Here is a 70,839-nt window from a genome sequence, read left to right as displayed (position 1 = left end):
TATGGATGTGAGAGTTGAACTATAAAGAAAGCTGAGCGCCAAAGAATTGATGCTTTTGAACTGTGGTGTTGGAGAAGACTCTTAAGAGTCCCTTGGACAGCAAGAAGATTCGACCAGTCCGTCCTAAAGGAAATCAGTTCTGAATATTCATTGGAGGGACTGATATTGAAGCTGAAACTCCAGTACTTTGGCCACCTGATGCAAAGAACTGACTCATTTGAAAAGACCCTGATGCTGGGAAAGATTGAAGGCGGGAGAAGGGGACGACAGAGGATAAGGTGGTTGGATGGCATCACCGACTCAATGGACATGAGTTTGAGTAAACTCTGGAAGTTCATGATGAACAGAGAGGCCTAGCATGCTGCAGTCCACGGGGTCACAAAGAGTTGGACACGACTGAGCGACTGAACTCAACTGATGGGACCGGATGCCATGATCTTAGTTTTTTGAATGCTGAGTTTTAAGCCAGCTTTTTCTCTGTCCTCTTTCACCTTCATCAAGAGGCTCTTTAGTTCCTCTTCGCTTTCTGCCATTAGAGTAGGATTATTCGCATATCTGAGGTTGTTGATATTTCTCCCACCTGGCAATCTTAATTCCAGCTTGTGAGTCATCCAGTCCAGCATTTCACATGATGTACTCTGCATATAAGTTAAATAAGCAGAGCGACAATATGCAGTCTTGACATACTCCTTTCCCAATTTTGAACCAGTCTGTTGTTTCATTCCCTGGTCAACTGTTGCTTCTTCTCCTGCACACAGGTTTCTCAGGAGATAGGTAAGGTAGTCTGGTATTCCCATTTCTTTAAGAATTTTCCAGTTTGTTGTGATCTATAAGTCAAAGGGTTTAGCATGGTCAATGAAGGAGAAGTAGATGTTTATTTTTTAATTCCCTTGCTTTTTCTATGACCCAGCAGATGTTGGCAATTTGTTGGGAAAACGAGGAGGAAACACTTCATCTGGGCCTTGTGAGATTTCACCTGTAGATGAACAAATTTCATCTGTCGATGAACATCTATGGAAGTATAGATGAATCTGTGCTTCTTTCAGGCTGAAGAAGTAGCATTTGAAAAAGGGCAGAAACCCAAAAGGAAACATGTGTCTTAGAATGGTGATGAGTTTGGTATTAAGTAAGGGACTGGAAGCTTCCCTGGTGGCTCAGTGGTAAAGAATCTGCCTGCCAGTGCAAGAGACACGGGTTCAATCCCTGGTCAGGGAAGATCCCACATGCTGCAGAGCACTAAGCAGGCGCACCACCATTGGTGGGCTTGTGCTCTAGAGCCTGGGAGCTTCAACTGCTGAGCCCACATGCCCTAGAGCCCATGCTCCACAATAAGAGAAGGCACCACAATGAGAAGCCCATGCACTGCAGTGAAGAATAGCCCCTGCTTGTCCCAACTAGAGAAAAGCCCATGCAGCAAGAAGACCCACAACAGCCTAAGTAAATAAACGAAGATTTTTTAAACAGCATCTTCTTAAAAAAAAAAGCCTGGGGCTGGGGAGTGTGAACACTTGGGAGACCATGTTTGAGAGCTGGGATTGTATCCTGCAGACAATGGGGAGTCATAGGGTAGGGGTGGGATGGAGGGACTCCTCATTCTGAAGAAATTACTGCCTCTTTCTGATTTCTCGGAAGTGAGAAATTAAGCAATGACTTATGTACCTACACACACATGGACCCATAATCCCCCCTCCTGCCTTTTAATTAGATCCCCACTTTTCTGTCAAATAAGGCAGAACACCTTGTCCCTAGAAGCATGGCATCTCAACAGCCACTGCAGACTAGACCCATGCCATGCCATGCTCAGTCACATCTGACTCTATAACACTGTAGCCCACCAGGCTCCTCTGTCCAAGGGAGTCTCCAGGCAAGAATACTGGAGTGGGTTGCCATACCCTCCTCCAGGGGATCTGCCCGACCCAGGGACCAAAGTCTAGACCCTGGGGACCTCAAATCCTCTCCCCCTAGACTTGAAATGAGCCTGGCCACCAATATCAAGTAAATGAGAAAGGTCACTTTGCCTGTGAGCAGGCAAATCCAAATCCATGGCCAACCAGCTATGGAGGCTTCCCCAGGACAGCAGCCTGGAGGAGATGGAGGGAAGGTGAAGGAGTAGTCAGGAGGACTGAAAAGAGCGGCAGCCCACCCTCACCTCACCTGCTTTCTCCTTTTCACCTGGCAGTGTCCCTGCCTGATTTCCCTGAGAGGAGTTTTCAGGTTACTGGGACTCAGCCTCCTCCCCTCCATGGGGAGCCTCTGACCCCATAGCTAGCCTAGCTCTGCCCAGAAAATCTGATGCCCCCATCCAAACATCAGCCCAGACACCAGGAGCTAGAGAGGCTTAAAGTCCGGATACACCAGGGAAAGGAGGCAGCCAGAGACACCTTGCACATACATTTACAGAGAGATTGAAATGGGGCTTGTCCCTGTTAACTTGGCATTTTCTACCCATTATCTGTAGTCCTGAGCCAAAAGTGAAAGTGTTAGTCGCTCAGTTGTGTCTGACTCTTTGCAAGTCCACAGACTGTAGCCCACCAGGTTCCTCTGTCTGTGGAATTCTCCAGACAAGAATACTGGAGTGAGTAGCCATTCCCTTCTCTAGGGGATCTTCCTGACCCAGGGATCAAACTCCGGTCTCCTACATTTCAGGCGGATTCTTTACCATTTGAACCATCAGTGAAGCCCACTCAATTTGTTCTACGGCTTGTTAAATGTATGGGAGGTGGGCGAGAGGGACACAGTCATCTTAACAGTACCTATAACAACCTCTAGGAGTTCTGGTCCAGCTTACTGAATTACTTGTTCTCTGGTTAGTCCTGGCTCTGTGAGGATGAAGTTCCTTTGGCTCTTGATATTAGTCATGCCCAATTTATGTGAACAAAGGAGAGGAGATTCAGTATGTGTGCAGGCTCTGCAACTGCTGTGTATAAGTGTATTGTTTGTCTCACCAAGAATGCCCAAGAAATTGAACATCTCAGCTGCTTCTAGTAACACAAAATGGGTTGCCAGGGGAGAGATGATAAAATTTTGCTAGAGCCTTATACGACTTTTGAATTTTGTACCAAATGCATGTCTTACCTATTCAGATCAATAATGGTTTGGAACATTTACCAACCTTGTTTTAAGCAAAATCAACATAAAAATTCAATTCAATAGCTTCTGCTTTCAACTCTGCAGACACAATTGGGACCGAAAAAAGAAACAACAAAGGTCTGGTTACTACCTTCAAGAAGCAGAGAGAAAATTACAGAGAACCAAACACAATTTAAAATCACACCAAATAATTCTGAGAATAAAGATCCAGCCTGGGAAGCCAGGAAAGTCAGAGATCAGAACTGGGTAGAAAAGTGATCTGTACCATCTGGGAAGGCATGGGAGGAGTTCCAGAGGCCAAGCTCCACCCAGCAGGAGTTTGCAGGGGGTGGGGTGGGGGGGGACGGGGTGAGGGGGGCGGTGCGGAGAGAAAATTTTAAAGAGAGAGAAACACAGCTAGAAGAATCCTGCCCTTGAGATACACCAGTCAGTTAAGTAGGGAAAGAAGGTGGGACCGTGAAGAACCAGCCCTTCACATATCACTGGAACTTCAGGGGTCCCTTCCCCAATCAAGACTCAGTTTCTTTGTCTATAAAATGAAAGGTTTGGCCCAGAAAGATCTCCAGGTGCCTCCCAGCTCTAATATTCTCTGATTTGATGGCTGCAGCCTTCTGCAAACGTGCATAAAATAGATTAGTTTTAGCAGTAGTAAAAACAAAACTGAAAATCAGATTTATCATTTTAATTAAATATACTTTACATTCTCAATTTCTAGGGAGCAAAATGCTTCCCCCCACCATGAGTTTTCCCTTTGTGGGAGACATTCGTGCCTGATGTGCAATTTAAGAAAATACTGAACCACCCCCTAAGAAGATACACAATTTAAAAGACCCTAACAGGTAATAACAAGAAAATGGGACTTGTAGGGGGAAAAAAAAGAACATAAGAAAGAAACGACAGGGAGGGAAGGGTCAGCTGGGTCAGGATATCAGAGGACTGGGGATCAGGCTGGTAAGAACAATATGCTTTTGTCTCTACCTGGTTCTCAGATGAGGATGCTCCTAGAGCTGAGTGGAGCGCGAACAGGGAATCAGGAGGTAGGAGTCCAGTCCATTCTCCCATCTCCCCCACCTCCATCCTCAGGTGACAGAAGGCGGATTGATGTCTCAACTTTAGAGTACTCAACTATAAAATGGAACTAAAAAGACTTACTTCGAAGAATGCTGGGAAAAAAGGAATTAGATAACCTATCTGAAAAGGCTTAGGAAAACAATACAATGTAAAGCACACGAGCACACGTGAAAACTCCACATTTTGGAAACTCAAACTGGGATCCAGAACACCTGCCCCATCCAGAATACCTGGGAGAGGTGTCCTCTCAGCATGCATTCCCCTAACATCCTTCTTTTCTGCCATCCTCTCTCCACCCAGGTGTTTGATCCCCACGGAGTGAAAAAAAAGCAGCGCCTTTGCCAGAACGAAGCATCATTTCCTGGGCTCTGGGTTCCATGGCCCCAGATCGTAAATCAACCAACCATGGCTGTAAGTTACCAGATAAATCTGGGCTGGGGTCGCCAGCCAGGACAGCTGAGAATCAACAGGAGAAATAAATCTATAGAAGCAGTCCCCGGAGTTGCAGAGAAGCCCTTACGATGCCTCAGGGGGAGTCATGGGTAACAAAAGAGTTTCTAATTTGGGGGGGAAAATTCACTCAGAAATAAAATCACGAATTCCACGCCCCCACCACCACCACTCTTTCCTCCAAAAAGAGTCCAGGGGAAGCCAAGCATCCAGGCTTCAGCCCGCTGTGAGTTCCCTGCCACTGCCTTAGCGAGCTGGGGCATCCACTCAGTGGTCCATTATTCGAGATGACAAGAGCAAATATAGACACTCTCAGAGAACTGAGGAGAGACTAAGTGGAATAAATGGCATTTAATCTGTAAAGAGAGAAATTGCCTCCCCTTGGCAGCGCCCCGCCCAGCAGGAGCTATGGCCCCTCATAATTCAAATCCTCACTTAATTAAAAAGGGAAAAGAATCATCATGGATTCTGCCCAACTGGCACCTACTTCTCTCTCATCCTTCAGGCTGCTGACATTTGTCCGTTTGTCTATCTTTGACAGAAAGGGAAAAATCTCAAAAGGAGAAGAAAAAAAAAGATACTGTTAGATCCCGCAGTTTTCAGAGATGGCTCCTTCTTGAGCAGGGCTGCCTTGTCTAAAGACCAAGGGTTGAAACCTAAACTAATAGGCGGGGGACTTCCCTGGCAGCCCAGTGGTTAAGACTCTGTGCTTCCACTGCAGAGGGAGCCTGAGTTTGATCCCTGGAAACTAAGGTCTCGCATGCTGCATAGTGCAGCCAATAAATAAACTAATTTTATTAGGGGAAGAGACAGAGCAAGACAAGGAAGACTTGGCTTTTGTGTAGGAGAGTCCTGAGTGGCTGTAGCAGCAAAGAGGAAAAGCTGAAGTCAACAGCACCTTCTGAAAAGAAAAATGACTTTCCTCAGGGACACCCTTTGACCTCCTAGACTCTTCCCACCACTAGGCTCAAATTTCCTCCCCAGACAATATTACAGATGAAAGGAGGACAGACTTATTTAGCCTTGTTTACAAATACTGAAATGTTCCTCATAGGGTGTCTGACCAGTCCTTACATAGCTCTCCAAAAGGTGACTTCCCGGGGTAGAGGGGGGCAGTCCTAAAAATCAACCCCTCCCAGGGACTGGCTCGGCCCCATGGAGGTCACTGTGTTCGTCCCTCTGCTCCTGAGAATCACTCTGGGTGGATTGGGGCGGGGAGCAGATGGGGGAGAAGACCCTCCCATCTCAGATTCCTGACTGTGGGCTCTAGCTGATGCACAAGATCTCACGAGTGTCAGGCTGTGGTTACCACCTCCTCCTTTTTCTCCCAAGGTTCCCAAGTACATTCCATCCCTACAACACCCAAGAGAAAGAGAGGCCCGTTTCTACCCACAGTTTCATATTTAGGACTTTTCTCCTGGGACGGCTCTCCTCTACCAGGGCGCCCTCTGGGGTTGCTCAAGAGATCCGTTTTACCCCTACCTTTCCTCTAGCCAGACCACGTGCTCCCAGCCAACTGTCTGCAGGGAGAGCCTCTCCCTCTTCTGCAGTGTCGGGGGCGGGGGGCGTGTCATGTCAAGAGAGTTCTCCAGCTAAGTGGAAGGTAGAAAGGAACAAGGGAAACAATGGCCTCACTCCCGCCCAAGCAGAGTTTCCAAAAGTGCTGCCTTTTCAACCACTTTTAAGATCACATAAATTGACAAGATGTTTGTGAAGATAAGGGCTTCCTGGTGGCTCAGAGAGTAAAGCGTCTGCCTGAAATGTGGGAGACCTGGGTTCGATCCCTGAATCGGGAAGATCCCCTGGAGAAGGAAATGGCAACCCCCTCAAGTATTCTTGCCTGGAGAATCCCATGGACAGAGCAGCCTGGTAGGCTAGAGTCCAAGGGGTTGCAAAGAGTCAGACACGACTGAGCGACTTTACTTTCACTTTGTGAAGCTAGCTAGGCTAAAAGACATTAGGGCAGTGGTTCTTAACCTGGGGGAGGTGGGGGATCATACACTCATCTGTGATGGCTCTGATAAAACCTCTGGACCTCTCATCAGCAAAATACACGGATGCAGACACTTAGTTTCAGGGTGTAGCATATCCATGGACCCTGGGCTCAGAATCCCTGCAGTATAGAGGAAGTAATATGAGAAAGGCAGACTGTGAAACAAGGACAGTCCAAGAGTCCAAAGTGAAGTCTAAAAGTGGCACTTTCTTTTTCCTGACCCCTCAGCCCATAGTGCTCATGCTAAGTCACTTCAGTTGTAGAGAACTCTTTGCAACCCCATGGACTATATAGCCTGCCAGGCTTCTCTATCCGTGGGATTCTCCAGGCAAGAACTGGAGTGGATAGCCATTCCCTTTTCCAGGGGAACTTCCCGATCCAGGGATCAAATCCACATCTCATGTCTCTTGCACTGGAGGCAGATTCTTTACCACTAGGGCCATCTGGAAAGCCACCAGCCCATGGGAAAGACCCCATGCTCCCCCAACTCCAGGGCCAGACCCTATTCTCTGATTCATTCCCCTTGGTGACATCTCCAGTTTGGAAGACACTAAAGGGCTTCCCTGGTGGCACAGATGATAAAGAATCCGCCTTCAATGCAGGAGACCCAGGCTCAATCTCTGGATTGGGAAGATCCCCTGGAGAAGGGAATGGCTACCCTCTCCAGTATTCTTGCCTAGAAAATTCCATGGACAGAGGAGTCTGGCCAGCTACAGTTCATGGGGTCGCAAGAGCCAGACATCACTGAGCAACTAACACATACACATACATAAAGGGACATAGGTTCCCACCTGACCCTGTTTATCTCATCCATCTGGCCTTACTGTTAAGCTGGGTTACCCTCTCAGCTCCCCGCTTTAAGCCTCTGAAACTCTCAGCTCTTTCACACAGCAAGGAAGCCAGGGCTCTGGAGACATCTCTCTCCCCTAATCAGTTAGGCTGGGTAGGTCACTCAGCATCCTATACTCTGAAAGTCCATCTGGGGGACCCTGCTTCTCTGATGGCTCCTGGGCCTCCTGGTCTAATCCAAGTGTCTCTCACTCTTCATCCCAGTGCTCCAAACTTCCAGCTCTCAGGTAAGTATCAGGTTGCCTTTGTTGAATGTCTGCATATCTAAAATCCTCATTTACATTTTATATCTTAGATTCCTGGGAAACAAGTCAGAGTCCAGCCCCATTATTCTAGAGAAGGAAGCATTTACCTGCACAGCCCCCACCAAAGGTATAATGGGGGGTGTAAGGAGGCATGTTGTGTGTTGTCGTTCAGTCACTCAGTTGTGTCTCACTCTATGCAACCCCATGAACTGTAGCACACCAGACTTCCCTGTCCTTCACTGTATCCTGAATGTTGTGTGTGTCCTTCATGAAGCTGTGTGTCTAGGAGGGGACTGTGAGCTTCCTTTATTTGGGGTATATCCATGTATACTCTGTGGCTCAGGCGTGTCCTCTACCTGTTCCATTGTGTGTTCACTCAAAATGTAGTCTTTGGGCCCCTGAGTCTGTTTGGAATGTCCTCAAGTCTGTTGAGCAGATCCTTGAGGGTAGATGTGCTTCTAAGGCCTCAGTTTCCCTATTTGTAAAATGAAGGTGCCCCTTCACAGGACGGCTGTGAAGGTTTCAGGAGTAAATACAGGTCAAGTCTTTGCAGCAGGTCACGGCATGTGGATGTGCTCAGTAAATGTTATTGCTGTTGTTCAGCCGCTCAGTCATGTCTGAATCTTTGTGACCCAATAGACTGCAACAAGCCAGGCTTCCCTGTTCTTCACCATCTTCCAGGGTTTGCTCAGACTTATGTCCATTGAGTCAGTGATGTCATCCTACCATCGCGGCCTCTGTCATCCCCTTCTCCTCCTGCCTTCAATCTTTCCCAGCATCAGGGTCTTTTCTAATGAGTCGGCTCTTCACAATTAGCCAAAGTATTGGAGCTTAAGCATCAGTTCTTCCAATGAATATTCAGGATTGATTTTCTTTAGGATTGACTGGTTGGTCTCCTCACTGTCCAAGGGACTCTCAAAAAAGTATCCTCCAACACCATAGTTCAAAAGCATCAATTCTTCTGTGTTCAGTCTTCTTTATGGCCAACTCTCACATCCATACATAACTACTGCAAAAACCAAATACGTATAGCTTTGACTATATGGACCTTTGTCAGCAAAGTGATGTCTCTACTTTTTAATACATTGTCTAGGTTTGTCATAGCTTTTCTTCCAAGGAGCAAGCATCTTTTATGGCTACAGTCACCATCTGCAGTGATTTTGGAGCCCAAGAAAATAAAGTCTGTCACTGTTTCCATTGTTTACCTATCTATTTGCCATGAAGTGATGGGACCAGATGCTATGATCTTCATTTTTTGAATGCTGAGTTTTAAGCCAGCTTTTTCACCCTCTTCTTTCACCTTAAGAAGCTCTTTAGTTCCTCTTCGCTTTCTGCCGTCAGGGTGGTATCACCTGCATATCTGAGGTTATTGATATTTCTCCCAGCAATCTTGATTCCTGCCTACGGTTCATCCAGGCCAGCATTTCGCATGATGTACTCTGCATGTAAGTTAAATAAGCAGGGTGACAATAAACAGCCTTGATGTATTCCTTTCCCAATTTTGAACCAGTCCATTGTTCCATGTTCTGTTCTAAATGTTGCTTCTTGACCTGCAAACAGGTTTCTCAGGAGGCAGGTAAGGTGGTCTGGTATTCCCATCTCTTTAAGAATTTTCCACAGTGTATTGTAGAAATGTTAATAAAAATATTATTATTATTATTATTTGGCTGAACCTCATGGCACGTGGGATCTTATTTCCCTGATCAGAGATCAAACCTATGTGCCCTACTTTGAAAGCAGGGTCTTAACCACTGGATTGCCAGGGAAGTCCTTAAATGTTGGTTATTGTGATAAGATTTCCAACAGAAACTTCCAGCCCCTTTATTCCTTCCTTTCCCCAATTGTCTCAAGCCCTGGAAGAGGCTCAAATGTTTCCCCTGGAGGTGTCACTGCTCTGAGCTTGGATGTTGAATCAGAGGCCAATGGCAACAGCAGCAGTATCCTCTTCCATTCAGCCAGCACTCTGAGCCAGAGCCAGAGTGGGAGGGCCCCTCAGCCATAACCCTGGATGAGGAATGGAGAGGAAGCACTTACTGTCCAGGGAGCCAGGGGCCCTCCAGAGAAATGGAAGAACTCAGAAACATTGGGTATCCTTAAGAGATCCCGGGACTGGAGAGCTCTGTCCAGGATCTGACAGAATCTTCTTCATTGTCATGGAAACTACATCACAGCTGCCTTCCTGGAAGAACCCTCCGTCCTCCTCCCCCACTTCTCTTGACTCAGAGGCATAAGCTCCTCCCTAAACTGGTCCCATCTAGCTTAAAGTTGGGATTTGCTTGGGCTTGTCTCTCCTTTCTTGGGCAGGGTTTCTGCTAAGCTCAATTAGTTTGGTCTTTATTGTATTAATATTACCTATTCACTGAACAAGTATTTCCTGGGACCCTTATAAGCATGAAGTAGGCTGGGGAAAGATTTAAAGAGGCAAATCAAATGAGATCTTCTCCAGGCCCTGGAGAACTCTCCAATCGATGACCATGTAGCAGAAAAAGATACCAACAATAGAGATATAGGCAAGAATGTTGTAGTGTCTTTAAGGAACTGATTAGGGCTCTCTGGAAGGCTTCCTGGAGAAGAGAGGCAGTAGGCATGAGTCTTAAACATTTCAGCTGAAAAGAGAGGGAAGTGAGGACTTCGCCAGTGGTCCAGTGGCTAAGACTCCGTGCTTCCAATGCAGGGCACCTTGGTTGGATCCCTGGTCAGGGAACTAGATCTGCAACTAAAAATCCCACATGCCTGCAACTAAGATCCAAGACAGCCAAATAAAGGAATATTTGTTAAAAAAAAAAAAAAAGAGAGGAGGAAGTTTATTTTCATTTGCCCGGGACCATCTCCTGAAACCAGCCCCAAACAGGTGCTAGAGGTTTGGTGCTCTAGTCCCAGTTCTGACCCTGACAACAGATTTCATGTATCATTTCCTTCTTTGAAGTTCCACAGCCACATCTGGAAAGTGGGGGGTGTTAGATTAGATGAATTTTGAAAGCAAGCCTGAGGTTTGGTCAGTCTCTAGTGTTTATCACAAACAGGTAGGAAACAAAATCAGTATTGTCACAGAAAAAAAAAAAAAGACCTGGGGGACTTCAAGTTCTATGTGCCCCCGTGGCTCCAGCCTAAGCAGCCCAGCTCCCATCAAGTGTTTGTCTTGGTCACAGCTTCCTGTGTGGCACCCAGCACTGTGTCTGGCACAATAAATGTTTATCAAATGAATTACTAAATGAATGAGGTGACAAAGACTATGAGAAGCTTGTTGGCTAGAACTGAACGCAGTCCTGCTCTCAGATCATCAGCTCTCTGGGTTTTTGCTCCCTAATACCCTGTGTATGCTCTCAGGATAAGAGGAAAGATAGCAGAGAGAGAACTGCACTTTCAGAGGTCCAAGCCGGGCTTCTAGTTTCTGCTTCAATCAATAGAAAGTGGGTCACAGAACAGCTCTGCAAAGAACAGACCCTTGAGGAAAAGCCTGGATTCTGTGCCAGCTTACATTTATTGAGCGCCTACTGTGTATCAGTTGTTGTCATATACCTTTAATTCACTTAATTGTGGCCTCAAAGGGCTATACCGGAAAATGTAGAGGGTGGGGGCTGCAAACTCCAGACGCCCCGAGTGGCCAAGCCACCGCCCCTCTCTGAGTTTTCATTTTCAGTCTCTGTAAAATGCAAACAATAGAACCCCTTCGCCAGCTTATGGGAATGAAATGAGCACGTGGAAGCAGAGAGCTTCATAAATGCTCGTTATTATTGTTCCTCTGGGCATGCAAGTCCGCTCGCCTCCCCCCAGGGCGCACACACAGATACATTCACACTCCCACGTACACGCGGATGCACAGAGACGTGTGCAGACGCCAGCCGGAGGAGTTAGCAGAGCATCAGGGTCACCACCGAGTCCCACAGAGAAGCCGTCGGGTCCTTGGCTTCCCTCGTTTTCTCTCAGCTCTTTATGAATGAACTCCGGCCGCAAGGAGTTTATTTTTTTATGAATGGGAGCCCAAGCAGTGAATGAAACCGGGAGCCAACCCCTGAGTTCTCATTGGCCCCCGCTGCTGGGAAACTCCGCCCCCCCGGCTCGGCAGGGCGAGTCTCGGGATTGGCGGGCGTGCCGGGCCCTGGGGTTTCATTCACAAAAGTCAATGAAACAAAGGGAGCGGGGTGGGGGGTAGATAGAGCCAAGGCAGAGGCGAAGGAAATGCACCAATCAGAGGCTCCCCCGGGCTCACAACTGTCGGCGGCGCCCGGAAAACAAGCCGGTGCGCTAGGGACCCGGGGCCGGGGTCGCCTAGCTCCGGCCTAGCCCCGCGGCCCTCGGTGCAACCCAGGGGGGATGCTCGGGACCCCTCGCGGCTCCAGTACAGACGCCCGGGCCTCAGGTGAGGCTACGGGAGGGAGAGGGAGGGAGAGTGTGATTCCCAGCGTCGCATCCAACACTCACCACACTCTCACCGCCGCCTCCGCAGATTCCAGGGCAGGGGGTGGGAGGCGCTGGGATTCAGGGTTGGAGGGGGCGCCTGAGTTGTGGGCGTGCGAAATGGTGCGCGCCTCGCCTGCTCCTCCGCGCGCGAGCGCACACTCGCGCGCGCGCATACAGACACACACACACACACACACACACACACACACACACACACACACGTCTTATGTAACCAAGTCTGGGCAAAGCAGGGCTGCAGAAACGGCGACCCTGGTTCCCAGGAGCAGGTGGGACCTCCTTTGGCGGGAGGGCAGTGTGGCGGCGCTAAGCTCTGCAGGCGGAAACCTCCCCATCGCCTGAGTGAGTCGGAGAAGTTTTGCCGTCGGACCCGGAGCCTCGGGACTGCCCCTCCCTGCCGCCCTCACCCACCCCCACCTCGCTGCCTTCCCCAGACGGTGTGCGAACGCAGCCCCCCCGCCCCCAGGTCTCTGCCCCCGCGCGGGGCCCGGGCCGTGTGGCCGGAGGGAGCGGCCGGATGGAGCGGAGGATGAAAGGCGGATACTTGGACCAGCAAGTGCCCTACACCTTCTGCAGCGTGAGCGCCGCGCCGGCCTCCACGCCCGCCCCCTCCCTGCACCCGCCCCAACCCACCCCGCAGCCCTAGCGGGGTCCAGGGCTGCCCGCCCCTGAGTCACCCCGGGACCCCAGCCCCGCCCCCCAGACCAGGCGGCCTCAGGGTGACTCGGGGGCATTCTTCCCCTTCCCCGCAGAAATCGCCCGGAAATGGGAGCTTGCGCGAAGCTCTGACCGTCCCACAGGGGAAGCTCATGGACCCGGGCTCCCTGCCGCCCCCCGACTCCGAAGGTAAAGAGACAGCGAGACAAAACGCGACCCTGCCCACCTCACACATCCTGAGGGCTGAACCTGGAGCCTTCGCCCTTCCCCCCGCCAAAAAAAATTGCCCTCCAAGGGACTCTGTTCATTCTCCCCCAACCCCCAAGGGGGAGGTCACTGGGCTCCTTAGGGTTCCCCACTCTCTCCCCGCCACCTCCACCTCACCTTCTCCATTCCATTATTCACCCCCTCAGATCTCTTCCAGGATCTAAGTCACTTCCAGGAGACGTGGCTCGCTGAAGGTGAGTAGTTTTGTGACCTTTTCTATTATTGGGGTGGGCGATGCTGTCTACCCCTAGTATTCCAGCCTAGCTCACTTCCTCTCTTGCTGGCCTCCAGGGCCTCTGCAAGGCCCCTTCCCCAAGTATCCTGCCTTTCCACTCTTTCCAGCGCCCTGTGTGGATACTTATATTGATATTTATTTTCTCTGCCCAGAGCCAGGCTTGTGTAACTAGGCCTGGGGATGAATCAGACCATTGTGTGGGGTATTTGCTTATTTGAATGGAACTTGGCCCCAGGCCCGTTTTCCTGGTTGAAATTTTCATTTGCAAAGTTTGTTTGGCACCAGCCCCCAGGCTGAGGTGTGTGTTAGGGTTTTGGGGCGGGGGAGTGAGTGTAAGAAAAGGGAGAAAGAGAAGGAGCAATTCATTTGTTACCTATCTTCTGGAATTGCCGAAACATTCATTTTTACCCCCTTGGTTTCTCTTCTTCCCAACCCCCAGTACCAAACGATTTACTGTCTGAGCCAAAGGACAACAAGTTTAAATAATTCTTTTTTTTTTTTTTCTTTTTTTGCATTACTTTGGCAAAGCAGCCCAGGGCTTCTCCCCCAAATTGCCTTGATTGTAATTCTAATGGCAGCCGATCCTCCCTCCTCCTTCCGTAGGCAAATTGCTCCTCCAGTTTGCTGGGGGCGGGAGTCAGGGGTGATGGTGGAGGGGGTGAGCTGCGAGCTGGCTGGAGTGGGGTCAGTAGCTGGGCCTCTGAGTAGGGAGGTGTGTTCTAGAAGGTCTCCTAGTGGGATCCCTTGGTGTATTTGGGTAGAGCCCAAGGGTGTCACTAGCAGGTCTGCAGGTAGGTGGCTTTTGGTGTTGAGACAGTCTCTGAGAGGGAAGGGTTAATACCCCCATCTGAGGGTCCCTTCACTGTAACACTGAAACCCAAGAAACCACAGCACTAGGAACCCCTTCTTAAGGGCTTTTCTCTTTTTTGAGCTCTCCCCATCCCTCCACCCGTGTCTCTTGAATGACTTCTTAAAACTCAAACCCAGCTCCTCTAGAACCATCTTTAAAAGCCTGGAGTAAAAGGGAAAGACCCCTGACTAGACAGACTAGATCTATTGTGACCGCTGTGGTATCCCCCTAAATATATACGTTAGCAAAATGACTAGCATGGAGCAAGCACTCAAGACATTTTGGAATTCAAGGCTCAACGTCCTCATGGGTGCTGGAGAGATCTAGGGGCTCTAGGGAGATTGTGGCCGTCTTTCCTGATTCTGCAAGCCCTGTGTGCCCAGCTGTGAATTACAAGCAGAGTTATGCCCAGTCTGCCCATCCTGCCCATCCTCCGCTCAAGGTTCCGGAGCTGAGCTGGAGCTAAAAGAACGCAGTGGTGTCAGTTTCCAGGGTCTCTCAAAGACTTCCTTTCCTAACGCCTGATTTCTGTCTGGCTTGCCAGGCTCCTGTCTGTCCAGCTGAGGGTCCCTAGGCTCCCCTAAGTGGGCAGCTCCTGGGGCTTGTGATCTAGGGGTAGGCTCAGACGTTGGCGTTTCGGAAGCAGCAGGGTTTGGGATGGGAAGGGGAGGAAAACATTCTCATCTTCTGTCAACCTTGGAAGCCCCACCCCTTGGCTGTGGGGGTCTAGAAATTGTACTTGTGTCTATCTGCATGTGTCAGCGTGACAGCCAGTGTGTGTTTCACGCTGCTGCCCTGGAAGTCCCTGTACATTTAAATCCAGTGGGTGGGGAGGTGGGGGTGGGGATTGCAAGACGCAGGTTGGGTGGGGGGGAGGCGCTGGGATCTCCTTGGTTCCCTCTCCTTCCTTCTGAGGGAGCAGCTCAGGTTCCCAGCTGGCGATGGATGGCCAGGCCTGAGGGGGGGATGCTGTGGCCGATTGCTCCTTCTCGCTCTCTCTGCGGAGACAGATGCAGCTGCCGGGGCCCTGTCCCCCTGCACCGTCCCAGCACCACCCCAGCCTCCTCTCCTGCCTCTTCCCACCAGGTCAGTGACCCCTGCAGCCCAGAGGGAGCTTTGGGGTGGCAGGGAGGGACTAGTTCCTTTGGAAACTTGCCAGCGGTGGGGTGCGTAGGACTGGGGGCCGGAGCTTGATTTCTCCCTAAAGCCCCAATTTGGATTGAAGCCGTGGGTCCTTGAAGTGTGGGTGGGGCTGTGAAGAATTAGGGGGACACCAGGTTGGATTCTGGCGGAGGTGGTTTTGGGTTCAGTATCTGGTGTCCAGGCAACATAGAGGGTGAGGGTGAACGGGGGTCTGTGGAGGCAGCTCAGACATCTTTGGATTGGGGGTTTTCTAGATGGAGAGAGGGGTGGGGTGATGTGAGGCTAAGAAGGTGTGCCTATTTTCGGGGTGCCTGGGAATCTGCTGAATTGCTGGAGAAAGAACCGGGCTACTGCAGGGAAACCCCAGGCTCAGACCGGCTGAGCCCAAGCTGCGTCTGGTTATTGTCAAAGATGTGCTTCTGGTCGAGGGTTCCTTTCCGGGTTTGTGGGGAGCCCTCTGGAACCCTCAGAGGCAATGACTTTGGTTTCTTGGTGATAAGGAACATTGACTCTGGGTCATGTATGTTCTTTGTATGAGGCAGGAGTCCATACGGGGTCTATGGATTCCCACAAGCTCTGTGGAGAGGTTGTAGGGGTCCTTGAGCCCTCCGATATGTGTATAAAATCGATGAGGATGCAACATACACAAAGGAATGTGAATATTTCTAAGAGAAGGATCCATAGCTCCTATGAGATTCTAAAAGGGGTGGGTCTGCGCTCCCCCTTGCATAAGAACCATCGGTCCCAAGTCTTCCTCTGAGATCTGCAGCCCCCTTGTCCTTTGGTTTTCCCTGTTCGCATTTGTAAATCCAAAAAGAGATCCCATGTGGATGTGTTTCACCCGTGTAAAGCCGTGAAGTAAAAGGCAGTTGGGTGTGTGTGAATCCATGTGTGTGCACGCTGGGGCTCAGCCTGTCTGTGAGAAGAGATGGGGTTAATTCCCTCCTCTGGTCTTCCCTAGCTACAATGCCTCCTTCTATATCTTTCTGTCTCCTCCCCTTCCAGAAGGCTCTTGGGGACAAATGTCCCCTCCATAGATAGAGAACTGGTTCCTTCCAGGATGCTGCCAGGGTCGGGGCGGGGTAAGGGGGAGAGGCCAGTGGTGACAAAATGGAGAAGCTCCGGGGGATGCCTCCCCCCATTTCCACTGGGGCTCCTTAAGAGGCCCCTCTGCCCTGTAATTGGACCTTCGGGGAGGGAGAAGGTGATGGAGTATATATTGTATAGGTGGGTGGTTTTCTTGGGATGGGCTTCGCTACTTGGCTGTTTGCACCTACCTGTTCTCCTGGAGCCTAAGTGGGAAGCCCCTAAGCCCCTTTTCTACTGACTCCACTCCCATTGGAGGGATGTTCCCTAAAATTCTCTTTCTGGGCATTATGCTGGCTTGGCACCTTTCCTGTCTCCTCCTTAATCCTCTGCCATGTCCCCAGGCAGATAAACTCCACCTTGGTGCCAGGATGGAGTTGGGGGCAGACCCTGGCACACTGGCTTGGCAGCCTAAGCTCAGCCAAGTCAACAAATAAATAAAGAGTGGCTGACACTCGAGACCAAACATGGTCATTAGAAATTCTCCTGCTCTCCAGGAACACGAGGCTCTGTGTTCCTGTTTCCATCCTTGACAGTCTCTGAGCGATGGAGGGCAGCCCTGTCCTGCCCTTCTGGGAGGAGCTGGCGCTCTGGGGAGGGGCCAGGCAGGCATTAGGGTTCACACCACAGCCCATTCTTGCCTTGGCTGATCTCTCCTGGCCTGGGATGAGGACAGCACCACCTCTTTTGAGGTATTACCAGGGTGCTGGGGGTGGCCTCCTGGACTCCTTGGGGATTGGGGGTTCTGGTCAAACTTTCAGGCCTGAGCCAACAGGAAAGTCAAGATGACCCCAGGGTTCTCTACCATCATGTGACCTGGCTTGTGACGCCAGCAGGAGATGCCCCCAGCCCATTACCTCAATGGAAACTGGCAGTTAATGAAGCCCCAGAGGGGGCCCAGAGTGCGTCAGCCTCCCCCATGTGCTGACCTCTCCCACCCTGGGGACCCTTCTTGCCCAGGTAGCAGGGAGGGAAATAGTGTTCATTTTGCTCCTGTCACCCCCATTCTGCCCGTCTGGGGGGCTCTCACCTATGGTTGTGCCAAAGGGCACAGCAAAGATGGGCTTGGGTCTTACCCCCCTGGGCAGTTGAGGTTTTGCATCCTTCCTTTTATCCAATTTTCCAAACCTGCCTGTTCTTAGGGGCTACCAGGGGCGTGTGTTAAAATACAGGTGCCTGGGACTTCCCTGGTGGTCCAGTGGTTGACTGAGCTTCTAATACAGGAGGTGAGGGTTCGATCCCTGGTTGGGAAACTAAGATTCCATATGCCTGCCACACAGTGTGGCCAAAAAAAAATATAGATAGATAGACAGATACATACCCCCACCCTGGGCCTTTGGAATGACTTTCCAAGGGTGGGGCCTGGGAATCTGTTTCTAAGAATGTCCCAGGCTTCTTGATTGGGGCCAGTTTGGGAACGGTTGCCTTTGTACCCTAGTTGCGCTCCTAAAAAGATGTACTGTGTTGGTTTTTTGTTTGTTTGTTTTTGCCAAGGGATTTCATGCCCTACTGATCTATTTGATCACTTCAGAATTGTTCTGTGCTGATTTTTCTTCCATAAGTTCTTTAGGGGCTGGGGGTCTCCTGATTCTTAAACCCTTCAGCCGTTGGGTTCCCTCTGTCAAGAAGTCACCCATCTATAAATGTGTATTTTCTTTTATTGTTTCTTATTGAAGTATAGTTGCTTTACAATATTGTGTTAGGTTTCAGGTGTACAGCAAAATGATTTGATTATACATATATACATGTGTGTCTATACCTATATTCTTTTTTTTTTTCCTTATAGATTATTACAAGATATTGAATAGACTTCCCTGTGGTACACAGTAAATCCTTGCTGTTTATTTTATAAATGATAGTGTGCATCTGTTAATCTTATATTCACAATTTATCCCTCCCCTTGATAAATGTGTATTTTAAAGCACTTGACACCTCTGATGTCTTAAAGCAAGTTGATAAAGAATCCACCTGCCAAGCAATTGATCACAGCCTTAAGCATCCTTTGTGAGATGTGTTTTCCCTGGAGGACCTGCCTCTAATATTACCTGGTGGTGGAGAGGGGGCCCTCAAGGGGAAGGAAGGGCTGGTTGATTAGGATCTCCTTAATTCTTGCTCCCAGGCCCCTGTTGCTCCCACTGGCCTGAGGACAGGGGTCATTGTATGTTTATTCATATAGTCTACAAATAATGTATTGAGTGTCTATTCTGAATGGGACTCTGTTTCAGGGGTGCTTGGGAGTCAGACAAACAAGACAGATAAATCCCCTGTCCTCAGCAAGCTTAACTTCTTTGTAGAATAGATGGATGATAAATTACACATAAATTACATATGCATAAATTAAATTAATGCTTTCAAGAAGTGAAAGCATTTCTTATGTGCTTGGGAAAAAATAAAATAGGGATGTGATCAAGAGCCAGGAGGGACCAGTTCAGTTTGGGTGGTCAGAGAAGGCCTCTAAAGGGCAAAGTGAGCTAAGACTTCAGAGGCCAGAAAACAACAGGCCAGGATGTGGGGAAGAGGGGTCAAGCTGATCAGGACCCAGAAGGAGACCAGAGCTCTGGAGGGTAACAGGCAAGGAGAGGCAGGTCAGAGAAACAAGCAAGGGCCAGAACTTTCGGGGCCACGGAGGCCAAGGGCAACGAGTTTAGGGTTCATGCTTTAAGCAAGGGAGAGAAGTGATTGGATTTCTGTTATAAAAGATCCCTCTGACAGCCATGTGGAGAGTAGAAGTAGGGAGTTCTGATCTGAGGTCATGGCTGAAATCCAAGGAAGACAGTGGAGCCTTGGCCCAGGAGGGAAGCCATAGAGATTAGGGTGTGTTCTGTATAGACTGGGACGAGTGACAGTGTTCTCCAGCCATCTCCTTGTATCCCTCACCTTTACCAGCCATTTCCAACTCTCCCGTCATTTTATCCATGAGCTTTCCCATTGCCCACTGAGAGCAGCCTACAGGGGACGAAAGACCTGTTTCTGTGGGTTCCATTGCCTTACTTTCAAGCCACTCTCTTCCCAGACTATCAGGAAGTCCTTCTTGGTGTCTACCCTTTCCCTTCCTGCTGTGATCTATTTATTTCTGAGAAAGGGGCAAAAAGTGGGCAAAGATTCTCAGGTCAGCAGAGGTACTCAGCTGTATCCCACCTGAAGGAGTTGGCGAGGCCAGAATAAGAACTAGAAATCAGAGCCCGGATATCCAGTCTGGGGGCCACGGATGAGCTGTTGTGCTATTTTAGTTTTCCTGCCTAATCCCCAAACCCAGCTCCACCCACACTGGCACCCTGGGAGTGCTCCTCAGAGTTCCAGTTTAGGAAGCCCTTCTCTCTCCTAGTTGCACATCAAAGGGATAAAGCACCATGACCGCCTGTGACCCCAGCCTCCTCCTCTCCCATTGTCATACTCTTATCACCTCCTTGAACCAGTCTTTTCCTTCTATTCCATCTCCTTTCCCAGGCTCTAGATTTCTACCTTTCACCTGGGAAGTTCTGGGCCCTGCCCAGATTAAGAATCTTCCCATGTGATTCTAAGTCCACAGACTCTCATTCCTTGTCATGCCTGCCCATCCCAGATGTGACTCTGCTTTGAGGGAACTCTGTAAACTCTGAGGGGCTGGGTTATCTTCACTTGAGAAAAATGGAGGGCAAAAAGACAAAGCACCTAAGACACAACTCTGGAATCTGCTCAGACGGGTTCTGAGAACTGCAGCCTTCCCTCCAGGGTGTTAAGGGAGCCCCGAGAGGGAGGGTGCTAGGACCTGGGTGGAGTTACTTTCAGTCCTAGGAAAGCTGTTTGCCCCTTCTGGCTGGTGCTAATCTGCAGGGTTGCAATAATGGAATCTGCCAGGGCTGCCATCGAGGGCCCCCAGCCCAGACTCACCTCTGACCTCTCTCTGCAGCTCAGGTACCGGACAGTGATGAGCAATTTGTTCCTGATTTCCATTCGGAAAACTGTGAGTAGAGGGCCCTGGGTAGAGGGGATGGGGAGTAGGGGAGGGCAGGAAATGAGTCATAGGGATAGAGGATCACAAAAGATCAACTTGTTCTGTTCTCTGAAAAAAGGGTGAAGGGCAGAGGTCCCCATTCTTGGGTTTGGACTCAAAAGGCCCAGCAGTAACTGGGAGATGAAAACTTTAGTGCATGTCGGGGCTTGCCCATTCTAGCTGTGTGACCTTGGAGCAGACGCTTCACCTCTCTGATCCTTTCCTTATTTCTGAAACGAGGGGCTTGGACCAGTGCAGTGGGGGCCAGTTCTGCCATTCTAAGTTACTTGTGCACAAGTAGGGATGACTTGGCACCTCAGGAGACCAATGTCTGTTGACATTTGGGGTTGTTAACAGCTGAGGGTGCAGTGCTGTTGGCATCTAATGGATAGAACCAGGGAGGCTGCTAACATCCTGGGATGCTCAGGACAGCCCCCATGACAAAGAATTATGTGGCCCAAATGTCACTGGTGCTACTATTGAGAAACCCTGCTTTAATGTCTGATACTTAGCTTTCAACGGTCTTAACCAATGAAATGAAGCAGAGCACAAATAATCCACAACAGAGCAGTAGATTGTGGGTTTTGACTCACACTTGCAGTCTTGAAACCAACTCTTTAATGCTCGGCTTGGTGGCTGGAGTTGGCGGACCCAGCAGGGGCCACAGGAAAGGCCAGTGTTCTTCACGGATAATTAGGAGTGTGTGTATGATGCTAGTCAGCTGACATGCAAGTGGGCTAATATCCAACCTTAACCAGAAAAAGAAAGATGCTTTATAGCCCCAAATAAGAAAACATTCTCTCCCTTGGAATTTTCCAGGATGGTCAGGAAAACCACAGGCCTTTGGTTGGATGTGCTTGCTCCTACAAAGGTGTTTTGGGCAGGGTGGGGGTGGGTTGGGGTTGCACTAAATGTTGAACTTTAGAGTTTTTTGGTTCATACTGGACATGAGCCAAAAGTATAAAACGAGACATAATATAAATAGCCGGACTGTTCTTAGAAGTGTCTATGATTCTTCTGACAATTGTGACCCAGAGAAGGGGGATGAGGCTATACCAGCATCCAACTGATGGTTAACTAGCAGATGTCAGAAGGCAGCAGAAGCTCTTCCTGCCTCTCCTGTGACATTCTCTGGCCTCGCTCTGCCTCCCCCAACCCCCACAGTAGCTTTCCACAGCCCCACCACCAGGATCAAGAAGGAGCCCCAGAGTCCTCGCACAGACCCGGCCCTGTCCTGCAGCAGGAAGCCCCCACTCCCCTATCACCATGGCGAGCAGTGCCTTTATTCCAGGTGAGCCCTAGCCCCGCCCTGGGGAAGGAAGGGTTGGATGGAGGGTTGGGGATGGGCACCTGGTGAGCAGTGGCAGCATTTAAGATGCATATTAGACAATAGAAAGGATTTCTGAGCTCCGGTAATAGGGTAATATAGCTCAGGATTTCCTGAGTAGTTAGGATGAAAAATCAACGGGTTCAAGGGATGTATATTAAGACCAGGGCAGGGGCTTCCCTGGTGGTCCAGTGGTTCAGGCTGCACTTCCAGTGGTGCAAATTCCATCCCTGGTTGGAGAACTAAGACCCCCCACCCACATGCCTCACGTTGTGGCCAAAATATTAAAAAGAGCAGAGTATTTCCACTGGAGAAGCCACTGTCTGACCCTGCCCAGTTGCTGTGGGCTGGGGAGAGTTGTTTTCAAAATTACACCTGGCTTTAGGATTAAGAAAGAAAAAAAAGTTGATTTGGGGCAGAGTCTGGCACCCTGGCACCCTGTCTTCTCCCATAATCCCTGTGACCTGACTTCCCAGGGAATGAAGGGTTCAAAGATGCTTGCCCAGCTTCCCTGCCCCCTCACCCCTGTCTCCCTCCCCCTCACCTCCAGTGCCTATGACCCCCCTAGACAAATCGCCATCAAGTCCCCTGCCCCTGGTGCCCCTGGACAGTCGCCCCTGCAGGCCTTTCCCCGGGCAGAACAACGGAATTTCCTGAGATCCTCCAGCACCTCCCAGCCCCACCCTGGCCACGGGTACCTCGGGGAGCACAGGTAAGGAGACAAGGAGAGCCGCATCTCACCAGTTTTGCTCTTGAGTGTTCTTCACTGGCCCTTAAGAGACCTGGCATCGGGAAAGGTGAGGGTATTGACCTCTCCCTGCCCCTTCCTTCACCCCCGCCCCCCACACTCTGTAAGCTCTGAGAGCAGCAGGCACAAGGAGGCCTTCTTTTATTTTTTAATTATTTAATTGGAGGCTAATTACTTTACAATATGGTAGTGGTTTTTGCCATACATTGGCATGAATCAGCGATGAGTGTACATGTGTCCCCCATCTTGAACCCCCCTCCCACCTCCCTCCCCATCCTATCCCTCAAGGTTGGAGGACTACTTTTAATATTCTCTTCTCTTCTTTCTCCATCCAACCACATGCAGCTCCATCTTCCAGCAGCCCCTGGATGTCTGCCACTCCTTCACACCCTCTCAGGGAGCGGGCCGTGAACCCCTCCCTGCCCCCTACCAACACCAGCTGTCGGAGCCCTGCCCACCCTACCCTCAGCAGAGCTTCAAGCAGGAATACCTTGACCCCCTGTATGAACAGGCCGGCCAGCCAGCAGTGGGCCAGGGTGGAGTCAGTGGGCACAGGTACCCAGGGGCGGGGGTGGTGATCAAACAGGAGCAGACGGACTTCTCCTACGACTCAGGTAAGAGACGCTCCCGGGAAGGGGATAGAGGAGTTTCAAGGGGATTGTCGGGTGGGGTGGCATGTGATCGAGTGGACAGTGCCGTTAAACACATGTCTCCCCTTCCTATCCTTTTACTAGTTGATATATTCAACCCATGCACCTACAACTTCTTTTCATAGATTCAAGAAGAGCTGTCCCTTTTCAATCAGCAGATTTATATTTAGATAAGAGATAAGTGAGATGTGCAGGTCCTTGCCTTCAGATAGCTCGTGACTTGATAGGAAAGTTAAGGCATTTCTTCCCATTTCTATTTAACGGGTGTTTGGGGGCTTCCATACCTACTGGGATGGAAGTACTATGCCAGGAGCATGAGTGTGTGCAGTTGGTAGACACAGATGAATAGGACGCGTCATTGGTCCCTGCCCCACAGAAGCTTAAGAAATACAAAGGGATTTGAACGAAGAGAACATGAACTTGAACTAGCCAGGCTCACACTTCCCAATTGGAAGGCAGGGTTCAGGTGTGGTTTCCACATCCTGTTTGAGCCTCCTAGTTCAAACAACCCACCATCCTGGCCAGAGCTGGGGACTGGAAGTAGGGACTACTTTAAATTCTAGTTCCACCTGGTTGTTGATGGAAATGAGATGCACTCAGCCACGGTGTTCATAAACAACAGCTACTGCTCAAAAGCCCAAGCAGCCAGGGAAAGGCCCAAGAAATCTTGTCTCCTGTTAACATTGTCATTCGTGTGTGTTAGTCACTCAGTAGTGTCCAACTCTTTGTGATCCCATGGATTGTAGCCCACCAGGCTCCTCTGTCCATGGGATTTCCCAAGGCAAGAATACTGGAGTGGGTTGCCATGTCCTCCTTCAGGGGATCTTCGGACCCAGGTGTGGGTTTGAACCCAGGTCTCCTGCATTGCGGGCAGTTTCTTTAAAATCTGAGCCACCAGGGAAGCCCCAAGTTAATTAACATTGTTAGCAGCTCCAAATTTGAGTTTATCTGCCAACTTGCATTAGAGAAAAAAAATTTCAGAGTCTAGATTAGGCTCAGAGCTGCCTAGAGTGTTTGAATTTCCCTTTTCCGGGTGTCAGTCTTTTAGAGGTAGAGGCATGAGCCCCAAATCCCCCAGGCTGCCTGAATCAGAACCTGAAGGGAGCCCCTCTCCTCCAGCCCAGAGCCCTACGCCTGAGCCCTGTCCCCGCAGTGAGGAGGAAGTAGCAGGGAGACGCTCTTGTTCGCTGACCTTCAAAGGAGGCAGACCGGAGGAGCTCCAGTTACATGCCCTTGAACTCCTGCCCCTCCCCCTTCAGCTTCCTCTGAATGGAGTCAGGAATTCCATTCACAAAATGGAGGCTCGAATGAGCCCACCCCCCCGCCTCCTCCCGGAGGTGTCAGGTTTCACCATCTCATTCATAAGTGGGAGTGAAGGGGGTAGGGCAGGAAGGGGCTGGCACTTGACAGGCTGGCTGCACCACAGTGTCCTCCAGGTGGGGTGTCAATCCTGTGGAATGGAATGAAATAGAGTGGACTGTTTTACTGTCAGAGCTAGAAACAGAGGGCCCGGCCGGGTGTGCCCACTGCCTTTCCCACAAATAGATACATATGTGTTTCTTCTCCCTGCCCCCACACCCCTTTCCTTCCTCCCTCCCTCACACCCGCACTGGGCTGGAACCTGCCCTGCTGACCGGACGTCAGCCCATTCCAGGGGAATCTTAGCCTGGGACACCGAACCCTTTCCCCGGAGGTTCATCTCTACCCTCCTCCTCCCCTCTAAACTCACAGGAAACAGCTGCTCCTGGAATCCGGGGCCTTGTGGAGCAGCTTTGCCGGGCCTCAGCTGCTGCCATCCAGGCTGTCTGGCCCAGCCCTCAAGCTGAGGGCTTCGAGCCTGACAGTCCCTCTGGGTGAACTCCACCCGCCCCCGGGACCTGGGGGTAGGCGGGCCTCTGGGGAAAGAACTGGAAGGCAGGCTGGCATGTTCTTGAATGTGTGGGGACTGCCGCCCCAACCCCAGCTACCTCCAACATCTCCCTTCTTTCTCCTCCCCCCAGATGTCCCTGGGTATGCCTCAATGTACCTTCACACAGAGGGTTTCTCTGGGCCCTCTCCAGGTGACAGAACCGTGGGTAAGGCAGCCCCCTCTTCCTCCCCTGCCAACCCCTCCAAGTTGGAGGACAGAGTCCTGCTGTGGGGGAGGGGTTCCTGGCCAGGAGTCCCTCTGGACTCTCTGGGGTCTCGTATCAGCGAGCCCTCAGATCTGAATGACCCCCACACTTCCTCCTCAAGGCTATGGCTATGAGAAACCTCTGCGACCATTCCCAGATGATGTCTGTGTCGTCCCTGAGAAGTTTGAAGGTCAGAGAAGTGACTGCTCGAGCCCTCTGTGTCCCCCCAGGAATCACATTTCATGGGAAAGGGGCTGGAGAGACCCCTGGGGAGAGGGGACGGGGTTGCTTGGGCCACCAGAGGCACAAGCCCTCCACCTCTTTGTCTATGTTCCTCAGGAGACATCAAGCAGGAAGGGATGGGAGCCTTCCGAGAGGGACCACCCTACCAGCGCCGGGGTGCCTTGCAGCTGTGGCAGTTTCTGGTGGCCCTGCTTGATGACCCGACAAATGCCCACTTCATTGCCTGGACCGGCCGGGGGATGGAGTTCAAACTAATTGAGCCTGAGGAGGTGGGCCTCTCAGATGTCTCCACCCCTCCTCCCAGCAGCGCTGGGGGCTGGAGATAAACCCTGGGAACTGGTGACATGTGCCTTCACCAGCACTGCTGCTTTATTTAACCTGAATTCCTGCCAAACTGGGGTCTGCAGGCTGGTGCTTAGCTGCAGGGCCAGCTGAGCATGTGCTCCAAGAATCTCAAGTACTCTTTCTGACCTGCCCCCCATATTTCCTCTGCTGAGCTGCCCTGGCCATCCCCCAACTATCCCCTGTCCCCAGGTTGCCAGGCTCTGGGGTATCCAGAAGAACCGGCCAGCTATGAATTACGACAAACTGAGTCGCTCACTCCGATACTACTACGAGAAAGGCATCATGCAGAAGGTCAGGGGTTAAGGGTCCAAGGACAGGGTGGGTGTGGGCTTCCCTGGTGGCCCAGTGGCTAAGACTCTGCACTTCCACTGTAGTGGGGGTGGGTTTGATCCCTGGTTGGGGAAGTTCTGTATCCTGTGAGGTGCAGCCAAAAAGAAAAAAAAAGACACAGGAGTTGGGGGCAGTGGCTGTGGGAAGGTGCTGCGGGTAGGAGAGCATCTCTCAGCAAGTTTGAAGGAGCAGATAATGAACCAGTCAGAAGTCCAGAAATTATGGACAACCCTAAGATTTTCCTCTCTCAAAAAAGTGATGAGCAGTAATGGAAAAGAACTGTGAAGGGAGGCATCTTCTTAAACAAAGCAGCAGGAGGAACCCACACATCTGCCTGGGCCTGCAGGGGGGCTGCTTTTCCACCCCTACATTGACCCAGCCCTCTCCCCCTACAGGTGGCTGGCGAGCGTTACGTGTACAAGTTTGTGTGCGAGCCCGAGGCCCTCTTCTCTCTGGCCTTCCCAGATAATCAGCGTCCAGCTCTCAAGGCTGAGTTTGACCGGCCGGTCAGTGAGGAGGACACAGTCCCTTTGTCCCACTTGGACGAGAGCCCCGCCTACCTCCCAGAGCTGGCTGGCCCTGCCCAGCCCTTTGGCCCCAAGGGTGGCTACTCTTACTAGCCCTTCGCAGCTGCTCCCCTGCCGCTGGGGCTGCTGCCTGTGTACATAGTTGAATTTGGTGTCGGGGAAACCCCCACTCCAAAACCCACAGATGTCTTTGGAGTAGATCTCCTCTGCCCATCAGTCACTCCGGCCCAGACTCTGAGCTGCTCCCCAGAACTGATGGGAAGGGAAAGGGGAGACTTCAAGCGTGAAGGTGTAGCGTCTGGGAAATTCCAATGGGGGCCTCACCTCTGGCCTTTCTAGGTAGGTCCTGCTTAGAGGCCAAGCCCAACTCCCTCTCCCCACTACAGAGAACATGTTCGTTCTCTTCTGGGGGACAGAGGAGCTTCCCCACTTCATCCCGTTGGAGGCGGGGGAGGGACATTGAGCTTTCCTGATCTCTCATGTTAGGGAGACAGCCACCTGGATCCTGTGCTTCCCTCCAAGCTGTGGCCCTAGAGGGTCCTTCTTGGCAGTTCTTGGTGCTCTGTGTTCCCAGGGGCAGGGGCAGGCTGGAGTGAGGAACCTGGGGTAGGGGAGGGCTTGCCAGGTAGAGGTGTTGGGGGGACTAGCCTCTGCTCTAGGGGCCTCTGCCTCTCCTCTGCCTTTTCCTAGGCCCAGGCCTGGGGTTTCACCTCCACTACATCTGCCAGATCCTAATAAAGGCCCCTGCTTCTCCTGTGAGTTCTCCTGTGTCCTCTTTGCTGCCATGGGAGAAGGATCTGGGGTTTCAGAGACACATAACCAGAGTTTGGGCCCTGGCCCTGACACTTAGCCTCCCATATGGGTTTAGGAAAAACAAATGACCTCATTTTTCTCTGGAAAACGGGCTCAGTGATAGCTGCTCAGACTTCTCCCTCCCAGGATTATCAAGAGGATTGTCTGAAATATCTCATGTATTGATGGGCAGCCATCTCCCTGTCCAGGTTAGGGGAAGGGGGACTGATGAGAGCCTTGAAGCCCTCCTGGGGCTTCCTTAGGCAGGGTTTGGTCTGTGGTTTCTGTGATCACAGATAAATTCCCATGACCGTGCTACCCATGTGTATAAACCCCAATTGTGTGTCCCCTCTCCTGCTGTGGCTCCAGGTCACTGTTTTGCTGAAGGTGGGAACACAGTTTGTATGGAGGGGAGCGGGAAAAGTCAGCACCCAGGCAAGAGGGTACAGGGAGGCTGGAGCAGCCCTGAGCCCTGGGTCCCGGCCAGTGAGGAAGAGCATGCCAGACTTTCGCAGGAAATGGGAAGGGAAACAGCATGGATTCTCCTTGCTCAAATCTGGGGGGAGAACAGAACCCTGGGCCACGTTTCAGGTTGGGAGGTGGGAGCCCAGGCTGAAAAAGTGGTGACATCTAGAAAGGAAGTGTGATAAGAAATATGACAGGGCCTGTGGAGGAGGGAGGGGCAGGATGGGCAGTCCCTGTGTAAACAGCGTCCTAGGAGCCAGATTCAGGTGAAAACAGGTGCTCTCCATCCAATTACATCAGAACCGCAGCGAACATCTGCATTGAGGCGGGGCCAGCCTAACCACAGCTGACACTTCACTCACAGCCCCTGTCCAGTACTCAGGCCAAGACTGCAGGAAGAGATGCCTCTTGACCACTGCTGCTGCTAAAGTCGCTTCAGTTGTGTCTGACTCTGTGCAACCCCAGAGATGGCAGCCCATCAGGCTGCCCCGTCCCTGGGATTCTCCAGGCAAGAACACTGGAATGGGTTGCCATTTCCTTCTCCAATGCGTGAAAGTGAAGTCGCTCAGTTGCGTCTGATTCCTAGCGACCCCACGGACTACAGCCCACCAGGCTCCTCCAACCCACAGATAAAAAGCAATGTTATTTTTTCCCCCCCAGAAACAGAAAACAATGTGCTAACTTTACAGCAATAGACAGAAAACTAAAAAAAAAACAAGTTTAAAAAAAATACATAATTGTACACGAGTGTTCGTCACTCAGTCACATCCAATTCTTTGTGACTCCGTGGACTATAGCCCACCAGGCTCCTCTGTCCATGGGATATCCCAAGGCAAGAATGCTGGAATGGGTTGCCATTTCCTCCTCCAGGGGATCTTCCTGACCCAGGATCAAACCTGGGTCTCCTGCATTGCTGGCAGATTCTTTACTGTCTGAGCCACCAGGGAAGCCTGTAATTGTACATGAAACCTAGGCTGTCACGGTGAGAAGAGGTGTAAAGGTCAAGTGTAAACCCTGAGGTCCCAGTAGGTGCATTATGAGGAGAGACAGGGTCCTGGGAAGGTCTTCACGGGCCGAGACATGTGACCTCTGTCCTCTGGAATGCTAACAAGCCTCTCCTCACAACTCGGTTCAAATCCTTATACATGGAGGGCACTGCTCTGAGGAGATGGCTACCAGACCACAACCACGACCACGAGAGAGAATTCTCTGGCTGAAGGAATGACAGCCAAAACCGAACCACGCTCTAGACTGGATGAAGGGAAACCCTGGACCAAGGCACCTGACCCAACAGGAGAGCTGACACGGCCCATAGGATGGTCCCCTGACACACAGACAGGCACAGACTCAGCACAAGTGCAGGGGCAGGAAACTCTGGAGCTAGCTCCCGCAGGGGTGGGATAAACAGCAAGAAGATTGCAGCTCCTTGCACGAGACCCACATCCTCTTCTGGGCTGTCACTCAATCTCGGGAAACATTGCTTCAGGGAAGAGAAACAAGGGCCCCATTGTGTAGGAGCAGCAGGCGGGTCCTCCTGCCCAATCTGGCCAGGAGCACTGTTCCCTCGAGGAAGGCTCAGCAATGCTGCCTACATGCTGTTTCCTCATGGACAGTAAAAGGTCAGACCCCTGCCTTGTTGTCAGAGCAGAGACGGTGACCCCAGCTCTTTGGGGAGATGTTCAAGAACACCCACAGAGTTTGGGTCCTTTTTGCTCACCTTACCCAGAAAGATGACCAGCCCGCTGTCTGTCAGCCTTGGCCTGCTAAACATCCCCTTTTCAAATTCAGCTTAAAATCCAAACCTCCTTTCTTGGCGGTGATGACTTCAGAGGTGCCAATGCCGTCAGTGTTGGTCACCCTGCTGGGACAGGTGGACTGCCAAGCCCAGAGTTTGTTCCTAAATCAGACAGACCTGGCCTGGAATTAAGACTGGGTAGCCAGCCTCTGCTTCTGCTTCAGTTTCCTCCTTCTCCCCACAAGGCCTTAAAGGATCTTTAGATCCTCTGACTTCAGCTGCTGGCCTAGGTTTCCTGAGAGGCACACTGAGACTCACCAGAGCTCACTCAGCTAAATGAAGGGGCAAGGATCTACTGTCAGCAGACTCTGCTGGGTTGTTTCTGAATTGCGTCCTTAGGCTGGTCTGCTTCCCAACAGCAGCCTATATTCCTTCACATCCTAGTAGGGTGTATAGTCTCCTTTAGTGTCTAACGTACCACTGTAGAGTAGTTCTAGTATTTACGTCATTTCAGAACTCTCAAGTGTAGAGAGAATGGAGGCAGCTCAGGCCATAACACAGGATGTGCCCAACCTGCCAGGGGTTTCTCCACCAGACCAACTTCCACAGCCTGGCCTGGCAGCATCTGCCTGATGGTCTTCCAAGTCCAGAGGCTTCTCAGGAAATGTGAGCAGGGCCCTGGGAGGTGGCCATTCCCCAACCAAATGCTAGGAGAAAACCACCAAGCACGCGGCCAGGAGCACAGGTCCTGGGCAGCACTAACAGGCTCTGAGAGGTGTGACATTGATTTTCACTTTGGGGTGGAAGGAGAGAGGCTTTGACCAGAGAAAACTCTGTTAAAAAGATCAGGGGGATAAAAATAAAACCAAAAATAAGCTGAAAGTTGTGTCATTACTTGTGTGTTTCAAGAGGAAATAGGGCACACTGCATGCTGTGAGTTTGGCAGGCGGGAGAGGGAGCCAGGGAGAGCCTTCTGTATTCAATACGCGGCATCTGTAATCACTCAGGCTCCCAGAGCAGAATGCCTGTACAGTGGATGTGGTTAATCACAGTGCTGTCCTCGAAGCTCTGGACCAGTGCTGATGCTGAGAGATAAGACTGGAGGTCTGGGTGTGCATCACCCTTCAGCCCAAAGAGCCTCAGGCTCTGGTTTCAGGGGACTCTCCACTGAAGCCTCAGATAATAAATCTCCCCACCTTCAGCCCAGGCCAATAGCCTAAACTTTCAGCTAAAAGCAACAGCTACAGAGAACCATTTTTGTTTCTTTATGAAAATAAATATTTGCAGGAGGTTAAGCAAAAGGACAGGGGCGGGACAGGAGTATGAAGGAGGGGGAGGCCAACACTTTGGGTGAGCTTCATGGCTCCCTCTTCTACAGAGTACCAGCCAGGGCCTCAGGGCCCTCACTGAGTCCACGAAGCAGACGCTTGTGGCTCCCCTTTCCCATCCGAGAGCTGCAGAAGTTTCCCCTTACTTGGGGATGATGCAGTGTGTACCGCATGTCGGGTGTGAGCCCTGATGGCCCCGCCTTGGGGCGGTGGGACCTGGAGGCTCTGATCACACCAGGCGTAAATCCCTGTTTCTGTTACCACCAGGGAAGGAAGGAGAGTCAAGTTTAAGAAATGCCCAGTTGAGATATTCAGCCACCAGACAGCTGTATCCTCAGGACCAGCTTCTCATCAGTAAGAGCAAGGCTGAGCCCTGGCCCAGGGCTGCAGGTCAGGCCAACAGATTCTTGCCTTTCAGCGCCGCCGGAAGGCTCGGGATATTCTCCAGGCATTGGGCTCCTCATAGCGGTTGTACAAGGGTTCCAGCCGTTGCTGCTTCTTCTGCTTGCTTAGCTTGGTCGGGTCAGACACCTTGAAGAAGGCCGGCGCAAACTCCACAAGCCACCGGGGGTCGATGGTGGTGACCTCACGCATGTACTCCTTCGTGGTCAGCACCAGCTCATGATACACCACCCTAAGCGGGGCAGAGAGAGAGCTCAAACCTCCAATATAGGACCTGCTCCATGGGCAAGTCACCCTGGTCCCTAGCGGGCCTCAGCTGAGCTTGCACTTGACCCTCTTCCCTCTCCGACCTGACCCCTGAGGAGACCGGAATCTGTTTATGACAGCCACACCCCAATACTGAGGCGTCTGCACACCTCTCACCACAAGAAAGCTGCCGGTTCCAATGAGTTAAGTGACTCAGAGCCAATCACATTCCTTCTCTGGACCTGTTTCCTGCTCTGTGAAGTGTGAGGGTGGTTTTCTGGGCTGTCTCCACAGAACTCCAGGACCCTGAAGAGGACTTGCGAAGCTGCCTCATGGGAATGGGGAAAGCCAAGCAGGCCAGGCTCTATGTCTCCAGCTCTCTTCTGTGGCACAGTGGTTTTAAATCAGTTTTATGTTAAGGTGGGTAAGATTTCAATTTTTTTAAAATACTATTTGAAAAAACAAAAATTTAAGCACCTTACTAGATCTCTGAGATCCTTCCTAGCTCTCACCCCTGTGATTTTATTTCTCTCAACAGGGCCTGATATTGTGTCTAATTCAGGCTTCTGCTGCTCTAGAAACATAAGCGACGTTAGGAAGTGCTGGCTGTGAGTAGGGACACAAACACAAAGGGCCAGCTGATTCCCAAGTTCTCTCCGTCCACCTACCATTCGGGCTGTCTGTTGAAGAGAGCACTGGACGGATGGATGTAGACCACTTGCTGGTCGATCAGTGTCCGGTAACCCTCCTGTGGGTCTTTTTTAGCAGCGTTCCGGAAGAATCCACTGCAGATGGCCTTCTGCACTCGGACTGTGGACTTACCACAGGACACCACATCCAGCTTGTGCCTTGCAAGAGAATAAGTCAAGAGAGGACAAAGATGGGAGACCACCCTGCTTTCTGAGGTTCTACGTTCCAGAATAACAGTACCCAACACCCGCCTTGTGGAGCCCCTGGAGTCGGCACTAGGACCCTCCTTCCAGCCCTAAGTGCACTATAGGGGCAGCTCGACACAGTGGGCAAGATGGATGCCACAAGAGCCAGACGTTTTGCCTGGGTTATAATTCAACCCAACTAATAATGTCACAGATGCTGTAAACAAAGAGCATTTTCTACAACTAATATATCATCTTCCTCTTAGGAACTTCCTAAAGTGACTCTCAGCCCCATCCTCACCTGGGAAGGAGTACAACAGAGATGCAAAAGCTGGAGGAAAAGAGTTTTATGTGAGGAGCAAGAGTACAGGTGCCTGCAGCTTCACAGACACATGCAGAGACACATGCACACGGCACGGCGTTCAGCAGACTCAACTTGAGCAGAAGCCACCAGGTGTTACCTGTCCATTATGCCCAGCATCTGCTTGCGAATGTCCTGGGCCCGGCGCAGAGAACGAGCCTGGATAAAGTTCTCATAGCACCATGGGTTGGAGAACTTGTTGTTCTTCCAGGAGTTGTACACAGCCAGCAGGGTGAGGTGGTCCCCTTCGGTCTGGTGGAATTTGGCCTTCTTCTGATCTGCAAGGGCTTGTTTATCCTGCAAGCAGTGGGGAGAAGCTCATTTCCCACCCAAGCTACTGACTGAACACCCAGCAGTGCCGGGACACCCTCCATGGCCCACACTTGATTGTGTGCACATTAAGCACTCGGGTGGCAACAGGCTGATTTTACCCAACTTCGCCTGACCCCTACACGAACACAGGCCTGCACTCCTTACTTTGGGCCTGTAGAAGACGTTCTGCACAGACAGCATGGACACAATGGTCAGCATTTCCTCACTGCAGCCCAGATGCACAGACATGATCAGCATTTTGCACAGCATTGGCTCCAGAGGGAACTCTGCCATCTAGAGGGAGAAGAAGAAACTACAACTGTGACCCTGGGAAAGACCCAGCTGGAGTCGTAGATCAGAGTGGGTAACAGACAGCAGGAAGTTTTTACCCAAGCATGATGATGGGGGGCTGGGGGGAGGCGGGGGATGCCTCGCTCTATTGGAAGAATTTTTTTTTTAATTTCCCAAATAAATTTCAACAAAATGTATATGACCAAGATTATAACTACTGTTGGGGTAGGTGGGAATTTTATAGACATCTTTTCAAGGCTAAACTCAATTACATATCATGAGGTAAGATTAGTTGGATAGAATTTCTTTTTCTGTAAAGAAGAAATAGTTTCAACTTAATAGTGGAAAATCCAGGTTAAACACAGGCATGCAGAATTCTAGTCAAAGCTTATCCAGGGCCTCAGAGCTTAATTTTTTATACAGAACAGAAAGAATGGAAGGCTACCCAGGGAATCTTCCCCAAAGCACCAGAGGCTTAGGGCTGTCCCCTACCCTGCGGCCCAGGCGAGTAAGCAGGCCCTCGTCGTCCAGGGCCCCCAGCGTGTACAGTTGCTCCATGGCTGTGATCAAGGTTTCCATTGGTGGGGCATCCATGAAGTCAAAGGACAGCAGGTCATTGATGCCCATGGCCTAGAATAGAAGGGAACAATGTGTAGATGGCAGGGTCAGCCTCACCAGTGCTCACATGGAGGGAGACTACTTGTCACCTTCTTATTTCTTCAACTGCAATTAGGAAGCTACCAGAAGCTACCAGAGCGATTAGCAGGAGGGCTGGGTCACACAAACCTCAAGACTGTTAGAAAACACATATTTTCTTGGGAAATATTAAAAAAAATACTCCAGAATATACAACTCAAGAACCAAAAGACAAAAATTTTAAAATGGGCAAAGGAAGACATGTCTCCAAAGATATATAAAAATGGGAACAAACACAAGAAAAGATGCTCAATATAACTAGTAATTAGGGAAATGCAAATCAAAACCACCATGAAATACCACTTCATACCCACTAGGATGGCGACAGCCATAATTTAAGAAAGAAAATAATAAGTGTTGGCCAGATATGGAGAAACAGGAATCCTCATACATTGCTGATGGGAATAAAACGGTGTGGCTGCTTGGTGATTCACCAATAAGTTAAACACAGAGTTACCAGGTGATCTAAGAATTCCACTTCTAGGTATACACTCAAAAGAAATGAAAGAAGGGACTCAGGACAAATACTTGTACATTAATGTTCATAGAAACATTACTCACAATAGCTAAAAGGTAGAAACCACCCAAAAGTCCATCAATAGATGAATGGATAAACAAAACACTGTAGATACATACAATGGAATATTACTCACCCTTAAAAACAAATGAAATTCTAATACATGCTACAGCATGATGAACCTTGAAAACAACAAGTAAAATAAGCCAGACCAAAAGGACAAATATGTGTGATTCCTTTTATCTGAGGTACCTAGGCTAAGCAGATTCATAGAGACAGAAAATAATTTGGTTACCAGGGGCTGGAGAAGGCAATGGCAACCCACTCCAGTACTCTTGCCTGGAGAATCCCAGGGACGGAGGAGCCTGGTAGGCTGCCATCTATGGGGTCGCCCAGAGTCGGACACGACTGAAGCGACTTAGCAGCAGCAGCAGGGGCAGGAGGGAGGGGGAAGGGGATAGTTCAGCTAAATGAGTACAGAGTTTCAATTTGGGATGATCAAAAAGTTCTGGAAATGGATAGTAGTGACAGCTGCTCAACACTGTGAATGTACTAGTGCATGTAGGTAGTGCCACTGAAATAGACGTTTTAAAAGATTACAATGATAACGTGTTATATATTTTATAATTAAAAAAAAAAGAACAGCTTGCCCTGTCTCCTGCATACATAGTATCTCTTGTGTATCTAGAAAGAGCCCTGTGTGCCATGTTAGGTGGGAGGGATATAAAGAGGACTAAGACAGGGTCTCTGCTCTCAGAGTTCACCATGGTGACACACAAAACCACATGCAATCACCAGCCTGCCACGGAGCAGGCATTTGATACATCTGTTAGCTAATTTTATGAATAAAAGAGACAAATGATACACTATCCAAATGTGTATAAAGGCAGGACCTAAGCTTTCTGTTTCTTTCCCACAGAAGTGATGGTGACCATAAACCCAGCAGGTGTTCAATAACTGCTTACTGTATGAATAAGAACAACAAGGAATTATGTTAGCAATCAGTAAGTGTTGTGCCAAGTGCCTTTACCTGCACTATCTCATTTACCTTCACAGGAGAGACTATTAACAGCTCCCCACTTTGAGAGGAGAATACAGAGCAGAGAGCCGAGCAGGTAAATTTACCAAAGACACACAGCTCAGAGCAGAACTTTGAACCACAGATGCCTCTCTGTTCTCACTTCAGAGACTGGAGCAGGCTTTTTTTTTTCTCTCTGAAGCTCTGTTTTAGCCTTTCGTACAGGGAATGAATAATAAATTACAACAGAACACTGTGCATTAGTAAAGTGCCAGGGCTCCAGGGCAGCACTGGAGTCGGGGGGGCGGCGCTGGGTAGGGGTGCCATCATCTGGGAAATTACTCATGCGGCTCCCCCTGCCAAGAGAGACTGAAGGTTCTCACTGGGGACTGAGAGAGGAAGAGCAGTGATTTAGAATGAAACCCAGCCCCAGGGGGCCAGTCTCAAACCTGTAATAACAGTTGTTCCCTTGCAAAGCTTTTGGATTGGGGGTTTTGCTTCCATTTTAAAAGAATAGAATTGGATGTGAAAGTTAAAGGGTTGAGGGAAGTGAGTTTGTCCACAGTTTGGCACTGGCTCGATTTTTCTAATATCCTGTTAGAAAGATAATGCTCCTATCTAAAATCTTTTATAACCAAATATCCTGCTGGTTATGATGGCAAGAAAAAAAAACATCACAGCACACACGCCAATTTAGCCCCAGACCCGCGGTGGAGAGGCTGTTATCACAGCCATTTGCCTTGTACCCAAAGGGACGGGTTCCATAAGGTTACTGAAGTATTTAACAAGATTCATAAAACCGAGATCCATTCACTAAGGCCATAGAATTGGACTGCTCCACCAGCCCATTCTAACAAGACAGTGATTTCTACCTTGAGCGAGAGCACTGTGCTTGCTAAGTTGGTTCTCTGAATTTCTGGCACGTTGGTGGTCAGCATTTCATCTCGGTAGGCACGTTCTGTGTACAGCCTATAACACTTCCCTGGGCCTGTTCTCCCAGCTCTGCCAGCTCGTTGCTTTGCCTGAGCCTAGAGGGGTGGGAATAAAAGCCACATATCTGTTAAACATTCCTTAATGGCTTCACCCAGCAAATCTGTAGAAAGGGGGGCACTTTGCAATGGGGCAAAACCTAAAATGGGGTTTATTTCACTTCCTCTAGGACTATTTCCAAGAGTTCCTACCACCGCTCTTAATCATCCCCACTCAGGGAACTCTGTTCAAGTGAGGCCAAATATTAATACAAGCAAGTGAATAGAAGAAATACTGTAAAGATCACAGAAATATACCTTCAAACTAGTGTGGCACAACATAAATAAGAAAGCATAAAACCAAATGACAAAACCCACCCTCCACCATAACCAAAAATGTAAGTGAACTGAGTAAATATAATGTAATCACACCAGTGAATGACTCTGCAGCTGTTTTAAAAATCAAGTTTTTGAGATGCTCAATGACAGATGAACAGGTTCACTCATAGAGGTGGAAAAGCAAGTTGCCAAACAATACTAATTTTATTTTTTTAATCCTAATGAAAACATACAAACTATCAGAAATAAAAAACTAGGAAAAAAATACCCTAAAATGTTAACTTTGGCTAACTCTGATGCTAGGCTTGTAGATGAGTTCTATTTTCTTTAATAAATATCCAATAATGAACATATATTACCTTAATTACCAGGAAAATTAAATATGAATCAAAACCCACATACTTACTACACTATTAAAATTGCAATCTAAAATAAACATGAAAAAGGATGGACAAGAAAAAACATCATAAAGAAGACAGTGGTTGGTGGCAATAGGACTATGGGCAATTTTCAAAATAATGTTATATTACTTCTGTACTCAGGGGAGAGGGGCGCTAATTTTTAAAATTAAAAACAATATGTAGGTTAGCCCTAGGTTACTAGGAAACCAGTGAATAGGAATCTGGAGAGGGCCATTTTCTGACAAAACCATCTGTCTTATAAATAGTATCAGGGTTTACGAATTTCTATGCCAGCTCCAAACCAAAAGATGAGTATGAGAGGTCACTACCCACTCAGAGGGAGGCAGCAATCAGATTCCACAACATTCTACAAATGTTTCTCAAATTACGGAGGGCAGATATAAATAATTTCTCCATCACTGCGAGTTGCATGTATCACCCCCAGAAGAACTGGTACAGAACACACATGCTGGGACCGCTGCTGCTGCTGCTGCTGCGTCGCTTCAGTCGTGTCCGACTCTGTGCGACCCCATAGACGGCAGCCCACCAGGCTCCTCCGTCCCTGGGATTCTCCAGGCAAGGACACTGGAGTGGGTTGCCATTTGCTTCTCCAATGCATGAAAAGTGAAAAGTGAAAGGGAAGTCGCTCAGTCGTGTCTGACTCTTTGCAACCCCCTGGAATGCAGCCTACCGGGCTCCTCCATCCATGGGATTTTCCAGGCAAGAGTACTGGAGTGGGGTGCCACTGTCTTCTGCCCAAGTTTAATTTCTTTTTCTTTTCTTTTAGGGCCACATCCCACAGCAGGCATGGCTTCCCAGGTGGCTCAGTGGGTAATCTGTCTGCAATGCAGGAGACTCAGGAGACATGGGTTCAGGTTGGGAAGATCCCCTTGAGGAGGGCATGGCAACCCACTCTAGTATTCCTGCCTGGAGAATCCCTTGAACAAAGGAGCCTGGTGGGCTACAGTCCATGGGGTCACAAAGAGTCAGACACGACTGAAGCGACTGAGCACATACACATACATGCACGAACGCACTGCAGACATATGGGATCTCAGTTCCCCAAGCAGGGATTGAACCCGTGCCCCCTGCATTAAAAATGCAGTCTTAACCACGACCACCAGGGAACTCCCTGGCCCAGGTTTAAATCCTGGCTCTACCAGCTATGTGACCTTAGGCAAGTCATTAACCCCTCTGGCCCTCAGTCTCACTTGTGAGATAAGGATAATAACATCTACCACAAAAGATCAACTGAGAATGTAATGAGTTCATGTGCGTGAAAGTACCTGGGACGGTGCCTGGCACGCAGGAAGTACCCTGCAAGTATTAGCTATTATTACTTAAGTTTCAAAATGAAAATAGCCTGATGGAATTATAGATTATGAGAGTAATACATGCCTCTTATATAATGTTAAGACAATATATAAAAGTACAGGGAAGAAAATGTGCTTTACCCATCAGCATAGAAACCACAGCAGCACCACCGAGAAAGAACCTTGCCTAACATTTGCCTATACTACGCTTTCAATTGCAGGTATGTTCACATACGCTGTGCACAGGCACATACCATCTATTTTTAAACCAAAACTGGATTATACTACTCATGCTATTTTGTAGCTCATTTTTTTCAAATAATATATCACAGTTATGTGCTTATGTCATTAAATATAGATACACACCACTATGCTAATGTCATATAACATTCTATGGCATGAATTTACCATACTTTATTAAACTACTTCCCTTTCGGAGCTCATTTAGAATTTTCCCAGGTTCCCTCTAATACAAATAATGCTTCATGAACATCCTTTTCCATTACCTTTGGATATGAGTTCAATCATTTCTAACTTTCAGATTTACTTCCAGAAGCAGAACTGTTAGGTTCAAGAAATGAACTTTTAAATTTCAGATACACTGGGGCCAAACTGCCTTCAAAAAGGATGATCAGGATATTCATTTTAAAATATAATTTAGGCAGGAAACTGTTCCATAATTACCAAACAGACACTATCATTTCTTGAATTATTACTATCTCAGATATTTGTGGGTAAGTACAATATTTTTAAAAATAATATTCTTAAGATAATCAAGGGTGCTAATATTAAATTTCTTTTTTTTTAAGTTCCAGTTTTATGGGGTTTTTTAATGTTGAAACACTATTCTGAAGATTAAAAACAAACAACACAAAATCTCCTGTATCTCAACAAAGAAGCCAGTATCTTAAAACAATAAAGTTCAAAATACAAAACCATAAAAAATGTCAGAAAAGTCCTAACCAGGATTTTCAGAAAAGCTGCCAGAAGAAGTTGCCCTACCTGAGAAATAGGAGTCACCACGAGCTGGTCAATCCCTGTCTTAGAATTGTACACCTTCTGCTTCACGAATCCAGGGTCCACCACATAGTAAATGCCATCAATAGTCAGCGATGTCTCCGCAATGTTGGTGGCAATCACGACCTGCAGCCAAGAGGGACATAGTTGGATTGAACTGCCCAGTCTCAGTCCTGAGGTATGAAATGAGACTTCTGAACTCCGACATCTTTCCAAAGAGATTGTGCAGCTCTCTCCCTCCCTCTAGATGGTTAGAGAGCACTTAATCTCTGTTTGGCCCCAAATGGGTGGAAGGAGAGGTGCCTTCATCTTAAGTGTTAGGCTGGGGAGGGAGCAGTACCTGAGAGCAGTGGAATAGGAAAAAGCAATGGCCAATCAAAGCCAATTTCATTTGTGCAAGTGGCTACATCCCTCATTTTCTAGATCCAATGCTGATTACTACAATTTTAATTTTCTAGCACCCTGGGAAAGCAGAGATTTCCTGGTATCACATGTGCCAGTGCAAAATGAGATTTTCCTTCCCCCACAGGGACATCTGTACTACAAAATGAGCTGTTTGTGTATGTGGAACAAGGGGGAGACTTTTTTTTTCTGATGATAAAATGAACCACGAGGCAGCAGAGGAATTTCACGATTTGTGTGTAAAAAGCAGCACATGTGATCTGGATTATTGGTCTCAGCCTGGTACTGCCACTCTTCTTCCACCCAGAGGTTCAGACAATAAAACACAACTGCTTGGAAAAATCATTGCCAGGAGGCACCAGAACATCTCACCTCATGCCAGCATTTTACTGGCCCTGAAAGGCTTCTACCTGCCAGAGAACTCCCCCGTGGAGAGCAGCACAATCACCAGGAACAGAGAAGGAGTCACCGTTTTCCTCTCAAATCTGCTCCTCTTCATTTACCTCCTCAGCACCATCTTCCATCTAGCAGTCCAAGCCAGAAACCTGGTAGTCATTCCTGACTTCTCCCCACTGCCCTTCCCTAAATCTCCAGGCGCCCACTATGTCTTGACCGTTCTAACTCTTCAATGTTATTCAGATCCATCTGTCTTCCAGATGGTTACTAGATTCATTCTGGTGATCATCTTATAATGTATGCAAATGTCAAATCACTTTGTAGTGCCCCTGAAACTAACATAATGTTGTACATCAACTGTATTTCAATTAAAAAAGAAAATCCATCTGTCTTCCATTCCTAGGTATGTACTCAAGAGAAAAGAAAACATATGTCCACACAAAAACTTGTAAACAAATGTTCGCAGCAGCGTTATTCATAATAGCTAAAAGGTGGAAACAATCCAAATGTCCATCAACTGATGAATGGATAAACAAAATGTGGTACATTCTGTTCTACAACAGAGTATTCTTTAACAGCAAAAAGAAATGAAGTGCTTATACATGGTACAACATGGATGAATCTTGAAAACACACTAAGTGAAAGAAGCTAGCCCCCAAGGACCACAAATTATAATGATTCCATTTATATGACATGTCCAGAACAGGTGAATCCAGAGACAGAAAGTGGTTCCCAGGGGCTGAGCAGAGGGGTGAATGGGGGATGATTTCTAAACGGTCTCTTTTGGGGATGATAAGATTGTTCTAAAAATTAAGTTGTAGTGATTAATGGTTAGTGATGAATGATTAATAACGGTAATTCATGGCTGCACAATTCTGTGAATATACTAAAAAAATTCTGTGACTATACTAACATGTACTGAATGTTATGCTTTAAAGGGGTAATTGTTTGGTATGTAAATTATATATCTCAATAAAGCTATTACTGTAAAATCCATCTGTCTCCTTTCCCACTGTCTCACACATACTCACAGTCAATTCCAGCTGCTAGAACTACACATCTCCCTGAAAACCCTCACAGCTCTTGGCTAGGAGGGCCTGTTCTGCCGACTTGGAATGCATGTTGTCCTGCCCGTCTCGTCTAGGTGAACACCCACGTGTTCTTCAGGACTAGCTTAGATCCTAACTTCCAGTAAGAACACTGGGTTGGGTGCTCCCCCTCTGGGGACCCAGCACACCAGTAGCACTGTCACCCTCTATGGTAAAAGCCTGTCTACTGGTGGATGTTACACAGCAGACAGAAGCCTGTCCTCAGATGGGAGCCCTGTGTCTACCCCAAAGTCTGGGAAATGCTCAAAAAACGACCTGTCAAATGAAAGCAAAGGGAGGAAGAGCAGGGATCACATACAAGACCCCATTCCTTAACAAACTGGTTGGACTACTTCCTAAAATATAATACACAAGACTCACATGCACCATAAGCAATCCCCATCAGCAACAGTTGCATACACCACATGGTTTCAGAACACAAGCGCCTGTGTTACCTTTCTGCTGCCAGGTGGAGCTGGGTCAAAGATTCGGGTCTGCATCTCACTGGGGAGAGCAGAGTACACTGGGAGGATAATCAGCTCTGGAACATCAGGTCCCAGGGATTTCATTCTTTCATACAGGATCTCGCAAGCAGTATCGATCTCTTCCTGACCAGTCAGGAAGACCAGGATATCACCTAAGAGGAGAACAGGAGCATGAATTGACTTCCTCGGTGTGTGTTCTATACAAAGGCCACACTGACATTCACAGAACTCCAAAAGGTGGAAAACACTCTCATATTCTGATCTCTAACAAATTAAGAGGTTTTCCTCTATCCATGTTTATTATGTTTGTTGTTTGGTTTTTTAAATTTTTAAAAAATTTGTGTCTATGTTTAAACAGATGCATTTATACCCTGCATAGTATTATTTATATTTTCATCACCACCACTTCAAACATGCAAACCTGAGACCTATAGACCAACCACTATTTAAAAGGCATTTTTTAAAAAAATGAGCAAAAATACCCACATCAGGACTTTTGGCCTAAGAGGAAAAATGCTCTTTTCCCCCTACCTGGTGGTTCTGTTAAGTGGATCTGCATGACCGTGATCAAGCTAGCATCTAGATAATCGGTTTCAGGTTCCTTTGTGTACAATATTTCCACTGGGTATGTTCGACCTGGGATGGTAAAGATGGGAGCTTCATAGAAGTACTGAGAAAACTTCACAGCATCCAACGTGGCTGAGGTGACAATCAGTTTCATGTCCTGCCGTTTCTGAACCGTCTAAAGGGAAATGCAATGCAGCTTACTAAAAATGACTGCCCAAAAAAGGCACAGGTACTCAAATCCAATTCCCAGGCTTTCCTGGTGGTCTAATGGTTAGGAATCCTCCTGCCAATGCAGGAGAAATGGGTTCAATCCCTGGTCCAGGAAGATCCCACGTGCCGTGGAGCAACTAAGCCCATGCGCCACAACCCCTGAGCCCATGTGCACAAGGACTAGAGCCCATGCTCCACCAAGAGGGGCCACTGCAGTGAGAAGCCCCGCACCACAACTAGAGAGCAGCCCCTGCTCTCTGCAATTTGAGAAAGCCCATATGCAGCAACAAAGACCCTGCACAGCTAAAAATAAATGATAAAGTAAGCAAATCTTAAAAAATAACATTCCCAGAATTCAGTTCCCAACAGGCAGAAGGGTCACTGAAGAGCACCTAGTTACCTTTTTCAGCAATCCAAAGAGCACATCAGTGTGAATTGTTCTCTCGTGCGCCTCGTCCAACATGATGATTGCATACTGAGTGAGGTCGGGGTCGATCAGGCATTCTCGGAGCAACATCCCATCTGTCATGTACTTGATGACTGTTTCGGGGCTGGTGCAGTCCTCAAATCGAATGGTGTAGCCCACCTAAAGCAGAACAGAAGTGGAAAACCTTAGACACAAACCTCTCCTTTTTGCCATCTTCACTCATGATTTCAGCCCAGACTATTACCCGTAATCTTAGTAAATAGAATTTGACCAAGATGTACAGTGATTCCCTCAAAGTAAAATCTGATCCTGAACAGATCTGATGAACATGAGAAACTCTCTCTCTCAGAAGAAACCTGTAAAAAGGTAGTATTATTCCCAGAACAGCATCATCACCCACTCACCTCTTGGCCTAAGCAACAACCGAACTCCTCTGACACTCTTTTGGCCACAGACATGGCCGCTACTCTTCTAGGCTGGGTACATCCAATCTTGCCCCTGGAAGTGTAGCCCGCCTCCGCCAGGTACTGGGTGATCTGCGTGGTCTTCCCAGACCCAGTCTCTCCAATAACAATCAGGATCTGGTTGTCATGGACAGCCTGAAAGCAACCAAATGTAAGTTCATTAAAATCTGCCACACATTACTCAGGAGTAAAATAATTAAGTTCTAACATTAAAGGAGAAAAGGGGGAAACAGTGGTGCACATATGTAAGATGACAACCAGGGTTTAAATTTTTAAGTACGCATAGAAAAAAATATTAATGGTGATTTTCTATGGGTGATGCTCTTTTTCAACTTAGTAGGTAAAAGAATCTGCCTGCAATGCAGGAGTTGTGGGTCAGGAAGATCCCCTGGAGAAGGGAATGGCTACCCACTCCAGTATTCTTGCCTGGAAAATTCCATGGACAGAGGAGCCTGGTAGGCTACAGTCCATGGGGTCACAAAGTGTCGGATACGACTGAGTAACTAACACTTTCACTTTCAACTCTTCCCCAGATGGCTCAGTGGTATAGAATCTGCCTGCCAATGCAGGAGATGCGGTTTGATCCCTGGGTCAGGAAGATCCCCTGCAGAAAGGAATGGCACCCACTTCAGTATTCTTGCCTGGGAAATCTGACAGACCGTGGAGCCTAGAAGGCTGCACTCCATGAGGTCACAAAAAGAGTCGGACATGACTTAGCAACGGAGCATACATGCACGCATAACAAATTAAAACTTTAAACTTTTAAATTTATTTACATTTTTGGATGCTCCAAGAAGCATGCAGGATCTCAGTTCCCCAACCAGGGATAATAAGACTTGGGCCCCCTGCAGTGAAAGCATGGAGTCCTAACCACTGAATCACCAGAGAATTTCATGAGTATTCTTTTTTTCTTTAAACTGACTCAATTATTTAAAAACGTATTGTTTTCCTTAAACTCATAAAAATACAAAGATGCTAAAAGCATAAACTATCCAGCTCACCCTGATATTTTATATACATATATGTATGTTTTTTCAAGCATTATATGCACATGATTAAAGAATTCAGTAGCAAATAAACACAGTTCCTTTCTACTGTCATTCTCAAATCTCCAGTACCTTACCCCCTAAAGTCACTTGATTTCTACACTGTTTATAATAGCAAAGGATTGCCATCAACCTACATGTCTATTAACACAGGACTAGTTAAATAAGCCACAGTACACCCACATAACAAAGCCCTAAAAAAAAGATAGGGAACAATGCTGAGCTGTGTCACTGAGGGGAAAAAGCAAAAAACAGAACAGTATATATAATATACTGCCATCTAGAAACACACATGGTTCATATAAAACGTATGACACCTGTGTGTGTATGTACATATGTATATTTGTACTTGTATGTATAAGAGATCATTGAAAGGATTTGCTGGAAACTAATAAAGTATGTTGCCTCAGGAAGGTTTCATGACCTTAAATCAGATTGCAAGAAAATAGAAATAAGTACCTGAAGTAAAGACTTGCCTCAATGGGAAATCAAGCATCCCCATTTTTCTTACTCAACACAATACTCTGCCCACTTGTGATTGCTCCAGGGGTCCCCAGTTCAAATAGATTTATTTCCTCATAGAAAAAAATATGTAGACTAATATATATGTGTTTTTTTTAAGTAGGTGGAAATTTTTTTTTCCTATTCCCTTCAGAAAAGCCACTTCAAATGCACTGATTTCAATTAAGACATGTCATTTTTAGAAAACACTCTGATTTCTGCACCAACATGTCATCAAGAGTTTCTCACCTGGACCAGCTGCTCCTTCAGCTTGTAGATGGGGAGGCTCTCCCTTTGTTCAATGATTGACATCTGGGTCTTTTTTCCATATGAAGCTTTGTTGCCCCCAAAGGCATGCTTCTTCCACTCGGGAATGTCATTGGGCATCATCCCAATACCCCTCATGTTGGCAGCAATCTGTCTGCCTTCCGCTGCGAAGGAAAACAGGCGACTTCTTATCAACCTCACTGTCCTTTCCCAACCCTCAACAGATCACATTTCTCCAGTACATTCCTCTTCTCTGCATCCTGTCTTTAAGCCATCATCTTTCCTCTAAACTATTACAAAAGCCTCCTAATTCACCACATGTGTTTACTCTTTACCCAGCCAATCCATTCTGCAGGGTAACCTCAATAATCCTTTGGAAATTCCATTCTGATCTTGCCACTCCCCCACTTAGAACTTTGCACCATTTCCCAGTGAACACCAGGACTGAGCCCCAATTCCTAATGCCATCTACAAAATCCTGGCGGCCACATCTCACCCCTGCCCCCGTGAACTTCACCCATCACTCTGTTACAGCCACACAGGTTTTCTTTCCGACATCACAGCCTCAGCACAGGCTATTCCTCAGCCTGGAACATACTCCCCAACCCCCATGTCATCCCCATGGACAGACTAAATCCTATTTACCCTTCAGGCCTTTGTCTTCCCAGGAAAGTGACCCACAATAGCCAACCACACCTCTACTTCTTATCTAGCATTGGTTTGTGATTTAACTAATTAGTTATTTGGTAATTATCTGGTTAATATCCATCTTCCCCACCAAACTATAAACCTCGTAAGAGCAGGGACCATGTCTCTCTTCTTCACAGCTGTATCCCCACCTACTTAACACAAACAGTATTTGTTATGACTGTATCCAACAGTCAGTTAATATTTACTACACAAAGAATTATATGAAAAGAGAAGTTTCAGAGCTATATTATCTTTAGAATAAAAATTTTTAAGTTATTCAAAAGAAAACAGCCATCTAATGATTTGACCACAGTTACAAAAACATTAAAAAAAAAAAAAAAACATGCTCTAACTGAAGGGAAAAACTGAATCACCGAAGTCAAGGCTAAATCTTCAGTTACGTGATGGCAGTGTCCTCTCCCTGTATATTTGAAGGTTCAGATTATTTTTTAAGTCCACATACCCACCCACCCCCAGAGTCCTACCATCAGGCAGAGGATCAACCCAATGTTTGTTGAGTCCCATGGGAATAGAATCCATCTCAGCTTCCCGCTGTGCTTGCTTAAGTTCCCGCCTTTCTTTGGCCAAGGCACTCTGCATCATTGCTGCTTGGGAGAGGGAGCCATCTGGATTCTAGTGCAACAGAGGACAATGCAACAGGAGAATGGGATCTCAGCATGCACTGAATATCCAGGAAATAAAATGTAGTTGTTAAGCCACTCAAATCTAAAAAAGAGACTCACCCAGAAGAAACTTCATATCAACATATTAGACTTCATGAAAGAAGTGGATCAACTGTACCATATTCAAAGAACATGAACAAGAACAGTGATAAATCACTGAAAGAACTGGGGATTTTTGGCTTGAAGATGAGAACCCCAAGAGAAAAGCCATATTCTTGTCTATGATCCTGAGAACTAAAATTAAGACTAATGTAGATGCCTCAATAAGACATATTTAGTTCTATCTAAATAAGTCTACTGATCAGATCTATCTGGGGATGCAATGGGTCTCCTCAAGAGCTGGTGAGTTCCCTGTCACCAACACTGTCAAGCAGACATGAGAAGACCATGTGAGATGAACTGCAGAGGATATATGGTTGGATTATAAGCAACAGTTGGGCCTTTAAGATACCTTCTTCCAAACCCCAAATTTTATCATAACGATTCCATGAATTCTCTTCACAGCTCTACCCTACACAACATCTAGCGCTATAGCTTTCTACTAGGAACCCCAATTGGTCAAGTGATACATTAACAATTGCCCTTGAACCAGTAAGGTGATGACTCAAGCCCTAAAGCCTGGACAAAGGCAGTGATGATAGATCCAGCACTTGTATTTATCTCTGCTTCCTCCCAAAACACATTAAAATGAGACTGTAAGAATTTAAAAGGCGAAAACAACAAAGTCAAGTCAATCTTCCTCTATATAAAAAACATTCTAGACCCCAACCAACAGTCACTACTGCCTCCTGTGGCCTGAGTTCTGCTTACTCAGATCTAGTAACCTGCTCTGAAAAACTGAACCGTTACTTTAGGAAAAGCAGTTCACTTGCCACATCCAGGTTAGAGTCCCAGTGTTTCTCACCTTAACGATTTTGATAGGGCTCATGTCCATGCTTTGTTTGGTGTGCCCTCTCAGGAATGGAGGCTCTTCCTCAACCAGCTCAATCTCAAGGTCCTCATCTGGAAATCCCCCAAAAGAAGAATTAGCCAGAAACAAAAGACATAAACGACGAATCGTTCTCACATAAACCATTAACTTCCACAGGCATCAGCAATCTTTATCAAAGATAGCTCCCAAGGTCAAAACTCTAATGTGGGTGTGACTGTCTACCCTGCCTACCTGCCATTTCGAAGGCATTTGTGCTCCTGCCTAAGAACGGATCAGAGCTTCTTTCAAAAGAAGTTAAGCCTGTGGAAAAGTGTTGTCTGATATTCTAAATGGTACTAAAGCATCTGCCATTCACTTCATGTGGAATAACAGCTCTTAGCCCACAACAGATGGGGGGCTGGGGGGAGTTTAGTTGGATAACATCAAATGTTGGCAAGGATGTAGAGCAACAGAAACTCACTCACACTTACAGTAGTAGTGTAAATTAGTACAAAAACTTTAGGAACAATGGGGACTGCCTGGTAAAGTTGAACACACACATGTCCTGCTATCTAGTAATTCTCCTTCTACTTGCACACGTGCATTAAGAGACAAGTACAGGAATTTCATAATAGAACTTTTCATAAAGGCAAACAAAAAAACCCCAGAAAACAACCCATATGCCCATCAAAAGTAAAATGGATAAATTATGACAAATTTATATACAGAAAATCTCTACAGCAGTGAAAACAAATGAAATTTAACTATAAAAATCAACATAGATATTATACTGAAAGAATAATGGTGACTCAAGAAAAAAAAAAGGAAGTTCAAAAACAAACTAAACAATACAGTGTTTAGGGACAGACAGGTGGTAAGATGCTAAAAAACCAGGAAATAAGGTAAAATTCAGGATGGTGATTACCCAGAAGAGGAAGGAGAAAGGTCTAATTAGAGCGAGCATGTAAGGGCTTCAAAGGTGCTGATAAAGTTCTACTCCTATGGCAGAAAGTGAAGAACTGAAGAGCTTCTTGATCAAAGTGAAAGAGGAGAGTGAAAAAGTTGGCTTAAAGCTCAACACACAGAAAACTAAGATCATGGCATCCGGTCCCATCACTTCATGGCAAATAGATGGGGAAACAGTGGAAACAGTGTCAGACTTTATTTTGGGGGGCTCCAAAATCACTGCAGATGGTGTTTGCAGCCATGAAATTAAAACACACTTACTCCTTGGAAGGAAAGTTATGACCAACCTAGATAGCGTATTGAAAAGCAGACATTACTTTGCCAACAAAGGTCCATCTAGGCAAGGCTATGGTTTTTCCAATAGTCACGTAAGGATGTAAGAGTTGGACTATAGAGAAAGCTGAGCGCAAAAGAATTGATGCTTTTGAACTGTGGTGCTGGAGAAGACTCTTGAGAGTCCCTCGGAGTCTCAAGGAGATCCAACCAATCCATCCTAAAGGAGATCAGTCCTGGGTGTTCATTGGAAGGACTGATGCTGAAGCTGAAACTCCAATACTTTGGCCACCTGAAGCGAAGAGCTGACTCATTTGAAAAGACCGTGATGCTGGGAAAGACTGAAGGCGGGAGGAAGAAGGGGACGACAGAGGATGAGATGGTTGGATGGCATCACTGACTCAATGAACATGAGTTTCAGTAAATTCCAGGAGTTGGTGATGGACAGGGAGGCCTGGCGTGCTGCAGTTCATGGGGTCGCAAAGAGTCGGACACGACTGAGCGACTGAACTGAACTGAATTGGGTGGTGGGTACACAGGTTTTCATTTGTTATTGTTATATAAACCATATACACTTTATTAAGGAATTTATTTCACAATTTAAAAAAAACCTGCCAATGGGCTAAGGTTAAAATTTGTTTCCATGGCAACTCAGAGGTAATCTAGGTGGATCCAAGGTTTAGAGGACAATTACTAAAAATATGAGATCAAATTCACTCCCCAAAATACTAGAACTTCTTGTATCTTAAAAACTGATTGTAAGCACCTTATATCCTAAAAACAAACATTTATCAGAAAAATAAGGGTTTTTTGCCTCTATCATGAAAGGACCCTTTTTCTTTGAGAGAAGAGCCATGAGACCCATGAAACAGATGAGTTTAACCACTGGTTTGTATAAACTACAAATAAACCCTATCCACGGCTGAACTTGCCAACAGTCCTCCCAATCCATCATCCTGGCCCATCCGAGTGCCCGGTTACCTTCTTCATCATCCACTTTAGGGAGAATGCCAGTCTCTTCATCGAAGTCTGGGAACTCTTCCTTGGAAAGGACATTGGCAGCAATCATCTAGCCAAAGGATAAAAGGAAACATTTGTCGCCTACTAGATCAACACTCTTCTTTTGACTTTATACAAAGACTTCATGTAGGAAACCAAGGTTTTTTTCCTCTGCTGACCCAAGACTGCAGGGCCTCAAACACCATATATCCTACCCGTGGGGGCACAACATCATGCCCAAAAGCACAGCTCAAGAGTCGCATTCCCAGGACATGTTATCTGCTGACTCCATAGTACTCTGCACATTCCATATTATGTAGAAGGTAAACCTTCCCAGTTATTTGCTTCAATTTGTCTCCTCCACTGGACTTGGAGGTCCTCAAGGGTAGGAACCATGATACATTTATCCTCATAGCCCTAATTTTCGCACAGTGGCCTGCCACACTGGGGTTTTGATGTTTACCAACAAATAATGAAAACGGGAACGATCACTCAAACAGCACTTACCACATGCAGGCACTAATCTAAGAACGTCACTTCTACTAACTCATTTAATCCCCACAATACCAACACTGGCCCTGTTTTACAGATGGGGGCTCTGAGGCACAAAGAGGTAGTATAACTTGGCTCAGGATGATAACCTGAGTGGTCTGAAGTCCAGGGTCCACACTCATAACCATCATGCTACCCCCTGAATGACTGTGGCCATAAAAGCAAAGGGCCCCAACCTGCTTTATCTCCCACTTCTCTGGGTCAGAGATTCGAGTAAGGCGCTTGCGCTCTAGTGAGTCATCCTCTACTTCAGGGGCACTGACGAGGGACAGGTGGGTGGGCCTGTCCGGATTCCTCATAGAGGTCTCCTCGTTGGTCTCCCCGACAAGATTCCGCCGTCGATTTGGGTTTAGATCTTCTCCAGTCTCTTGATCCACATCCTAAGGCACAAAAACAAGGGAGAGAGTTTCCTTTCCGTTCTCTTATGCCTCCTTGACCATCAGATGTGGAAACCAGCTGCGTATCTCACCTACCTTCATGCTCAAGCTGGTTTTGGTCCCAGTGAAGGACAGCACTTTGACCTTGACCCTCTGGCCTTTGCTCACCACGTCAGCCACATTGGCCACACGGCCTTCCCGCCGGAGCTCAGAGATGTGCACCAGGCCTTCCCACCGCTTCCTGAGGGAGTCAGACACATCAGGAACAAGAGCAAAGTTCCAAGAAACCAGCCAAACAATAAACTAGAATTACCACCTTCCCAAAGAAAAAGTTGGGGGCAAGGGTGGAGGTGGGGGGGGCAACAAATTCTCATCTGTGTCAACTAGCAAAAGGGTGGATCTCCTGAAGTCAGAGGAAGGAATAAATGGCTCTATGACATTTCAAATAAAAGGTCAACTTCTAACAGCCTGACACAGTCACTTTTTAAAATATGAAAATCCCCAGTGATAAAAGAAATTCTGGCCTTTGCTGGTGTCATTACCTCAGTCCCTCCAGCTGCACAAAACATCCAAACTGCATAATGCTGGTGACCTTGCCGTTGTAAATGTCCCCGATGGCGGGCTCTTCTGGGGGAGGGCGGTCCACGTGCTTATCTCTCCATCTGTCCAGATTCCGATCCCCATACTTGTCTCGGTCTTTCCGATCTCTGGGGGGACTCTGACTTCTGCTCCTGGACCGGTATCTAGACTTCCCCTTATTCCTGTCCCGGGTCCGGGAACGCGATCGAGAGCGGGACCGGTGTCTCCACTTATGGTCTCTATCACGTTCTCGTTCTCGCTCGCGGTCACGGTCTCGCTCTCGCTCTCGGCTCCGGCTGCGCTTCTTTTTCTTGGCCTTGTCCCTAGCAACAAATACTTGTTTGAAAAACAAAACCAGCCCAATTCCATCCTCGCCTTCCCAAGCACCTAACACAGTGCCATGCATATGGAAGGTACCCACTAAATGCTGAACTGGAGTTTCAGTAACTATGACTGACATCGCTGCAGGCCAATAACAGAGGAGACCACAAACGTATTCAGCCCTCTTTCAACCCAGATTTCTATGTTCTGAACATCTCAGCACTTGCTGCCCAAACACTCTCACTCTCACTCTCTGAAAACAAATCCAGCAGTATGGTACGTGGCCAGTCTAGATTCGGTAAACTTGCCCAGTTTTGCTTGCTGGTCCACAATTCAACTATCACTATATCCTAAACTTGCAAAGGATAGGACGTGAGGGACAAACCGGTGCTCGGTGTCTCTGTGCTTCTCCTGGCCTGCTGCACTGGGCATCAAGGCCTCCAGTTCTTTCAGGACATCCACAGCGACTTTCACGTCATCCTCGTCCAGCATGGTCTACAGAGACAGAGGCAGCCACGTCAGGAGAAAAGGGGACAAGAAAAGTCCGCTCTCAAGAATCTGTACTTCAGGGTCATCTGCAAATCTAACAGTCCCTACAGTTCTGACCACTAATGTGAGGGAAGCAGAGAGGGCAGAGATTTCCAACACAATTTGAGACAGAGGGAGAAGGAATGAGCAAAGGCTCCTGGAAGTCATTTCCACACTTGGCAAATCCCTGTTGTCCTTAATACAAACCTTATGGTGGCAATTAGGTACCATCCCTCCCATGAAAGCATGCAAGTGGTGATTATGAACAGAAAATAGACGTCAGAATTTTTACACAGCACTCTCCCTCTACACTCCCTTCTCTCTTTCACCTCTTTATTTTTCGCCACAGTTCTCATCGCTCTCAGCTATACCATCTACTTACTTGGGTATTGCCCGTCTCCTCCCCACTACAGAAGTTTGCACGTTCATTCCCTGCCCCAGTACAGGATGTAACGTCCAAGAGGGCAGACACTCTACTCTGTTTTGTTCACCACTGTACCCTGATAGTTATAATAGCTTGGCATATAGTAGGTACTAGTGAAATCAAAAAATCAAAACACTTTGAATCTGCCTCCCAATGCAGGAGATGCAGGTTTGATCCCTGGGTCAGGGTAGATCCCCTGGAGTAGGCAAGCTGCTCCAGTATTCTTGCCTGGAAAATTCCATGGATAGAGGAGTCTGGTGGGTTACAGTCCATGGGGTCGAAAAGAGCCAGATACGACTGAACACATACACACAATATGTAACAAAGAAAAAAACCTAATTTTGCACAACAGGCAGTTGTATCAGAACTTTATGTTATTTCATACCTATTCCATATCCCTTAATTATTCCTTCCCAAAATTCCCAATCTCATTTCCCTGGAATATCATTCTCTGAACCCTTTAACACTACTCTACACATAGTACGTGCTCAGGGAGTGGCCAGACACTTTTACTTTGAAAAATACTAATACACTACAGTGAAGGCAAACTTAAAATTAATAACTAATGAAACAGAGAAAAGGGGTGAGGTGGGGGGACATGTAGCTGCAGTAGACAAGCTCAAAATGGTATCAGTACCCGAACAGAAGGGTTGTCTGGCTGGCAAAGGACTGGGAAGAGTTCCTTCAGCTTTTCTTTTTCAGTTTTGGGCTTAACAACTGGATCTTAATTCATTAAAAGCATGAAAGGGTAAAAAAAAAAAAAAGACATAATTAATATTCTCAGAGATTAACAAAAGAACTTCAACATTAGATTTGCATCAAACTAAAAACATTTTTCTACATATTACTCTTATACATTACTATAAACATAATTCAACTTCCTAAAAAAGAAAATACTGATTACAAAACCCTCAACAACAATACTGGCACTGGGATGGGGAGTGTGATTCAGTATGCATTTGACTGGTTATGTCTTATTACTTTAATCTACTTGTTCAGCAGCTGCAGCAAGGTAAACAAATGCAATTTACAGGATGCTCACAACCTAAACCGTACTGGAGACAAAGCTTGGCTAGAAGCCCTGCTCACCTTTGCTGGTAGAAGGCTTTGCTGGAGGCCGCATGGTTTGTATGAGACGCAGCAAGTTACTAATGAGTGAATCCTTTGAAAAGAAACAGAACAAAGATTGTCAGCTCCTGGATCAGTGCTTAAAAATACTAAGAAAAGGGCTGTCCTTTAGAAAGAGTGGTAATGCACCTGAATTTAACTAACTGGGACAAATAAAGCAGAGCGTCAACCTGATGTGGCCTGAACCTAGTAACATACCTCAGAGAAAACTGATATTTATGACTCTTTGCAGGCATGCAACTTAGTTCCCTTCAACTATTTTATTTCCCATGGTTTAGAACTACCTTTCACACCTAGACTGTTTTTGACTTCCTGATTCATAGAACAAGAATGTAAGCACCCATAAAGACTTAATAATGGAAATTCTGCCCCATTTTCCTAGAAAGGTGTCACAGGCAGTTCACAGGTTATATTCACAGGTTATATCACCACTGTTTAGTGGCATGAAAACATCACATACTTAATGGTTCACTTTATTGGCATGTACTATCAAAATTTAAATCCAACAGTGATATTAAACCAAAACAGGGATCTCTATGTACACATACCGTGAATTCTGCACCATTTTTGACCAGCGAAGCCTTGAAAGTATCAAAGGTGGTATTTTTCTCAGCAAGACTGATCACAAATTCAGCTGCAAATGAGAAAAGGGATTAAAACCAGGAAAATGGAGACTTGAGGAAGTAATCAGTTTCAAGTATGTTAAAAATAAAACCAGTTTGGTTATCCAACAGTCTTCAGTCTTCATAAAAACCGAAAAGCACCATTCAGTAAGAGTAGAGAAAGAATTTAGATTACCAAGATTATCCATGTATGGTCTAGTTAATCTTCACAAATAAAAAAAAGACATGGATCACCAGGCCTTTGAGTGCATTTGAGAGAGGAAGACCTCCTTGTCACAGATCATAGTGCTCTTCATTAAAACTGCTGCTGCTGCTAAGTCGATTCAGTCATGTCCGACTCTGTGCAACCCCATAGACGGAAGCCCACCAGGCTCCCCCGTCCCTGGGATTCTCCAGGCAAGAATACTGGAGTGGTTCGCCATTTCCTTCTCCAATGCATGAAAGTGAAGTTGCTCAGTCACGTCCGACTCTTAGCGACCCCATGGACTGCAGCCTACCAGGCTCCGCCATCCATGGGATTCTCCAGGCAAGAACACTGGAGTGGGGTGTCATCGCCTTCTCCAATGCGTGAAAGGGAAAAGTGAAAGTGAAGACGCTCAGTCGTGTCTGACTCTTAGCGACCCCATGGACTGCAGCCCACCAGGCTCCTCCGTCCATGGGATTTTCCAGGCAAGAGCACTGGAGTGGGGCGCCATCGCCTTCTCCTCTTCATGAAACTACTAGGTATGTATTCCGCCATACAGATTCTAGAGGCAAGCATGTCCAAGGTCATGAGCCAATGCACTTGTGCACAGGCATGCACACATGGACACAACAGGATGCTTTCTACAGTTTCTGAAAAGACTCACACGATCTATAATATATATGAGGTCCAGGCAGCCACTGGGTGGTACAATATCCAAGTTGGTGAAAGACTCACTTGCTCCCCACTCCCAAATTTCACAAACCCGCCTAGTTTTCAAAATTTCCAATATTAGAACTATTAATTAAGAGACTTGCAGGAGAAAAGTGCATTTTATGATAGATTGAGAAAATTGCCTCAACTTCTAATGATTTCAGTTGGACTTTTTTTTTTTTGGTCATGCCATATGGCTTTTAAGATCTTAGTTCCCCAACCAGGGATTGAACCCAGGTCCTAGGCAAGAAAAGAATGGAGACCTAACCACTGGACCATCAGGCAATTCCCTTCATTTGGATTTTAATCCTAAAAAATAATAATGAAAACATGGAAGATCTGGATAACCAACTTATAAACTAGTACCACACACCATTTCCATGCTGAAATTTGCCTTTACCTTTTTTATGATGTTAAGTGAAAGCCAGATGCCATCAGGTTTTTATTTAAAGTTAATGACAACAGTGCCAATGGTGAAGACTTCTTAAACATCTACTACATTCCAGGCACTATGCTAAGTGCTTCACATGGGTTACCCCCATGGTTCTCACAACAACCCTTATAGGTAGGTAGTACTACTGTCCCTGTTTCACAGATGAGGAGGCTGAGGGTTTGAGACAATGACCTACCCAAAAATAATTGGTGGAACCAGAACTGGAATCCAGAAATCTGATTTCAGAGCCCAAATTCTTTAGAGAATGTAGACAGAGAACTAAATCACATGGTGCTAGTCACACAATGCTCAAAAGAGCCAGTCCTAAAGAAGTCACCAGCACTCACACTGTAGCTGTCATTAATGAGGGTTTATTTTTAATTTTCAGAATTATATGAGGACATCATATAACTGAACTATCAAAAATGAATCAGTAATTAAAAACAACCTCATTGTTGAAACAGAGAAGGCAATGGCAACCCACTCCAGTACTCTTGCCTGGAAAATCCCATGGACAGAGGAGCCTGGTAGGCTACAGTCCATGGGGTCACAAAGAGTCAGACACGACTGAGCGACCTCACTTTCACTTTTCACTTTCATGCACTGGAGAAGGAAATGGCAGCCCACTCCAGTGTTCTTGCCTTGAGAATCCCAGGGACGGGGGAGCCTGGTGGGCTGCCATCTATGGGGTTGCACAGAGTCGGACATGACTAAAGCGACTTAGCAGCAGCAGCAGCATTGTTGAAAACAGGAAAAATAATGACATTGATTTAAATGATAATACATCAAGGTCAAAATAAAAAAATTAAGTCAACAAGTAAAATACACAAGAAATAAATATATAACTTTCTGTTATTAAAACCAACTCTGGCAGTTTAGCTTTTTTGTTACTAAAACCAACTCTGGCAATCACACTTTTCCAATATTACTATTTTTAATGTTACTGGTTCCGTAAATCTGTGTTTAACAGTGTATAAATTTATCACAGTATAAATACTGTGATTTATAAGAAGAAACACATATTTGGTTTCTATCCCTGGCGTGGAGCTCCTAAACCCTTGGAATTTCCTAAACGCAGAGAATAAGTTATTATTTACTTTTCTGAGATAACCTTAGGAAAACCCCTAGGTAACTAGGATGAGGGTTAGTTGTCAAGGAAACCAATCAAGAGATTAGAGGGCTGGAACTTTCAGCCCTACCCTGATCTCTGGAAGGGGAGAGAGGCTGGAGATTGAGTTCAGTCATCAATGGTTGGATGGGATTACTCATCCATGGACATGAGTTTGAGCAAACTCTGGGAGACAGTGAAGGATGGGGAAGCCTGGCATGCTGCAGTCCATGGGGTTGCAAAGAGTCAGACATGACTTAGCAACTGAACATCATCATCAATGGCCAATGATTTAATCAGTTGTGCCTATACAATGAGAGCTGTGCCTATATAATACATGAGTGCTCATACAATGAGGCCTCCATAAATATCCAGAGAGGGTTTGGAGAGTTTCCAGATTGGTGAATGCATGGAGGTTCAGGGAGAGTGGGGCACTCAGAGAGCATGGGAGCTCCTCTCTCCTTGTTACATACCTTCCATTTAGCTGTTACATCCTTTTATAATAAATCAGTTAGTAAAATGTGTCTCTGAGTTCTGTGAGGCGCTCTAATAAATTAATCAAACCCAAGGAGGGGGTCATTGAAACCTCCAATCTATAGCAGGTGACAAACCGGACTTGCAAGTGGCCTATGAAGGTGGAGGTGGGGCAGTTTTGGTCTCAAGAACTTTTTGTTTCCTCTAAAAAGAGCTAAGGCATTAGTACTCTGTAGTTTAAAAGAGAGAGGGAAACAATGTAAGCCCACTGAGGGAATCTATCTTGTACTCTACTGTATTCCTAATCCCCCAACTCAATGAACATTTGCTGAATGAAGGAACATATTAGCCAGAGAGATAGCAACCTGACCAGTCTATCACCTCATTATCAAAAAAAGAGTAAACTGAGAAAAAATTACGCAAGATAGGCACATCCTGATGACAAGCAAGAGAAAAGTGAACTAAAATACGCAGGTGCTACATGGTAACCCTGTGAAGAACACAGTATCATCCCTATTTCACAGATAAGAAAAACAGCTGCAGAGAAATTATGTATCTTACCCTAGATCATACTTCTAACCTCCCTGACCCCCTTCCTCATGTATGTGTCCGTTTCTTCCATCTCTTCAACTGATGACTTTCTCTTCATTTAGAAAACAGAACTGTCAAATGGGAACTCTCTCCCTCATCTCCCTACCACCTATCCCTAAACCCACCTGCATTTAAAATCACATTTTGCCCTCCTTCCAGTTAAAATGAAGCATCCCTGTGCCTATCAAGTCAATTCCTCCACCCATGCCCTAGACCCTACCCATCCCTCTGCCTCCAGGAGGATTCCACCTGCCTGCAGCCTGGGCTGTGGGGCCCTAGTCTTTTCCATTTCCTCAGTTTGTATTCGCCCCACGTGCATTTTGTCCCAAGACGTCTAATGTTTGAGAGACACTATACATTGGTGCTTCAGAGACAGTATAAGCATGAATGGTTAAGAGCACAGTTAAAGTTACAGACTTGGATTCCAGACCAAGCTCACCGTACATTTTGGTATGTGATCTTGAAGGGGGGGGGGGGGGGTGTTACTTAATTACTCAGAGCCTTGTTTTCGCAATCCATAAACAGAAAATACTATCTCACAGGATGGTATGAAGAGCAAATAAGACAAAGTAAAACACTAAGCATAATATCTGGCAAGTAGTGGGAACTCAGTAAGTAGCTGCCATGAAAAACATCATCACCATCATCATCATGTGACTCTGCGTTGCTGCTGTTAACGCTGTTTAATTATCTGGGGCTGGGGGGGGGAGTGCTGGGGGGGGGGGCTGAGGGGGCTGGGGGCGGGTGGGGAAAGCAGGGGGGCAGAGGGGGAGGCAAGCAGCGACGGCCGCTCCGGGTTTCACTGACAGTTCTGGGAAAAGCGTTCTAACAGCTCGGCCTGGAGAATTCTCAAGAGGAGGCCACGGCCGCAAGTGCCCTGGGCCAAGTCTCTGTGACAGACACACACACTCGGCCCATCAATCCCCCTTCTCCTTCCGCTTTCCTCGAGCCCAAACCCAGAGGCCACACGGACCTCCGCAGACTCACCCAAATCCTTGTCGTTGATACCTAAGTGATTATCCAGCTCGGTGCAAACCTTTGACACCAAAGACAGATACTCGAGTTTGGCGAGTTCTTCTGCGGGGCCTAGCTCTGTCCCGGGTACGGCTCCCGCCATGGCCACAGCCACGGCCATGGCTACGGCTTCCCGGGGCCCCTCACCGCGGTCCTTCGGAGCTACTCCCACTTGGCCCCCTTACTGCCGGCCCTCCGAGCTACCCCCGCCCCTGCTCCAGTTTCAACTTCCGGGTCGGCGCTCCTCTTTTGTTTACGATAAATCGAAAGCTCCAGGAACTTTTCTTGACGTAACCGGATGGACCATAGAGATCAGACAGGAAGTGCTCGAGGAAGGGACAGCTGAATGGGTTACTCAGCACGCTGACGGGCGCCCTCTATAGGTCAGCGGTCTTCTTGGCCGGCTTTCAGGCACGAAAACATACACTCGCGCTTCTGCCCTGTGTCGGCAGAGGGCGACCGTGGCCTGCGCAGGGTGAGCTGAGGAGGCGGGAGCCGCAGCCTCCTCTGGTCTCCTCCCCCCTCCCCCCGCCCCGCCCCAGACACACCCGCCGCGCCTTCGCTTTCAGATCAGATCAGATCAGATCAGTCGCTCAGTCGTGTCCGACTCTGCGACCCCATGAATCGCAGCACGCCAGGCCTCCCTGTCCATCACCAACTCCCGGAGTTCACTCAGACTCACGTCCATCGAGTCAGTGATGCCATCCAGCCATCTCATCCTCTGTCGTCCCTTTCTCCTCCTGCCCCCAATCCCTCCCAGCATCAGAGTCTTTTCCAATGAATCAACTTTTCTCATGAGGTGGCCAAAGTACTGGAGTTTCAGCTTTAGCAAAATTCCTTCCAAAGAAATCCCAGGGCTGATCTCCTTCAGAATGGACTGGTTGGATCTCCTTGCAGTCCAAGGGACTCTCAAGAGTCTTCTCCAACACCACAGTTCAAAAGCATCAATTCTTCCGCGCTCAGCCTTCTTCACAGTCCAACTCTCACATCCATACATGACCACAGGAAAAACCATAGCCTTGACTAAACGAACCTTTGTTGGCAAAGTAATGTCTCTGCTTTTGAATATGCCATCTAGGTTGGTCATAACTTTCCTTCCAAGGAGTAAGCGTCTTTTAATTTCATGGCTGCAGTCACCATCTGTAGTGATTTTGGAACCCAGAAAAATAAAGTCTGACACTGTTTCCACTGTTTCCCCATCTATTTCCCATGAAGTGGTGGGACCAGATGCCATGATCTTCGTTTTCTGAATGTTGAGCTTTAAGCCGCGCCTGCACTTTAGAAGTCTTGAAAAAAAAACCAACCTGAATTCACCTCTGGAAAAGGCAAGATTGGCTTAACCGGAGACCCCTATATTCCTGGGGCGTTGCATCTGCTCGGATCATGACGATTCCAAGAGATTCTGTAACAAATCAGCAGGCAGTGGAACCTGGTGCTATCATTAATTCACTTTACAGATGAAGAAACTGATACTTCTCCTACCTACCTGAGTGACCTTAAGCTCTTGGACCTTAGTTTTCTCGTCTGTAAACTTGGAGAATATTGCTCTGACTGGGTTTAGGTGATGACCAAATGAGATAACCATACAAGGATCCTGATTCATAAACACAGTACAATGGCAGTTGCTATAATCCCAAAGCTGAGACAGTGGTGACCATCAAGTCTGTCAAGAACAGATCCCCAAAGTCTGAGGCACCAGAGAGCCACCTGGCTCCTCTCCTGTGAAAACCACTTCTCAACCTCCAGTTTTCCAGATGCTAATACCCTCAGTCCTCTCAGAACTTGTTCCCTCAAATATCAGCTGTGCTATGAACCCAAAGTCAGTAAGCTCAGGTCTCCCAGCTTCTGCTTCAGGTCCCCTTTTCCTTTGTGACAAACTATGGTGAGGAGAGGGGCTTCCCAAGTGGCTCAGTGGTAAAGAATCTGCCTGTCAAGTAGGAGACACGGATTCGATCCCTAGGTCTGGAAGATTCCCTGGATAAGGAAATGGCAACCCTCTCCAGTATTCTTGCCTGGGAAATCCCATGGACAGAGGAGTCTGGGGGGTGACTGTCCATGGCCTTGCAAAGAGTTGGACACAACTTAGCAACTAAACAGCAGCAGCAGCAACATGGTGAGGTGAGGATTTCCCACACCCCACCACACTGCATGATGAATGAGGAAACAGGAGGCACCCCCAAGTGCCTTTTGATGGCCTTCTCATCAAAAGGGAGGGAGTCAGACCCTTTTGCTTTTAGCTTCAGGGTACATTACACTACTGCATCTTTGAACTCTGTTCTTTGATCATCTCACTGTAGTTCTCGTCACTTCCGAGAACTCCATGTTTCCAGGATCCTAAGGATCAGCACTGTACCCTCTGTGTTCTTCCCACTCCCCTTTCTCTTCCTCTGTTCCCACATGAATGGGATGGAAAATCTTGCATCTGATTCAACAAGCTCAACTTGCCAGCTTGGAGCAGGGCTACCTGGGGCTTATTCCACTGAATTTTTTCTTTGTGCTTCTTTGCCTTTCAAAATATATATACGTTTATGTTCTGCTTTCCTCCAATATTTAACTGGATGGGGAGAAGAAAACATGGAGTTTGTTTTGTTTTAAAAGTTCTGAGGGAAAAAAGGCTATAGAACCATAATATGTAGTAGTGGTAACAGTACTATAAGAAAACTACAAAAACTTTTTTAATTTGGCAGGGGGAGGTAATTATTGAACACACATCTCCATAGTAAATAGTAACAACAAAACATTGATTTAATTGTGTATGCCATTAAGTACAAATTTTCAGAAGTCAAAGTTTTTTGTGCAATACACATATACCCTATAATACCAAGGGATGCTTTTTGAAGCCAGAGGAGAACATTAAGTGCATAGCTACTGATAAATTGATAGCCCAAACACACATGCATGTGGAATCTTCCTCCCTCTTCCCATGAAAGACACTGAACCAAATGTAGTATAAAAGTGACTTCACAGCAGGGAGGGGAAAATTGGGAGATTGGGATTGACATATACACACTACTATATATAAAACAGATAACTAATAAGGGCCTACTATATAGGGAAAAGACTTTAAAAACTGTGGGTATATGTATGACTGATTCACTTTACTGTACACCTGAAACTAACACAACATAGTAAATTAAAAAAAAATTTTTTTAAGTGAGTTTATTCTTACAAGGGTATATTGTATAGCACAGGAAATATAGCCAATATTTTATAACTATAAATAGAGCATAACCCTTAAAAATTATGATTGTGAATCACTATGCTGTACATCTGAAACTTACATAATAATGTACATCAACTATACCTCAATAAAAAATAAATAAAATAATTTTTTAAGTGAATTCATTCTGGAAATTCCCTGGCAGTCCAGTGTTAGGACTTCTCGCTTTCAATGCCAAGAACCTGCGTTCAATCCCTGGTCCAGGAACAAAGATCCCTCAAGTCACACAGTGTGGCCAAAAACCAAAAGTGAATTAATTCACGTTGAATATATTTGGATATATTCTGGATCATCCTTTGAATACATTTCCAAATATTATACCAGATAAGTACTTCCCTGGCAGTCCAATGGTTAAGACTCTGTGCTTCCACTGCAGGGGGTGTGGGTTCCATCTGGGAAACTAAGATCCCATGTGCTGCTGGGTGTGGCCAAAAAAAAACAAAAAGAAAGAAATATTACACCAGGTATAATTAATTGCTCATCAGTATTATATTACTTTCCTTGGACAGCCTCCATTTGGCCTGTTTAATACAGCTATTGATGGTTCCCAGTAAATAACCTGCCTTCACAAGACAATATTTATAATATTGAAACAAATAGCTTATGCTGAATCACTGCCACCACCCATCATGGATCAGAAATGACTTCCCACCCTGACCCAGTAGTAACAAGGGCTTTCGCTTGTATGCCTACTCCTAGACTGATATGTATATTCAACTCTCACCGCAATTCCCACATTATTTCTGTTTTGTCCCAGAGGCTGGTCCCAGCTGCTGGCATTGGGATAAGAACTTGGGGGTTGAGGGAAAGTAGGAAGCAGAGAAGGAAGTCTTGAGCTGCTGGGAAATCCTAGACTAGATGGGCGAGGGCAGAAGTGTGGAGTTGATAGATGGCAGGCATCCTTGCAGAAGTTGGTGAGAAAAACCACCGGACTTCCTGTCACCAAAACAAAATGGTGTTGCTGCAAACAAGACAGCCCTGACTTTTTCTGCTGGGACCTTAGGGGGAATACCTCTGCTCTGGAAGCCAAAATCAGAATGATTTGCTTGGGGCTGCCCTGGTGGCTCAGATGGTAAAAGCATCCTCCTGCAACGCAGGAGACCTGGGTTCCATCCCTGGGTTGGGAAGACCCCCTGGAGGAGGGTATGGCAACCCACTCCAGTATTCTTGCCTGGAGAATCCCCTTGGGCCAAGGAGCCTGGTGAGCTACAGTCCATGCGGTTGCAAAGAGTCAGACATGACTGAGCGACTAAGCACACACACATATAACTGCCACGCAACTGTCATTGTTATTAATGCAGTGAGACTTCAGGAAAAAATGGCACCTGCTTCATTGCTCTGTGACTTCCTTGGTGGCTCAGACAGTAAAGCATCTGCCTACAGTGCTGGAGACCTGGGTTTGATCCCTGGAGCGGGAAGATCCCCTGGAGAAGGAAATGGCAACCCACTCCAGTATTCTTGCCCGGAGACAAGAGGAGCCTGGTAGGCTACAGTCCATGGGGTCGCAAAGAGTTGGACACGACTGGGTGGCTTCACTTTCACTGCTCTACTGCGGCCTGACCTAATCAGAGAGCCTGGGAACCAACTGAAAGACATTAATGCCAGTGGCCAGAACCCTTTCATCTGAGGCCTTTGCTGAGGGACAGAAGCCCAGAGAGAGTGAAGTAGTGAAATACCCCTCTTTTTTTTCACTCTTTTCCCCCAAAATCTTCTCCAAATTTGAATCAATTCATCAGTGATGTGCTGAACATCTACTTTGTGCCCAGACACTGTGATAGGTTCTGGAAAGTATCATTAGGGATTGGAAAGGCAGTGGAAAGTCATCAAGGAAGAACTAGAATATTCTTAATGCCACACTCGTGGCTGGTGGCAGAGCTGTGTTTATTACTCCAGTCTCTGTGCTGCCTAAACAGGAGGGCAGGTGATTGGGAGACAAAAAACCAAAGCACATCAGGTCAGCCAAGGGCAGCCGGGGGAGGGAAGGGGGCAGATGCGGCCAGGGCCACCTCACAGGACTGTTCCTCCTGTTGCAATCCTTTATTTGTCTGCCTTATCTTCCAATGCCCAAGCACAACCTCCATTTTGCCCTAAATGTCCCTGACCTTAAATTTCCCCTCTTTTCAGGCCATCAACCTGCCATCCACATAAATAATGGATGCTTTGAGCTCTAAATTCTCCAAAGTTTTATAGTATTAGGCAAAAAAAAAAAAAATTCCTTCTTAACAGGCTTTTTCTTTTTTTGTCACAGTCAAGTCTCCTCCTTTCTCTCCCACTTTAAGGGCTGTCTTTAAAATGTCAAGAAAAAAAAAAAATATATCAGACACCCTTAGGATGTGAACTTGTTAAGAGAATTTATTCCCCCATCTCTACCTCCTCACCCTCTGTGGGAGTGGTAAGAAATTTTCACGTGTTAATTTAATCATGTGAAATGTTTAAATGTTAATCATCCTTTAAGTGACCGAACTTCAGAATCTAGTGGATGTTTTGTAGACTTCATTTAGGTCGATTTTCTTTAAAAAGAAAAATTTTTAAATAATGAATATTACAAGTCTAGGAAACAAAGTGACAAGTTACACAGAGCTTTTTTTTTTTTTTTCTCTAGTGACATTTAGCCCCCATCTCTGGGAGGAAGGTATTTCTTTACCCTCTGGTTTCTGTTTGAGGTCATTCTTTAGAAACTTAAGGCTTTCCTCAGGAGAGATACAAAAAAAAAAAGGCAAACCAAGAAATATGTTGATAGGAAAAGAGGAGAGAACAGAGAGGTTGGTGTTCTGTTTACAAGTCAGGGATGTAAACAGCTGTCCAGTTAGCTTGGGGCCAAAGGTCTGTGTTAATCTGTATGCTTGCCACTAACTCCAAAGAAACTGCTCCTCCGAAAACTCCATTTTTTTTCACCCAAGAAAAGAGGAATGAATTCCCAGCGTGTCTTCCGTCCCAAGTCTGAGAGTGCCCAGCAGAAAGAGCCGTGTGGGACTCCTCCCTGGGCTCTCCAGGCCCTGAGCCTCAGAGGATCTTTGGTGGCAGCAAGAGCTGCTGCCCTGGTGCCAAAATAGATGCCTCTCCGTCCTGGGATTATAGTCATTATGGTGATTGATGCCTCCAGAGTGAAAATTAGCAATCTGGTGAGGTAACTAAAAATGAATGCATCTCTTCCTAGGGTTCACTCCACCCAGCTGAGCCACCAAATAAAACCAGCATATGGGGCAATTAGGGAGCCAGCTCTGGCTTTCAGGGCGAAGGAGAAAAGAGACAGAGTTCAGGGCCTCCAGTTCCCTGCTTGGTTCAGTAATGATCACGAATCCTAATGAGCATCCCCTTTGCCTCTCAATAGTGTGCCTAGTCTGAGACCTCCAGCCTGTGGTTTCATCTTTCCAATAAGTTCATTTGTTCCACGCAGCAACATCTTACCCTCTTTTGTTGCAAATCGGCTGAGGGAGAGGAAAGGGAAAAGTGAGGATAAAGATTTTTCACATGGGTTTGTGTGGGGCAAATAGTGTTTCTTCTTATTTATTTATTTTTTGTACTGTACTGCTCAGCTTGCAGGATCTTAATTCCCCAAGCAGGGGTCGAACCTGTGCTCCCTGTAGTGGAAGCTCAGAGTCCTAACCACTTAACCACCAGGGAACTACCCCCATAGATTTGCTTTTACATGACCCAGAAAGACTCTATAATATTCCATTAACTCTCAAATAGCAATGTGGGTAGAACTTGTTTGAAAATTTTTTCAGGACACGGAGATTCCATATTGGTTGATCAACCTGTCTTACTGAGCATGTCCAGAAATCCCTGTCCTGTTTTATCCCCATGGACTTGGACTTAATGAAACTTCACTTGTGACAAGGACTGATTGGGGTCACACTATCAGCTACTTGCATATTTGGGTTTAAAGGCAATATTCAATCATGTGTACTTCTCCTGAAGTTTTAGAGTTGGCCAAGATTTAAGAGATAATGTCATCAAATCCATTCATTAAAGGCCATCATTATTTGAAATGGTTTTATTCCCCTGATCTCAATACCTGAAACTCCTCTCTCTAACCCAGTGCATCCTTTCCACCACTGGACCTTCTTGTAATTTTCATGGTGCCTCTAAATCTTTCATCTATCCTTGCTTCCCATCTATCAGAATTCTCTCAGTTTCACTCATATTCTCTCAAACATTTGGAAATATGCTCACAAATGTCAAGGAATCCCTCCCTTCATTGGTTTTTGCTGTCCTGATCTGCCAACCCCAAGTGGCTCCCGTCACCCTGTTTCTTCCCTCCCACACTGCTGGGTATTGCTAGAAATAGTCCCAAGGTCAAGCTGGTTCAACCCAGGATAAATTCATAATCTTGAACTTTGCCTGGGCTGCATTAGGGCTCTTCTGGACAGTGGTTTCCCATACAACATGACTCAAGATGTCTAAACTCTCCTGAAGTCCCAAACCCATACCTACCACCATCATTTTCAGAAGACTTCACCTCCTACTTACAGGGAAAAAGAAAGCCATTCAAGACTTCCCTCCCATCCCTGCTCTCACCTCCATCTCAGAATCAGTCCACACTTTCACCTGATATTTCTTTCTGTCTCTAGGGATGTATCCTTTCTCCTCCTCAAAGCTCAAGCATCCACGATACTCTTCATCTTGTCCCCTCCATTGACAACCTCTCTGATCTCTTGCATCCTTACCCTTTCTCTCTCCTTGTTTCTTACCTTCTTCCTACAAACATGTTCAAGTCCCCACTGACCTAAAAATAAGAAATCTTTTCTCTATATGCTTTTGATCATCCTACTGTCTTTCTCTATCTCCTGATATAACCAGAGCTCTGAGAAATGTAAACTATATTCGGAGTTCTGGTTCTCTGCCTGCCTTCTTCTCCAACTTATCCCCTCAACTCCTGGCCATTTGCGTCCACCCTCTTGAAGTTATTCATTTATGTATTCATTCATTCAACAGATGTGTATTGAGAACCCACTCTGTGTCAGTCACTGCTAAAACTCCCTGTTCACAGAATTTACCAGTTACTTCTGTCTGGGTCTCACTCTGAGATACTCTGAGTTCATTGCTCTGGGTGTGACCTGGGCATCAGGATTTTTTAAGGCTTCTTGGGTGATTCCAATGTGTAGCAAAGTTTGGGAACCACTGCCCTAATCCCCTAACACAAGATTTCTCCATCTTAACGCTATTGACCTTTTAGGCAGCAATCATTCTTTGCGGGTGGTGGGGTTTTCCTATGCACTATAGGCTGTTTGGTAGCATCCCTGATCTCTACCACTAGAAGCCAACAGCATCCTCTGCCCCTAGTCATGACAACTAAAAATGTCCCCAGAGGTTGCCAAATGTCCCCTGAGGGGCAAAACAAACCCCAGTTGAGGCCCACTGCCCTATCTTGAGTTCTCATCTTCCTTGACATGTGGATGGCATTGCGAAGTGAAAGTGAAAGTCGCTCAGTCATGTCTAACTCTCTGCAATCCCATGGACTGTAGTCCATGGAATTCTCCAGGCCAGAATACTGGAGTGGCAAGCCTTTCCCTTCTTCAGGGATCTTCCAAACCCAGGGATCAAACCCAGGTTTCCCTCATTGCAGGTGGATTTTTTACCAGCTGAGCCACAAGGGAAGCCCAAGAATATTGGAGTGGGTAGTCTATCCCTTCTCCAGTGGTCTTCCCAACCCAGGAATTGAACCAGGGTCTCCTGAATTGTAGGCAGATTCTTTACCAACTGAGTTATCAGGGAAGCCCTTGTGAAGTGAGTGAGTGAGTGAAGGTCGCTCAGTTGTGTCCAACTCTTTACAACCCCATGGACTATACACTCCATGGAATTCTCCAGACCAGAATACTGGAGTGGGTAGTCTTTCCCTTCTCCAGGGGATCTTCCCAACCGAGGGATCGAACCCAGGTCTCCTGCATTGCAGGTGGATTCTTTACGAGCTGAGCCACAAGGGAAGCCCTTGTGAAACTCCTCTTTAATTCAGCTGCCACCACAGTGCACTCTCTGATTCATTATGCAAGGATATATTGATATTTAAAACATGTTTATAGAGCAGACCTTAAAGTGGTTCATATGTCTTTTGCTCACCTCTTATTGGCTGCTTATCTACAAGAAGGACAAGCAATGTAACCTTTGTTGTGAGCAGCCACACATCTAGCTAAGACTGGGATTCTGGTCCTATAGTTTATGTCTGTTTGGCCATGGCTACATAACTTGCAGGATCTTAGTTCCCAGAGCAGGGATTGAACCTGGGCTGTGGCAGTGCAAATGTCAGGTCCTAACCACTAAACCACAGGTGACTCCCCTGATTCTAGTCCTATTACTTTCAGGTCCTGTCTTTTCCTCATTATCCCCCCTTCCCTGGAAGTACAGAGGTGATAATGTCGAGTCTTCTCAGACAGTGTACACCAGGTCATGACCCTAAGGTTCCTAGAGCAAAGAGATAGAAGCATCCTAATCTCTGACCTCTCAGAACCACCATACCAGCCCTAGGCTCCTCTATACTGAATTATTATGTGAGGAAGAAATACACTTCTGTCTGTTTGAAATCACCATATTAGGGTGTTGCTATTATATAAGCTGAACCCATGTCCTAATCAACATGGATCCAATCAAATTCGGCTATCACTTCTGGCAACTCGCAGACCTCTATCTCCAGCCCCTGCAACTCTCAAACTCTAATCTTCTATATCAGTTACCTATTGGAAGCTCCAGCTGGATATCCAAGTAGGATCTTAAGCTTAGCATGTTTAAAACCAAAAGCATCATTCTTTTCCCTCACGCTAACACTTCCTGCCATTTTCCCTAATGCTTCTTAAAAGACATCCAATGCTCCAAGTCATCCAGGCTCCAAATCTGGGATGCCTGCCTCACTTAGGAGCCCTCTATCCTATTAATAGCTTCCCAACAACCTTCGTTAGCGCCCCTGCGCATCTACATGTCCATATGCTTCCACCAAACCAAACCACTTGCTAATTCCCCTCCTTAATACTCTGCTTCCAGAACTATTGCAGATTCTCTACTTACTTCTACTGAAGATCCCTACCCAGCATGCCTTTCTCATCAAAGGCATGTCTGAATCATCCCACAGAAGTCCATCCCCAAACCTTGCACGTGGTAGGCATGAAAATGTTTTTCAAGTTGAAGAGATCAAATGGTTTGCCCAAAGCCACATGGCTAGATGTTCTGCTATAAGATGGAGACAGCATTTTCAAATGATAAACTATATTTCCTGCTTTTTTTGTTTAATTGGACTGACAATGTCATGAGGACACGGACTTCTTAGGAAAAGGTAGTGATTTGAGAAATTCTAAACTGCAATTTAAATAAGTGTTCTGCTATTCTGAGCCTTTGGCATACCATGCAGTATAATTATATCATGTGGCTGTGTCATACAAGATAAAATATAAGCATTTTATTGCAATATATAGTTTCATGGGCTAAATGTGAATCTTCATCCAAACATGCTTTAGCTTGCCTGATTCCTTAGGGGCCAAGAAGCACTTAGAATACTAAGATATTTTTCAAATTGAGCTTGCTTGAATCAAATTGAGAATCACTGTGGGATCCTCTGAAAGTTAAAAGAGAAAGTGAAGTCGTTCAGTCATGTCCAACTCTTTGTGACCCCATGGACTGTACCCTTACCAGGCTCCTCCATCCATGGAATTTTCTGGGCAAGAGTACTGGAGTGGGTTGCCATTTCCTTCTCCAGGGGATCTTCCAACCCAGGGATCGAACCCGGGTCTCCTGCATTGCAGGCAGACACTTTACCGTCTGAGCCATCAGGAAATCACTTTTAAACAAATCAGTGGATACCGTGGTCAATATTTGAGCCATGTGGCCTGCTCTCAGAATGAATGTCTATAGCCATCTTTGTTTATGTGCCCGTGATTTTCCAAAGTTTTTTTTTTATTGAGCCATAGGAAAAAGAAAGAGATTCAGTAGGTTTTGAGTACCTACTAAATGATATGGTAGGCATATGATAGTATGATAGGAGTATAATAATACTTTAGTCACTATCATCACAACCCCAAGAGGTAGGTAGGATCTGCAAGATACAGGGAATGGGGAGATGGTCAGCCAGGCCATTTGGCCAGGTCTCAAATGATAGGGCCTCCAATTTCTACTGCTTTTCAGGAGTAAATTTGAGCAGGGATGATTTAAGCCTGGAACTGTATCCTTCAACTCCGTCTAAGAGCCATATTGTCCCCAATTGCCTTGGCTTGGTGCAGTCATTCACAGCTACCTGTAAATTTCAAGCAGGTTTGTGATCAAGACACTGACTCTCTGGCCACTTTGGAAATGATGCTCAGGTTATTAACATCCCTTCTCAAAGGAGATCTTTCTTTCTCCAGAGCACACAGAAACATGCTCTTTGGGTGTCATTCAGCTATTTCTGTAAATATAAAAGACAGACATACATTGCATATTCTTGTATATTAAAAGTTGTATATGTAGAATGATATATTATCAATGTATTTATTATAATTTGAATCCTTGATTTAAAAAACTATCCATTTAATTTTCTACATTTTACC

At 46.9% G+C, this 70,839-nt stretch overlaps 2 protein-coding genes across 8 annotated transcripts; one reads left to right on the top strand and one right to left on the bottom strand.

The window, feature by feature from the left end:
- Window positions 1-11,836: 11,836 nt before the first annotated feature.
- On the top strand, window positions 11,837-27,371 carry ETV4 (ETS variant transcription factor 4). 7 transcript variants are annotated; one of them, XM_010816388.4, is made up of 13 exons: window positions 11,837-12,058; window positions 12,552-12,694; window positions 12,870-12,963; window positions 13,188-13,235; window positions 20,245-20,298; window positions 21,493-21,619; window positions 22,224-22,367; window positions 22,749-23,017; window positions 25,054-25,128; window positions 25,289-25,357; window positions 25,507-25,679; window positions 25,945-26,046; window positions 26,481-27,371. In XM_010816388.4, the coding sequence occupies exons 1-13, from the start codon at window positions 12,013-12,015 to the stop codon at window positions 26,703-26,705; spliced, it is 1,569 nt and encodes a 522-aa protein (XP_010814690.1). In that variant the 5' UTR covers window positions 11,837-12,012; the 3' UTR covers window positions 26,706-27,371. The 7 variants fall into 7 exon arrangements, with proteins under 7 accessions (XP_010814690.1, XP_010814691.1, XP_010814689.1 ...); XM_010816389.4 differs by having other exon boundaries at window positions 11,838-12,058; window positions 12,584-12,694; window positions 22,206-22,367; XM_010816387.4 differs by having other exon boundaries at window positions 11,838-12,058; window positions 22,206-22,367.
- A 3,476-nt stretch (window positions 27,372-30,847) lies between these two features.
- DHX8 (DEAH-box helicase 8) lies at window positions 30,848-59,310 on the bottom strand. Its single transcript, NM_001206091.3, has 23 exons — window positions 59,083-59,310; window positions 54,520-54,605; window positions 53,933-54,005; window positions 53,481-53,566; window positions 52,277-52,386; window positions 51,534-51,893; window positions 51,088-51,232; window positions 50,791-50,994; window positions 50,045-50,132; window positions 47,819-47,916; window positions 46,717-46,864; window positions 45,524-45,705; window positions 43,668-43,862; window positions 43,237-43,422; window positions 42,591-42,801; window positions 42,030-42,211; window positions 39,674-39,814; window positions 36,523-36,678; window positions 33,912-34,049; window positions 33,294-33,422; window positions 32,917-33,113; window positions 32,249-32,428; window positions 30,848-31,566 (listed from the first exon to the last, which is right to left on the bottom strand). The coding sequence occupies exons 1-23, from the start codon at window positions 59,228-59,230 to the stop codon at window positions 31,347-31,349; spliced, it is 3,663 nt and encodes a 1,220-aa protein (NP_001193020.2). The 5' UTR covers window positions 59,231-59,310; the 3' UTR covers window positions 30,848-31,346.
- Between the last annotated feature and the right edge of the window lie 11,529 nt (window positions 59,311-70,839).

The sequence above is a fragment of the Bos taurus genome, chromosome 19, assembly GCF_002263795.3.
Source record: "Bos taurus isolate L1 Dominette 01449 registration number 42190680 breed Hereford chromosome 19, ARS-UCD2.0, whole genome shotgun sequence".
NCBI lineage: Eukaryota > Metazoa > Chordata > Mammalia > Artiodactyla > Bovidae > Bos > Bos taurus.
The sequence above is the reverse complement of the archived record's forward strand: the minus strand, read 5'-3'. Positions and strand labels throughout refer to the sequence as shown.

Bases quoted from the DNA above. Each gene is read 5' to 3' on its own strand.
- ETV4 (XM_010816387.4), top strand. From the start codon at position 12,013: ATGCTCGGGACCCCTCGCGGCTCCAGTACAGACGCCCGGGCCTCAG. The intron at 25,129-25,288 runs GTAAGGCAGCCC...TTCCTCCTCAAG, and splicing joins TCCAGGTGACAGAACCGTGG to GCTATGGCTATGAGAAACCT. The intron at 25,358-25,506 runs GTCAGAGAAGTG...TATGTTCCTCAG, and splicing joins CGTCCCTGAGAAGTTTGAAG to GAGACATCAAGCAGGAAGGG.
- DHX8 (NM_001206091.3), bottom strand. From the start codon at position 59,230: ATGGCCGTGGCTGTGGCCATGGCGGGAGCCGTACCCGGGACAGAGCTA. The intron at 54,606-59,082 runs GTGAGTCTGCGG...TCTCATTTGCAG, and splicing joins TATCAACGACAAGGATTTGG to CTGAATTTGTGATCAGTCTT. The intron at 34,050-36,522 runs GTAGAAATCACT...CTTCTATTCTAG, and splicing joins GCACAGTGCTCTCGCTCAAG to GCCATGGGCATCAATGACCT.